The following is a 67,666-nucleotide window of genomic DNA, read 5'->3' on the forward strand; positions in this document are numbered from 1 at the left end:
TCTTAGAAAGCTCCAAGAATTCTCTCCCCCACAGGACCTATACTTACCTCTGCCTGGTAAGTTCCTTACCTACATACAAGCATGGCTTCTCAGCAAATGGCTTTCAAGACTGCAATTTAATTTTATACAACCTCTACCCTTACCCCTCCAAATGCTAAGAAATTACTGCTTTTCTCAGCAATTATACACTTGACCCATCTGTAATCACTGCTCCCTTCTGCATACAAATATTTGAGAAATTTACAAGCTTTCCTGTGTGAATTATTCCAAAAGCTACCACTGCCCAGAACAGATTTTAGTGACAGGAGATTTCTATAATCACATGACTATTCCATTCACATTGAAACACTTATAATTTGAAGTTTTTTTTTTTAATTTTATTTTATGTACAAAGAGATAGCATTCTGTGGTAAGGTAGATGTCTCGAATGGCCCATTCATGGAAGTTCACTTAGTCCAACTGAAAAAAAAAAAAAAGCAGGAAATGAATTAATTCAAATGCTTTCAATATCCATTTTACTCACAAAAAACTGGCTCACTATATTAGAATGGGATTTAAATTGGAAATTTGACCCACCCAAATTAGCTGTCAACAGTTATACTTATGTGAATTTCAGTATTGGTATTCTCACTCCTTCCCTAAAAGATATTTCCAACTAGAGAAACACTACTATATAAAATGATCTTTAACAAAAGCTCAGGATGGTTAAGTAGGTAATTACACAGCTAATATTTTGATACTCAGGTGTGCCAGTCACTCCACTAAGAGCTGTTCATCTTAAGGTCTAAGAAACTGAAGCCTTGCCCTGGCCAGTTTGGCTCAGTGGTTAGAGCGTTGACCTGTGGTCCAGAGAGACCCGGGTTCGGTTCCCACTAAGGGCATGTACCTTGGTTGCAGTTTGTCCCCAGTCCTGGCTGGGTGGTGCGGGTGGCAGCCACTCGATGTGTCCCTTTCACATCGATGTTTCTCTCTCTCTCCCTCCCTCCCACTCTATCTGAACAAAAAAAGGGAAAATGTCCTCAAGTGAGGATAAAAAAAAGAAAAAAAACTGAAGACTTTAGGGAGTTGGCCTGAGTTCATCTCATCTGTGATATCCTACCTCCCACTGAGTTATTTGGACTTCCACCACCAAGCAATACTTGTTAAGTATTTGGTCCAGGGTAAAAATCTAACTAAACTAAGATACTTGGTCTCTGCCACAGAGATCACATGAACAATTTATACTTCCTCTAATACATCAAACAAAGACATCTCTTTTTAACAAGCAGGTTCTACTCAATATCCTAAACAAACTACGTGACTACATCTCAAAGAGCCAATAAGGAATTAGTTTTCACCTAGAAAAAAAAAATCAACTCCTAGCAACTCATTACTAGGAGTTAAGAAAGTTTCACATATACGTTACATAATTTTTGTAACAGAAACTGAGCTTTAAGTTACTCGACCACTGCCTGAATTTTCACAAGGTCTATCTGGCCCCAGACCTCAAGCTCTTTCCAGCAGATGACACTATTCAACATTTCAGGGCGGTGGTCAACACCCATACACAGGTCTAGGCACAATTAAAGATACCTACAATCCAATCGCGGTGGTTCTGAAAAGTGAATTGCATCCAACATAATACATGGAACCTGAAACTGGCAAAGCTGAGTAACGCGGCCTTAGGGGCTTCACCTCCCCATGCTATTAACCTGTCCGCACAAACTCTCAAGTGTCACCCGCTACCCTCCTAACTGAAACGGGGAAACGGTGTTGGCCGACCGCTCCGACCCGCGCATTCCCGCGCGCGCAGAGGAAGGGGCCGGCGCGGACGCGAACGCTCACCTTAATGAAGCCGATGTCCTTCGCGTACTGACGGAAACACTGGCGGCACATATTGAGGCCGTATTTCCGGATCAGACCGTGCCGGTTCGAGCAGACGCGGCTGTGAGAGAGACGGCATTACGACAGGTCGCAGAAATAAAAGGATCCCGCCCCCGGGCCACCACCCTCCGCAACGCCGGCCTTCGCCGATCCAGCGGAGGCCTGTAATGGCGGCAGGCACGGCTCCGAGCCGGTCTCCCCGCCGCGCGCCGCCTGCCAGCTCCTCGGCCTTAGATTTCAAGCAGCGTCAGGCCCCAGGGCAACCCTTCCTAAAACCGGACCCTGTGTCTCACCAAGAACGGGAACCCTGGCCGAATTTTCTCGGATGGCTCCAGTAGAGTTGCTGGTGACCCATCTTGTTCGCTCGGAAGCAACGAGGCAAAAAGGAAAGAGTGGGCGCACGCAGGCGCTCTTGAAATTTTGTGGACAGTTTCCCAGAATGCAGTGCTGGCCAACGACGCGTGCGCGGTGCGGCTACACTAGTTCACGTGAGTGAAGAGGGGCCTTGGGAGGTGGCCTAGGGCAGCACAGCTGGTGACGTCACCAGAGCTCAGCCTCTAGTATAGTCAGGCGCCGCCCGCGAGTGCCGGGCGCGGTGGCGCGCGCCTGTAGTCCCAGCTACTCGGGAGGCTGAGGCTGGAGGATCGCTTGAGCCCAGGAGTTCTGGGCTGCAGTGCGCTATGCCGATCGGGTGTCCGCACTAAGTTCGGCATCAATATGGTGACCTCCCGGGAGCGGGGGACCACCAGGTTGCCTAAGGAGGGGTGAACCGGCCCAGGTCGGAAACGGAGCAGGTCAAAACTCCCGTGCTGATCAGTAGTGGGATCGCGCCTGTGAATAGCCACTGCACTCCAGCCTGGGCAACATAGCGAGACCCTGTCTCTTTTGAATCTTGAAATAATGATACAACCTTCAGAAGTAATGATACAGCCTCTTCATTGCTTGAACCCTTAATAATTTTTTAATGTTTTTTTCTTTTAATTAAAATTTTACACTTGGAAAAAGGACTCAGCACTGACACCTACTGGAATAAATTACAAAATAATTTAAAATCAGCTGTAATGATTAGAAGTCAACAGTAGGAGTTTCTGTTTTGTTAAACACAGTAGTTTTCCAAATTGTTTTTGTAATTTAAACACTCCTAGAAATACACCTACACCAGTCCAGAAAAATGATGCGAGACTTACAGTGATATTTAAATAAGGTTGGGTGAGTTTAAACTGAGAAACAAGTAAATGTGCAATGTATGTGGCTTTGACCAGATGATTTGGTGACAGAACAACTTGTTAAAACCAAACGCCATCTGATAATCTGCTGAAAAAATGTCTATATCCACATAGTCATTTATACTGTCTCTAGATAAACTTAAAACTGTATATAGCTCTGAAGTCAAAGCTTTAACTAGATCTATAAAATATACCACAGGGTGTAATAATCCAGGAAACTATTACACATGAACTCATTAGAACTTAAATACAACACCTAAAGGTTGTATTTCTTTAAGACTCTGCTGAGATGCTCCTCTCAATCATTAAATTAGGTACTTCATTACATAATGAAAGAAGACGACAAATCAGAAGTTTGAAAAACAGATGACTTGATTCCTGCCCTTAAAGCTTGCAGATGTGTTGGAAACAGGATTGTCTCAAAGCCCGTCTTTCCAGTCTCAACTTTTGTGACTCAATGATGTGTATACAGCTAAGTAAGCAGAACATTCTGTATTCAATAATGGACATGCTTGTAGAGTACAAAAGGAGCAAAGAAGATAGAACTTAATAGTAATAGATAAGATTGAAAAGGTATTTTGTTTTTTTTCAAATCTTTATTGTTGGATGTAAAATGTATTACAGATGTTCCACATTTTCCCCCATTGACCCCCTCCTCCCCACTCCCGCCCCCCAAAAAGGTATTTTGTTTTAAAGCCTGATGGTTGAGGGGCCTGTGTCAAGCTTCTATAGTTTTCCTGGAATTTATATGTCATTGATGTTTAGTTAACAAAATCAATGTGCCTCTCAAAAGCTAATCTAACATTTTCCCACCTATACTGTATATCCTTCTCAGGCTTTACCTAGTTGTCCTCAATAAAACATAACAATGGTTCTGAGATCAATTCCATAAATATTTTCAAAACTCATATATAATCATTTGGGCCCAGAGATGTGAACTCATTTACAATAAATAAATAGAAAGAACAACAAGCAATTAGTTACACTTGAACAATATGTTCAACTCTCTTAATATTCAAGTAGTTTTTAATGTCTTATCTGGTCTTGAAAGTTGTTCTTGATGGAAATATTACAAAACTGCAGTTGAGAAGTTGTACTTCCTCTCAGTTCTGAGATAATGTGGCACCATCACAACCAATGGAATTATCTATTTCTTTTTCAGTAAGAAAGATGAGAGTACAGCTTTTAAATTCCATTTTAAGCCAGTGTTTATAAAGAGTTTATAGCTTAATCCCATAGTCTTCTTACAGATTCCTAGTACTCTTTTTTTTTTAAATCCTCACCCAAGGATATTTTTCTGTTTACAGTCAGATAGAGTGGGGAGGGAGAGAGAGAGAGAAACATTGATGTGAGAGAGACACATCGACTGGTTGCCTCCCGTATGACCCAACCAAGGCCAGGACGAACCGCAACTGAGGTACATGCCCTTGACTGGAATAAAACCTGTGACTCATTGGTCTGTAGGCCGACACTCTAACCACTGAGCAAAACCTGCCAGGGCTTTTTTTTTTTTTTTTTTTTATCCTCACCTGAGGACATTCTTCCATTTTTTGTACAGATAGAGTGGGAGGGAGGGAGGGAGAGAGAGAGAGAGAGAGAGAGAGAGAGAGAGAGAGAGAGAGAGAGAAACATCGATGTGAAAGGGACACATCGAGTGGCTGCCACCCACACGACCAACCTGGGCCGGGGACAAACTGCAACCAAGGTACGTGCCCTTAGCGGGAACCTAACCCAGGTCTCTCTGGACCGCAGGCCGACGCTCTAACCGCTGAGCCAAACCGGCCAGGGCGTGCCAGGGCTTTTTTTAATGCCCACCCAAGGATATTTTTCCCATTGACTTTCAGATAGAGTGGGAGGGAGGGAGGGAGAAAGAGAGAGAAACATCAATGTGAGAGAGACACATCAATTGGTCCAATTGGTCACCTCCCGCACAGCAGGCCAGGGATCACACTGCAACCAACATATGTGCCCTTGACCAGAATGAAACCCAAAACTCTGTGGTCAATGGGCCAATACTCTAACCACTGAGCAACCAGCCAGGGCCTTAGTGTGCTTTTGTATTTGGCTTTTAAATATTTTTCTTAGACACATTTTTTTCCTAATATAAGATTTAATGGGTTTGGTTCTCTCTCTCTCTCTCTTTCTTAATACAATGAAATTCAATGAAAAATTTAAAAATATGCTATAATCTCCTTGCCCAGATAATCCCTATTGATATTTTCTTTTTGAAAAAATAAAATACTCATATGATTGAAACATTAGAACAGTACAGAGTATAGACACTATTTATTTATTTATTTATTTATTTATTTATTCATTTATTTATTTATTTATTTTAGAGAGAGAGAGAGAGAGAGGACGAGAGAGATAGAAACATCGATGTGAGAAAGAAACATCGATCAGCCACCTCCTGCAGGCCCCCCACTGGGGATTGAGCCCACAACCCAGGCATGTGTGCTGACTGGGAATACAAACTGATGACCTCTTGGTTCATGGGTCAATGCTCAACCACTGAGCCACTCCAGCTGGGCTAGACATTATTTTTAATGTAAGCACATTGGAATGATCTGCATGTTAAGACACTGTTATGCAAGATAACTCCTGTTTTCATCCCCAAATTATTTTCACAATCATTCAGTATTGTACATGCAAAATTTTACAGTTTAAAGGCCTGCATCGCTCTTGAATTATCTTCAATTTCAGAACCTCTAGGAATAGAATCATACATTTTCTCTAAACCAGTAAAAATCTATTTTACCACAAACAAGGTCTAAGATATATATTTTGCATGTTTGGCTATTAAAATAATGTGAACACTTTAGTTTCAGCAGCTAGTTCTTTCCAGCTGATCAGAATTAAGCCATTAATGATTTAATCACTTTTTTTTTATCCTCATCCAAGGACATTTTTCCATTTTTTGTTCAGATAGAGTGGGAGGGAGAGAGAGAGAAAGAGAAACATCTACGTGAAAGGAACACATCGCGTGTTCGTCTCCAGCACAACCCAACCAGGGCCGGGGACAAACTGCAACCGAGGTACGTGCCCTTAGCGGGAACCAAACCTGGGTCTCTCTGGACCGTAGGCCGATGCTATAACCACTGAGCCAAATGGGCCAGGGCATGATTTAATCACTTTATAAAGTCCAAAGTTTAATAGTCTGGATAGCTCTATATTTCAGCAAATGTTGATATTTTAATTAACTATATAATTTAAAGTAAAGCATACATACATACAAAAAAAAGTTTTTTTAATTTACTTTATTTATTTATCGTTATTGTTGAATGTATTACAGATGTTCCTCATTTTTCCCCCATTGACCCCTCCTCCCCACTCCTGCCTTCCCCAACATTGTTGTCTGTATCCATTGGTTATGCATATATGCATTTAAGTTCTTTGGGTTATTTCTTCCCATGCCCCAACCCCCTTCCCTTTGAGGTTTGGCAGTCTAAGAACCAATTTGTACTTCATAATCTCTTCACCTTTTTCACCCATTTCCCCAACCTTCCTCCCATATGGCAACAAACAAAATGTTCTCTATATCCATGAGAATGTATCTGTTCTGCTTGTTCATTTTGTTTGTAGATTCAATTGTCGATAGATATGTATTCATTGCCATTTTGTTTGTTCATATTTTTTATCTTTTTCTTCAAGAAGACCCTTCAACATTTCATATAATGGTTTGGTGGTGATGAACTCCTTTAGCTTTTCCTTGTCTGGGAAACTCCTTATATAGCCATTGATTCTAAATGACAGCTTTGTAGGATAGAGCAATCTTGGTTATAGGTTCTTGCTTTTCATCACTCTGAATATATCTTGCCACTCCCTTCTGGCCTGCAAAGTTTCTTTTGAGAAATCAGCTGACAGTCTTATGGGAACTCTCTTGTAGGTAACTAACTGCTTTTCTCTTGCTGTTTTTAAGATTCTTTCTTTGTCTTGAACCTTTTGCATTTTGATGATGTGTTTTGGTGTGGGCCTCTTGGGGTTCATGTTGTTTGGGACTCTCTGTGCTTCCTGGACTTGTATGTCTGCTTCCTTCACCAAGTTAGGGAATTTTTCTGCCATTATTGTTTCAAATAGGTTCTCAATTTCTTGTTCTCTCTCTTCTCTTTTTGGCACCCCAAAGATGTGAATGTTGGCATGATTGAAGTTGTCCCAGAGGCTCCTTACACTATCCTCACTTTTTTTGGATTCTTTTTTCTTTTTGCTGTTCTGATTGGATGTTTTTTGCTTCCTTATATTCCAAACCGATGGTTTGCTTCTTGGCTTTACCTACTCCACTATTGAATCTGTGTAAATTATTCTTTATTTCACTTAGTGCCTCCTTCATTTCTGACTGTGCATCCTTCATTTCTGACTGGTCCTTTTTTATACTCTTGAGGCCCTCACTAAGTTCACTGAGGTTCTCACTAAGTTCATTGAGCATCCTTATAAGCAGTGTTATGTTTTGTTTGTTTGTTTCTTATGATAAATGTCTGTAAATATTTTATTGATTTTTTTATTTAAATTTTATTTTTGTTACAGATGTTTCTCCTTTTTTACCCCACTGACACCCTCCTCCACATCCCCCCGGCCCTGTTCCCGGCTTTGTTGTCAATGTCCATTTTTCATGCATACATGCATATAAGTTCTATGGTTTATCTCTCCTTCCCCCCACCACCCCCTCTTCTGAGGGTTGCCAGTCTGTACCCTACTTCCATGTTTCTGAGTCTACCCTGTTCCTCAGACTGTTATGTGCATTATATTCCATAAATAAGTGAGATCATGTGGTATTTGTCTTTTACTGCTTGGCTTGTTTCACTTAGGATGATACTTTCCAGGTCCCTCCATGTCGTCTCAAAGGATAAGAGATCTTTCTTTCTTACAGCTGCATAGTACTCCATTGTGTATATGTACCACTGCTTTTTTATCCATTCGTCTACTGATGGACACTTGGGCTGTTTCCAGATCTTAGCTATTGTAAATAGTGCTGTTACAAACATGGAGGTACCTATATTCTTTCTGATTGGTGTTTCAGGCTTCTTAGGGTATATTCCTAGAAGTGGGATCACTGGGTCAAATAGAACTTCAATTTTTAATTTTTTGAGGTGACACCATATTGTTTTCCCTAGTGGTTGCACCAGTCTGCATTCCCACCAGCATTGTACTAGAGTCCCCTTTCCTCTACACCCTCACTAACACTTGTTGTTTGATAATTTGTTGATGGCAGCCATTCTGACAGGTGTGAGGTGATGCCTCATTGTTGTTTTAATTTGCATGTCTCTGATGATTAGTGATGTTGAACATTTCTTCATATGTCCTGTTTGGAAAGGTGTCTATTCAGCTCCTCTGCCCATTTTTTAATTGGGTTCTTTGTCTTCCTCTTGTTGAGTTGTATGAGTACTCTATATATTTTGGAAATTAACCCCTTATCTGATGTATCATTGGCAATGATGTTCTCCTATACGGTGGGTTGCCTTTCCATTTTGATGGTTGTTTCTTTTGCTGTGCAGAAGCTTTTGACTTTGATGTAGTTTCACGTGTTCATTTTTTCCTTTGTTTCTGTTGCTTTAAGTGATGTATCAGTGAAAACTCTGCTGCATATGATGTCTGAAATTTTGTTGCCTACAGTTTCTTCTAGTATTTTTATAGATTCATGGGTCACATTTAAGTCTTTTATCCATTTTGAGTTTATTTTTGTGTATGGTGTAAGTTGATGGTCTAGTTTCATTTTTTTTTTTGCATGTAGCTGTCCAATTTTCTCAACACCATTTATTAAAGAGCTGTCTTTACCCCACTGTATGCTCTTGCCACCTTTGTCAAATATTAATTGAGCATATTGCCTTGGGTCCATTTCTGGGTTCTCAGTTCTGTTCCACTGGTCTATATGCCTGTTCTTGTGCCAGTACCACACTCTTTTGATTACAATAAGCAGTGTTTTGAACTCATGATCTGTTAGGTTGCTTATCTCCATTTCGCTTAGTTCTTTTCCTGGGGGTTTGTTCTGTTTTTTCATTTGGGACCTGTTTCTTTGTCTCCTCATTTTGGCTGCCTCCCTGTGTTTGTTTCTATGTATTGCTTAATGAGACTTATGGGGCTAACTAAGACCAGATGCTGCTTGTTTGAAAGAATTTAGGAAATCTTGAAGCAGGATCCAAGACAGGCCAATCCTATGGTTAACCAACTGACAACAGCTTGGGTGGGCCTGAAAGCTGGGTGGGGCAGGACCTCAGGGAATCACCAGGGCAAGGCAAACAGTGTGAGCCAGGTTGCTGGAGTCCCAGATATGGCGACTGTCTGCCACCCCAGGGAAGGGCTCACCAAAGGAACAAAGGCCTCTGACAGCATGTCTGTCCAGAAGAATGCCCCCTCTCCAGCACTCGCTCCAGTGCCAAACAGTTCAGTTCTTCCCTGTATGTCTCTGGCACCCCTCGAGCCGCCTCCCCTCCAAGCTTAGAGGGAGTGAGTTCGATAAATCCATGTGTGGGCCCTTTAAGAGGAGCTGCCTGGGGCTCCAGCCGCCTTAGCCTCTCTGAGCCTCAGTTCCTGCTGGTTTTTCCAGTCAGAAGTGATGGAGACTTCTCCTCCTGGCACTAGACCCTGAGGCGGGTGCCTGGTGTGAGATGGGGACCCCCCAGTTCTCAGGGAGTTCCTTTCCAGCCGAGTATCCTCCTTATTTTTATCCACCACACGTGGGTGTGGGACCAGCCCATCTACCTCTGCACCTCCTACCAGTCTCGATGTGGCTGCTTCTTTAATTCCACAGTTGTAGGACTTCCATTCACCTTGATTTCAGGTGGTTTTGAATGATGGTTGTTCTATAGTTTAGTTGTAACTTTGATGTGGTTGTGGGAGGACGTGATACCACATTTACCTATGCTGCCATCTTGACCAGAAGTCTCCAAAAATATATTTTTAAAAGTCTCCAACCCAGACCTCTATTTTCTTCAGTCTTTTTGTCCAGAACAACATGTTATCAGTTTTGAGGGGAATCCCTAAAAAAAAAAAACAACAAACAAAAAACTATCTTATATACACTTACATGTAAATATGGACATAAAAATATATGTGTGGATATATACATATATATAGTGTGTGTGCGCCCATATACATATGCTTGTATGTATAATTATATATATTTTTTTACATCTCTTTATGTATTTATACAAACAGAAGCATACCATATCCAATGTTTTCACAAATAAATAGATAATGAGGCATTTTAGAAGAGCACAAAAGCTATAGAGAAAATTTTAGTAAAAAATAAAGAATAAAGATGAATTGAAACATCCTTCTCCCATTCAAGTACTAACCAGGTTCGACCCTGCTTAGCTTCCAAGATCAGACGAGATTGGGTGCGTTCAGGGTGGTATGGCCATAGACTGAAACATCCTTGGGCAAACATTATTTTGCATACTTACATTATATTTATATTTACATAGTATATCAATATAATAAAGTATGTCTATAAGATAAAATTCTTGAAATGGGACTGCTAGGCCTAAGAATATGAGTTTTTACCTTTTTCAGATAGTACCAATTTGCCCTGTACAGAAACTATAACAATTCAAATTTGTACCCGTAGAAAAGTAAGTTTTCCCCAATCTCCCAACAGCAAACATTTTTATCTTTGTCCTTTTGAATTTTGATGAGGAATATCATGTTTTCCTATTGTCGAGGTAAGAAACAGCCACACCTGTAGAAAATGTTTATAAATTTATTTGAGCCAAGCTGACAGCAATTGTTTGGGAAACAAACTCTCAATGGATTGAGAAAATGCTTTGGAAAATGGCAGTTTTACAGCTTATTTTATACAATTAGAACAAATGAGAAGACATAAGGAGGGTTACATGAAATCCACTAGTGGTAAATTAACGGGGCAGAAGAAAGCAAAGTGAGGAAATCTCTGGATTGGAGAAAAGCTAAAATGAAGAGACATAATTTTTTTACATTGGTGGGTATAGGATAGTTAACAATGAACACTTATAGCACATAGAGATAGTATTCAGGCAACAAGATAGCAATGAGGTCTCCTTAAAGTAAAGATTGACCTTTGTCAAGGAAGCTATAGGCCTAAAATGTGATTACTAAAAGGTCTGGCGTCGGCCTGCGGTCCTGAGAGACCCGGGTTCGGTTCCCGCTAGGGGCGCGTACCTCAGTTGCAGTTTGTCCCCGGCCCTGGTCGGTTGTGCAGGTGGCAGCCACTCGATGTGTTCCTTTCATGTCGATGTTTCTTTCTCTCTCTGTTCCTCTCTCTCCCTCCCACTCTACCTTAACCAAAAAAAAAAAATGGAAAAATGTCCTCGGGTGAGGAAAAAAAAGACAAAAAAACACTTTTGCCCTGGCCAGTTTGGCTCAGCGGTTAGAGCGTTGGCCTGCGGTCCAGAGAGACCCGGGTTCGGTTCCCGCTAAGGGCACGTACTTCGGTTGCAGTTTGTCCCCGGCCCTGGTTGGTTGTGCGGGTGGCAGCCACTCGATGTGTCCCTTCACGTCGATGTTTCTCTCTCTCTCCCTTCCTCTCTCTCCCTCCCACTCTATCTGTACAAAAAATGGAAAAATATCCTCGGGTGAGGAAAAAAAAAAAAAAAGGTCTGAGCCGATGGGAGATCACATCCACAATACAAGGCCAATGTAGAGCAAAATGACTTTATTGCATGCACCTGGGTGCAGGCGGGCTGAGCCAAAAAGGGTTCAGCATTGAATAGCAGTTGGGGTGTAGGTTATATACTCTACTTTTAGTTTCCAGCAGTTCCTGCTGACATTCTCTGCCTGGCCCACTGTCCACCTTGCAGATGGACTGGTCTGGTATCTCAGCCGGCATCCCCTGGGTGAGTCATTGCCTTGCAGATAATCCAGATAATTCTTATCCGTACTCAACAGAAGGCTGAGCAAAGGTCATGCGAGCAACAAAATTTTGCATAGTTTCTACCTTTGGCAAGCGTTTACCTTTACCCTTTAAAATGTTACTAACCCAGCGCTGGCCAGTTTTGCTCAGTGGTTAGAGTGTCGGCCTGCAGTCCCGACAGACCCGGATTCGGTTCCCACTAAGGGCCTTTACCTCAGTTGCAGTTTGTCCCCAGCCCTGATTGGATTGTGTGGGTAGCAGCCACTGGATGTGTCCCTTTCATGTTGATGTTTCTTTCTCTCTTTCTCTCTCTTCCTCTCTCTCCCTCCCACTATCTGAATAAAAAAAATAAAATAAAATGTCACTAACCCTTTCATTCCCTTCTTATAATGATGATAAAAAGGAAAAAGGGGCGAAGTTTCTCTTTGTCTACTTCATGCAGGTGTGGGGTCGTTGTGAACTCCTAAAAAGAATTTGCTAGATAACTTCTTGGGGAATGGGGTGATAGGGTCTTTTAACCTGTGCTAGAACAAATTGTCCAACTTTTTGGTTGACTAAAATTTGCAGTTGATTTTGTACGAACATAGTAATCGGGCACAAGAGGCAGGGTCCAAAAAGCAATGGTAAGAAGGCTAATACTAGGGGTCCTATAAAGGGGAGTAGCCAGGTCAGTTTAGGCAAGGCTGCTTCTACACTCGTCCAGATAGATTGAGCTAGGTGATCCTGACTGAATTCCTTTAGCCACTGAGCATTGTCTGAATTCACTGTGTCCTCTCCTCGACCTGGTCGGGTAAGTTAACATAGAAGCAACAAGTTGTATTTGTTATCATGCATAGACCTCCTTCTTTGACCAGTAAACAGTCTAGGGCAATGCGATTATCTATTACCATGCAGGCAAGAGAGTCGAAGAATTTTGAAAGAATATGAAATTTTCACCTGTCTCTCTACCTATATTTGCCATGGTGGTGGTTATGTTTTTTGCTGTTGGGGCATTATAAGTAATTCCTCCCACGAGGCCCCCAGTGGTAATTGCAGCCCTGACTTCTGCTATGAGGAGTCCGACTTCCCTTTTTCCCCTGTGATGGCTTCCGGGTTCAGGGCTTGCTGAGGTTGAATTAGGGATGAAGGAATGGATTAAGGTATTGGCCAGGGTGACATATCCTACTGCCCATAAGCCACCCTGTTTTTCTGGGTTTAGACATTGAAAAGCAATTCCTCTTCTGGGGGCAGAAATGTTTATTGCACCTAAAAACATCATCCCCTCCGGTAAAGAAAGCAGTCCAGTCATATTTGTGCCTAGGGAGGTATTTGATAGACCCACAGTAAGGCTCAAATGATGAAACCATGATAGAGGGAGGAGAGGGCTAGTGACACTGGCAGAACTGCATCCGGGATAGCGACTAATTTCCCTGGTATGATTTTTTTGGTCTTGCATCAAGTGCCTCTGAGCTTGCACATATAAACTCCCATTGCAGGGGTTGGACACATCATGAATAGTTAGATTACAGGTACTCCTCATAAAGTTATAGTGAGAGATAGTATATGTGGTGCTGAGAATCAAGATCAAGGGAGCTTTTGCCCTTCTGCTCCACGGGAGGTTTCTGTTCTCCCAGAGCTTGCCTTAGGACATCTGGGTTATTGATTGACAGGTGTACCACCCCAGTCTAACTCCCCACCTGGCACTGTCCCCAGAGCAGGTTGTGACTGGTGGGTGCCAGAAGCAAGAGCCCCTCAGGCTCCCCCCTCACACACACACACACACCTCACTGGGTCATTGCCTTGCAGATAATCCAGATAATTCTTATCCATACTCAACAGAAGGCTGAGCAAAAAATGATGAGTAGTGGCATTTCACCCAGGGCTCCCAAGGCCGGTGGACCCTGCCCCGCCCTGCCCCCTCGAGGGGACAAAGGGGCACAGGGGGGTTTATGTTAGGAGAGGAAGCAGATTCTTGGAGCAGACAGAGTAAAGAATGAGAGTGGTTGGTGGGGAGAGAAGGAATAAAGGTTAAAGTAGCATGGAGTTTAGATAGCATGTTCCACTCTAACAAGGGAGTAGGGCAGACTGGTAACACTAAACAAAGAGTAGAGAAAGATATAAAGGCCTAAAGAACAAGTGAGTGTCTGGGTTGCTCTGGATTATGATATTTGGCCCTCAATTCCCACAACTGAAACCCCAAAGCTTCAAAGAAGTCCCCTGAACTTGGGGAGGGCAAAGTAGGTTGCTCCAGTATCGATTAAAAATTAAATTGGCCTACCTGCTGCCATCAGAGTTACCCAAGGTTTGGAGTTTGAGATGACAGTTGGGGTGTCCATTCCTGGGCATCTTCAGCCTTCAGCATCAAGACCAATCAGATCAAGGCCTGGATTGCCCGTTCTGCCAGCCTGAGGAAGGGATGAGGACCGACTCTGCAGAGTCTGTCTGCAGTCCAACTTCCAGTGGGGCCCTCCACATTGAAGACGTGGCTTAGGCAGTGGTTGAGGATTGGGGCACTGCCTCACCCAATGGCCAGTCTGATGGCATTTAAAGCAGGAACCCAGGGGTTTGCTCTGTTCATTATGGTGGATGCCCTTCTGTTCCCTGCAGGGGGTTTGCTGACCCCTTTTATTAGTAGGGCCTCTGATGACAGAAGCAAGCATTTGGAATTCTGCTGTTCTTTGTTGTTTAGCCTCTTCATCACAATCATTAAAAACCTTAAAGGCCAGATTTAGAAGAGCCCATTGAGGGTTTTGAGGGCCATCTGCACGTTTTTTGTAACTTTCTCCTTATGTCTGGGTCCAGCTGAGAGATAAATCTCAGGTTTAAAATGACAGTTCCTTCTGAGCTAGTGGGATCTAAGTTAGTGTATCTTCTCATAGCCTGTGTAAGGCGGGATAGAAAGGTTGCAGGGTTTTCATTCCTTTCCTGGATTATTTCAGACAGTTTTTCATAGTTAACCGCCTTGTGTGAGGCTTTTCTAAGTCCTTCAGTGAGACATATTATTATGTGGTCCCTGGCTATCCTATCCGCCTCATTGTCCTAATTCCACCTGGGGTCCTGGCTAGGGACTGCTTCTGCCCCTGGTGGGTTAGTGGGGGCCTGTCATCTCAGATTATTGGCATGGTCCTGGTTGTTAACCCAGACTCAATTTTTATCTTCCAGATTAAGGGTGGAAGAGAGAATAACATGAATATCATTCCAAATTAGATCATAGGACTTGGTAAGGTACTTGAATTCCTGAGTGTAATTGATGGGATCCTCAGTAAAGGATTCTAGTCTTTTATTTATTTGGGACAAATCTGAGAGAGAGAAGGGGACATGAACTCTGACAATGCCTTCAGTTCCTGCTACTTCCCTTAGGGAACATTCTAAAACGGGGGCGAGGTAGAGGATGGATAGGGACCAGAGATGTTTGCGGATTACCTGTGTGAGGGAGTCATTTGTGGCGGTAGAGGAGTCGGAGATGGAGTAGGAGGTTCCGGGTAGGGTGGGAGGCCCACAGAAGGGGCTGGAGGAGGAGGCCCTGCTGGGGGGGCTGAGGGAGGAGGTGGTAGAGAGAGATCAGCTGGGTCAAAGGAGGAAATAGAAGCATGCCATTTTCAGAGGGAGGTTTGGGAGGATTAGAGTGGATTAGGAAGATTTGGGAGGGAGAGCAAGAGTCTCATAAAGAGGGGTGTGATCTGAGTGCAAAGGGGCCTGGATGTAAGGAACCTCAGACCATTTTCCTTGCCTTTGACAGAAATTGTCTAGGTTGGTGAGAATGTCGAAAGTGTCATTCTCAGGCTATTGTGACCCATTGTCTAATTTGTACTGAGACCACACAGTAAAAAATGAGTCACTTGGAATGTTAAGTTCTGAGTGAGTCCTAGGGTCTGTAGATTTTTTAGGAGACATCCTAGGGGTGTTGCATGAGGTATAGGTGATTGAGTGTTTTCTATGTTGCAGTGTGAGATGTCATGGCCTAGCGGTCCTACAGATATAGTAGTGGAAGAAGGTGTCTCCACTTCTCCCCTAGAGTAGAGAGACATGCAACTTGTTGCATTCAAAATGATCAGAGACACAAAGAAAGCATCAGCAGGCAAGATGTATTCAAGATAAACAGAGGGCTACAGCTCGCTCAGGCATGTAGCAATGATTTCAGAATCACCATGGCTTTTATTACAATGTTTAACAATTACATCTGAAGAGTATGTGAGTGACCACATTAGCACCAACAATGCTTAGCAAAGGGAGATTATCTTTATGTTAATATCTAACATTTATCTACATGCCCACAAGCAATGCTTGGCAAACAAATGGCTAACTCTATGTTAACATCTAACCTCTAACTATATGTGCACAAATAATGCTAATCAAGCAGTGACTTGATAATTGACAAAAGCTATTATCTAATCTTTAAAGTTTGCTTACTCTATAGTGGAAACAAATGGGCCTTAGGAACCTTTGAGACAGTTTGAAGAATTTGTTTCAGGAACTGCAGTTCCTTGATCTGTATGAGTCCTTTGCAAGATCACACAGAAAACTCATCCTTGGCTGTACTCTAGTTCTTAAGGATCCATCAGCAACTCACTTCTATCAGGCATCCCTAGATATATGGTGAGCTGAGTGAACCTGGTTTCCGAGGAACGTGTCTCGACCAGTGCTGGATTTTGAGAGGGACAATCACACAGACGTGGCTCTCTTATGTCCAGGATGGGGAATAACAGGACAGCCCGGAGAATCACACCAGTAGTCAAAAACACTCACCAGCCAAATTAGTGTCCAGTGTTGATGCTCGATCAGCAGGAAAGGTTGGAGGTCCGGTATCCAGCTGAGGGTGTGATTGACCCCAGCCTGACAGGAGGCCCGGAGGAGTCTGGGGGCCCAAGGTTGCCCCCCATGCTGGATCCTCACAGACCTCCCAGGTTTCAGCACCAAATAAAAGGTCTGAGCTGGCGAGACATCACATCTACAATACAAGGCCAATGTAGAGCAAAATGGCTTTATTGTATGTGCCTAGGTGCGGGTGGGCTGAGCCAAAAAGGGGTCAGCCTTGAATAACAGTTGGGGTGTAGGTTATATACTCTACTTTTAGCTCCCAGCAGTTCTTGCTGACTACTCTGCCTGGCCCACTGTCCACTTTGCAGTTGGACGGGTCTGGTATCTCATCCGGCATCTGCTGGGTGAGTCATTGCCTTGTGGATAATCCAGATAATCCTTATCCATACTCAACAGAAGGCTGAGTAAAGGTCATGCAAGCAACCAATTTTCCACAGCTTCTACCTTTTGCAAGATTTTACCTTCACCCTTTAAAATGTTACTAACCTTCTCAACTACCCACCATGACTTTTAGTTAGGATAGTTTATGTTCAGACCATCCTGTGCGGTTACTTTCAGTCCTGAGTTTGCAGGGCCCATCATGCTGGCCTCCCCTGAGCTTGTCAAGTTTAGTATTTGGACCCCTTTTGGTCTACACTATGTTTATAATCCAGCCATGTATCTTTATCTGGGAATTTCTCCTTAATCTACAGTCCTCTTTATTGTGTTGGGTTTTTTTTTTATCCTCACCTGAGGACATTTAAAATATATATATATTTTATTCAGATAGAGTGGGAGGGAGAGAGAGAGAAACATTTACTTGAAAGGGACACATCAAGTGGTTGCCACCCACACGATCCAACCAGGGCCGGGGACAAACTGCAACCGAGGTATGTGCCCTTAGCAGGAACCGAACCCGGCTCTCTCCAGACCACAGGCCAACGCTCTAACCACTAAGCCAAACCAGCCAGGGCTATTGTGTTGTTGATCTTTAGTTTATATATTTATAAATGCTTACCTGCAAGAAAATGAGACCTTTGAACTTCATATTGGTTACACTGTTATTTTATTCATCATGTTAGATAGGACAAAGGTCTTAAGGTCTGGGCTGTTCTTACTAAATTCTTTTCTTACTATGTGTTAAAATGTAGCATGGTACTTTGCAGCTAAAGCTGTAAACAGAATGAGCTTGATAGGAACTCAACCTAATAAATTCAGGCAACTTCAAAGAAGTCAATGGCAGAACTTTGGATGTGAATCCCTTGCTTCCTTTACTTGCTGCAAGTAAATAAAACTACCTAAGAACAACCATGTCTAGTTCTTTGGGGAAAGGCGAACACCTTGTTTGATAAAAAAGACAATCCCAGAATCTTATTTGTTTCTGGTATATTCTTCCATGTAAAATGTTTACATTTTATTTATTAAAATTTATCAACTTGTTACATCTTTAGGTTTTGTATCAAAATTCTTTAACATTTCTGTTATAGTACTTTTACATTTTCATTTTTTGTTTTAAATCTTTTTGTTTTTTTATCCTCACCCGAGGACATTTTTCCATTTTTTGTTCAGATAGAGCGGGAGGGAGAGAGAGAGAAACATCGATGTGAAGGGACACATCGAGTGGCTGCTACCCGCACAACCAACCAGGGCCAGGGACAAACTGCAACCGAGGTACGTGCCCTTAGTGGGAACCGAACCTGGGTCTCTCTGTACCGCAGGCCGACGCTCCAACCGCTGAGCCAAACTGGCCAGGGCTGTTTTAAATCTTTTTAAAGATTGATTTTGGGGAGGGGAGAAAGAGATTTGTTGTTCCACTTATTTATGCATTCATTGGTTGCTTCTTGTATGTGCCCTGACCTGAGGTTGAACTCACAATCTTGGCATACTGGGAAGATGCTCTAACCAACTTCCCTACCCAGCCAGGGATTTAAATCTTGCATGTATCTAAAATTTATTTCAATGTCATCAGGAGTAAGGGAGAAATCCAGTTTTTCTGCCTTCCAAATAGCTAGCTAGACTTACTCCAACATAAGCAATATTAATTGAATACACACTAGTTTGTAAGTTTGCTCTATTCTAGCACATAGCAGGCTCTCACAGATATTTGCTAAATGAATAAATGAATAGCATATGTTCATTTATTCATTCTTTCTACAAATATCCACTGAGTACCTACTAAATGTGAACACTACACTAGGACTTGGATATAACAGTAGTGACACTCAGAATCTGTCCTCAGGAAGCTAATAGTCTAGAGGAGTGGTTCCCAACCTTCCTAATGCCGCAACCCTTTAATACAGTTCCTCATGTTGTATGTGGGTGTATCTGCATATGGGCAGACCCACCTGTAGACGGATAGAGGAGTGGTATCTCAGTTCCTAAGACCATCGGAAATATGTATTTTCCAATGGTCTTAGGCAACCTCTGTGAAAGGGTCGTTCAACCCCCAAAGGGGTCGCGACCCATAGGTTGAGAACCGCTGGTCTACAGGCAAAGACAAGCATTAAAGAAGTAGTCATATAACAATATTTTGGATAAACTAATGTAAGATTCTTCTTGCCATGAAAACCCAAAGGTGCTAGATGAAATACCATGTTTTAAAATTGGTATTTTAAATACCAATTTAAACCGGTAGTTGGCCCAACCAGTGTGGCTCAGTGGTTGAGCATTGACCCATGCACCAAGAGGTCATCGGTTTGATTCCTGGTCAACGCATATGCCCAGGTTGTGGACCAGATCCCCAGTGGGGGGCATGCAGGAGGTGAACAATCAATGTTCTCTCTCATCCATGTTTCTGTCTCTCTCTCCCTCTCCCTTCCTCTCTCTCTAAAAATCAATAAAGAAAAAAAAGTTTTTTAAAATAAAATGCAGACTTGAGCTCCAGGGAATCCTAAAGAGCAGGTGCTAAGCTGCTCTTAGCAGGAACTGAAAACCAGAGGCTGCCCTGGGGATCTGGATTCCAAAGGAATAAGAAACAGGCCTTTGAGTATTTGTAATTAATTAAATTGGAAAGAGTGGAAATCCATGAAAATTTTTGGGAAGGATTAAGTACAGCAATATAAGACTTGGGTTCTAGCACTATTTATTCTAACACCATCTATGAGGTCATGGGCAAATCCCTTTACTCTTTTCGGCCTCTATTCCCCTTGTGTAAATTGAGAGAATTAGAGTACCTGTAAACTATGTTTCAGCTTCACAAGTTTAGGATTCTATCCAAGGAGACCTCTTTAGAAATTTATGTTGGCATCAGTGTAGATGGTGGTTTATTGCATTAGCTACCTGATAACTTCCTCGGGGCTTGGTCCACCTCCAAAGTAATCTCTTTACAGACCACAGTAACCTTTTCTAAACAGGTCTGAATTTTATCCCTTGCTTGAAAATTTTGCATTCCATGGTTTTCAAAGACCTAGGTTTAGCAAACAAATTGTTTTCATCATCTGGCTACCTTATACTATTCTAATGTCTTCATCTAACATTTATCCATTGTAGTTTGTTGATTTACTTATCTCTCCCAAACACTGTCAACTCATCTTTGCCATCTAAACATCTAGAATAGGTGCTGTCAAGTAACAAGAACACCATAAATATTAAATGAATGAATATATGCATTTAAGTAAAAAGACCTGGTAAGTTGAGGAATAGTTCTTAAGGCAAGTAATGCAGCTCTTAACTGACATGACAGTACTAAGAATGAAAAGGCAGGTAATTAATTAGAAAATCACAGTGGAAACATAACCTATAAAACATGATCAGAGTGTCAACAGGCACAAGGCAGCACTATAGAGGTCTGATGCTTAGGTATGTATTTGTTAACTATTTTGGCTTTATTTTAGATTAATTTTACCATTAAAAAAACAACTCCAATATCTGGTCCCAATGTGCTAGGGCAGACAAGTCAACTATAGATTGTGTCCATTGATTATGACCTTGCTCTTTAAGAATATGATGTAAGCCTGGCTGGTTTGGCTCAGCGGTTGGAGCATCAACCTGTGGTACAGAGAGACCCGGGTTCAGTTCCTGCTAAGGGCACATACCTCGGTTGCAGTTTGTCCCTGGCCTTGAGTGGCCATGCGGGTGGCAGCCACTCGATGTGTCCCTTCACATCGATGTTTCTCTCTCTCCCTCCCACTCTATCTGAACAAAAAATGGAAAAATGTCCTCGGGTGAGGATAAAAAAAAAAAGAGAGAGAGAATATGATGTGACTATGATTTTACTAGCTTAAACCCCAGTAAGCCACAAACCTAAGTGAGTATAGTTCCCTATGGGCACAAATAAAGGGAAAAGTCAGAGTCATTTAAGTATTTGTTGAATGCCTGGTATGCACCACAAATGTAAGGAAATAAAATAAGTGAAAGGTAATTTTAAGTGTAATTGACTTCTCCACTCCAAAAAGAAAGATCAAGGTGTTAAAGAAAGCTTAGTGGAAACTGAACTGGGTTTGGACACTTAATAGGATTAGTCAGTATGAACAAACCAGAGAAAAGGGAATGAGAGTATTGTGTAGGCCAGGAAGAATAGGAACCAATTTCACGGAAGGAAAACATATCTCTTTGGTTCCTTTTGTCAAAACCTGTAGCGCAATATAACATTCCTTGTGTATTTTCATATATAGTCAGTCCACAGTGCAAGCTAGTGTCAACTGATAGTCCTTGGCTTCAACACCATCAGGGATCCCCAATTTGAGGTGTGGTGAAAAGGCAACTTTATTTAGTGCAAAGAGCTCAATTGTGATACAGCAGGGCTGTGAGAGAATCCCTGAGGTGAACTCCTAGCATGAGGCAGCCCTGGGGCCTCGTCCCTCTCAGGATACAGTTCTGCTCTGGTGATCTTAGTGTTTCAGCTCCAGCAGGGGAAATATAGTCTTTTGTTGTTGTTGCTGTATTTTGAATCCTCACCTGAGGATATTTTTCCACTTATCTTCAGATAGACTGGGAAAGGGAGGGAGAGAGAGAGAGAGAAAGAAAGAGAGAAAGGAACACAAATGTGAGAGAGACATACAAATGGTTGCCTCCCACATGACCCGGGCCAGGTCCAGGGACCTAACTGCAACCAAGGCATGTGCCCTTGACTGAAATCAAACCCGAGATTCTTTGGTCTTCCGGCCAATGCTCCAACCATCTGGGAGGGGAGGGAAAGTTGAAAGGGGAAAGTGTGTGCTCTTCCTATCAAAGGGGAGCTGGTTTATATAGATAGAAGTTGCTATCCCTCCTCTCTGATTGGTCCATGCTCATGCAAATCTGGACTCCAATCGTAATAGCTTGATTGGCCCAAAGGTAGTCTGTCCTGATTGGTCAAATGGAGCCACTCTAATTGGTTGATGAAGATACTGATGGGCAGGGATTGGACTCAGATTGGGCAGGGAAAGTCTCAGTCCTACTGGTTGAAATAGAATTCCCAGAATTCCTTTATAAGAACTAGCTCAGATCACAGAAACATAGTGCAGGAAGGCAGTTCAGTGTAGGAGGCAGGCAGCTTAGTGCAAGCTTCTCCATGAAGTGGGGTTTGTGTAAGAGACCCCTGTGTAGAAATGGCTGCTGGACTCTGTGGTTTTAAGTTTGAGCCAAGTTAGCCACCAGAAGCCCTTAGTAGGTATCATCTTTTTCAGGGTCCACATAAGTTATATTGTCATAGTTGAATTGAAAAATCAGTATTTCTGGATGTCATTTACATCTGCAAAAATACAGCTCCAACAAACTGTAATATTTGAGGCCAGGGCTAGGGTGTGGAGAGGGAGGCACCTAGAGTGTACATCTAAGGAGTAAATACTATGACTCTGAGCATGAGTATTTCCTTAAAATGGGCACCTCAGGAGCCTCCCTTGACCTGGCAGGGCCTGGTCTTTCTTTAATATATGAAATTTAGGCAGGTTAGTAGGAAGCTTAGCAAGTGGAATGAGAAAACAGAGACAAAATAGTTAAATGATCAGCTGAGCAATGAACAGTCAGCTAATAAATCACAAAACCTTATCCTCCCTAACCAGAGGTACTTAGAAGTAGATGGTTTACATCTCTCTTCCCCAACCAGAGTGGGTAGCTTAAATCACCCTAGTCAGGGAGATAGATAACAAAAATCCAGTAGTGCCATTTTTGCCAACCAAACCCCAAAACAGACAAAGTCAGGGGAATAAATAAATAAAAAAAGCCCAGCCAGTCTGGCTCAGTTGGTTGAGTGTTGTCCCACGCAAGACACATGTCTGGGTTTCAGATTCAATCCCCAGTAAGGGATGTGCAAGAGGCAGCCAAGAGATGTTTTCTTTCTCTCTCTCTCTCTCTCTCTCTCCTCCCTCTCTAAAATCAAAAAATAGAAACATTTAAAAAACCAAAAACAAGTAGAGCCAGGCAAATCCAAGATGTAGATGAAGCTGATCAGAAAACGATCTGAAACACCACTATATGCTCATTTTGATGCGCCAGCATATTGAAAACCACACCTAAAAAGCTGATGAATATTCTGATTGAGACCCCCAAACCCCTTAAAATTCCTGCCTACAGAAAACAGACAAAAACCCTCAAGACAAAGGACCCAGCTTGTGCTCTCCCTTGAGCACGCGCAGGCCTCCTTTTCCTCAGGTTATATGTTTACTTTCTTCCTCATAAGTTTCTAAGGGCTCTCCTCTGGCCTAAGTTTTCAGTGAGCCAAAAGCAGCCCTCCCTTGGCTCAGTTCTGTCACTCTGCCTTTTACTTCTCACAAGGAGCAGACGAGCAGATTGGTTGGGCTGCCTAGACTCACTTCTGTTACTGTGATATTGCTTCCTCAATCCTAAACCCTTCCTTTGTTTCACCGTACCAAACTTTAACAAACATACTCTCGAAATCATCTGGACTGTGTCTTGCTTTCTTGCAGAAGTCAAGAACCCACACGTCCCAGGCGGTGCTGGGGCAGACTCGCCTTGGCCAGGTCCCAATCCCTTTGTGACAGAATAAGGCATCCAAACGGTACCTGGCGTCTGGACTGTCCGTCTTTCCAAGTCTCTCGGGCATTTAAGCTAGTCACCCCATCCAAACCCTTCACGGTTGAAAAAGTGGGACTTTGTTGAAAAGAAGTTGCAAAGTTAACTACTGTCATAATTAGTTCCTTCTGATGTGACAGGTGTTGCCTCCGGGGTGAGGGGCGGCACAACCAAAGTGTCAGCCCCATAGGGCGAGGAAATGCCGCACCCTAAGTGGCAGTGGGCAACGGGTAACGTCCCAAGTGCCAAAGCCAGGGAAGCAGAGAGATTTCCCCTTTAACACAGGGACGGACACCTGCCTTCCCACGGAAAACTCCGCGGCCCAAAGCGCGAAAGCACCGGTTAGGTATCTGCAGGGGAAAAGACAACTCCGCCGCGAACAAGAAGCGCCGCCGCCGCCGCCGGAAGCTGTACGCGGTCCGGGGAAACGACGCTGCGCGTCCGCCAATCGCTGGTCTCGGGAGCCGCTAGCTGGGTCCTCAGGCTTCGGCGTCCACGCTCTGCCGGTCCGCAGCCACAGCGGGCACTCGACCCGCGGGGAGGGCACGCGGGCTGCCCTGGCGGGACTCACAGCCACCGTGCTGAGAAAGCGCGAGATGCTGGCTCAAGGAGAAGACAGGCAGATCCTCGGGCAGCCCGCGCGTTCGAGGACCCCGGCGGCGGCGCGGCCGGGCGGGAACTGGGGACTTTCAAAGTCCAGCTGAGGTGCTGCCTGCCGCCGCCCAGGAGAGATGAAGCTGCACTGCGAGGTCGAGGTGGTCAGTCGGCACTTGCCGGCCTTGGGGCTGAGGAACCGGGGCAAGGGCGTCCGCGCAGTGCTGAGCCTCTGTCAGCAGGCGCCCCAAAGTCAGCCGCGGCCTGGGGCCGGGGCCGGGGCCGAGCGAGGCGGCCCGCAGCCCCCCTGCTTGCTTATCTCCACCCTGAAGGACAAGCGTGGGACCCGCTACGAGGTGCGTGGAAACAGCAGGCCCTGCCCGGGAGTCTGCCGCGGGGCACTTCCCCGGAGCCGCCGGGCGGCCGCCCTCGGGCCTCGCACCCCGCCCACCCGAGGCCGCAGTTCGTCCTGGGGGCTCGTGGGCGCCCACCCCGAGCCCCCACCACACCTGTTTCCGGGGCTCCTCCCAGGACCCGAAGGAGGAGAGCTTTGAGAGTGCACCTTCTGGTTATTTCTCTTGCTCATTTCTGCGACTTGGAATTGACAGTGGTAATCCAGTTCGGAGGAACAGTAAAATAACTGAATTTTCGTTCAAAAAATTCTATTTCTGCCACGGAGTTTTCGGCAGCTTAAAACGAAAAAAAGGCTTTAAGGGATGATGAACAGTATCTAAGGTCTGTAGACCAGATCAGTACTGTAGTGAAGCAGTAACGTTTCGGTTGCATCTTGATACTTTCATTAAAGTTGTTGGTTACTTCAGCTCGCTCGCTCTCTTTTTCCTTAAATGTGAAATTTTCTAGGCCCTGGTTTCTTAGGTCCAGGGCTTTTTCTTACCTGCGTAGGAGTAGTAAACTCTCTAGAAGCAGCTGGAAGTTGAAATAGAATTTATAAAGCATAGGTTTTATGAGATATTTTCTTTTTCCTTACCAGGCACTGTTGTTTTGTCAAAATGACTGGACTACCCTGTGTCTATAAATAAAGTTGAGGGGGCAATTCATTGCCCACCCTTGCATCTGACTCTTCATTGGATCTTACAATTTTCAGGGATTATTTCCCTTGCAGTGTTGTACTCCAAAGGGAATATTTATTTAGTTGAGAAAAGTGGGTATTAGAGTCTCATTCAGAGATACCTAGTGTTTGATGTAAGTAGTTGAAAATCTAAATAATTTCTCCTTGTTGATTGAATCAACTTATATAATTTTTCAAATCGAAAAGACTTTGGAAACCATCCAACACTGTAAATATTACAAAACTCTCAGATGACAAAAGCAAACTCACAACTAGAATTGCATCTCCCCAGACCTCTCTTTCTTGCCCAGTTTGGGCACTGCCTATTTACAAAGTCTGTGATGATGTCTCTTTTAAAACTCATATTGTACCAATAGTCAATTGCAGGTGGTAATCCTAATTAAAATTTTATTGTAAACCGCTAGTGGAAGACTTACTGTGCAGAGGGTGCTGTGCTAGATAGAATCTGGGAAACAAACTTGATTTAGTCACTGTCCTGAGACTAGAAAGGGAGAAACAGAAACCATTACATACAGTACAAGACGGGCTATGATAAATGCTATAATAAAAGTGGAAGCAGTGAGATGAATTCCGATTACTGAGGCTTGAGAGAGTTGTAGAAGAGGAGGTACCACAGGACTTGGAAAATGTACGTGCTCAGTAAACATTTGTTGGATGAATTAAGGTGGTGCTGGTGTTGGTCCTGGGCCTCGAGTATGTATTAATGCTAAGTATGGGAAGTACCTTGGACCTCTTTCTTTCACCTACTTTTCTGTCCCATGACTTCAGCTACCATCCAACTGTGATTTCCAAATCCATCTTCAGCCAGTCTTCTCCCTTAACTTTTTCAAAATTATTGCTCTGTTTTATTATTTGTTATTGTTGTTAATCTCTTGCTGTTCCTAATTTAGACTCTGAACTTTGTCATAGGTATGTACGCATAGGAAAAAAATAGTGTATATAGAGTTTGCCACTCTGTGTTTCCAGGCATCCACTGGGCATCTTGGAATGTATCTCCTCCTTGGATAAGGGGTAGCAACTATATCTTAGAGTTGTGTGTGTGTTTCATGCCACCGTGGCACACATTTTTCGTATCACTTCTTTTTTCACTTTAAAAAAGGCTGAACAACATTTAGCTTTTTTTTTTCTTCCCTACAGAAATAGTCATGACTCACATTTGACTTTCTTTTCTTTTTTTTAAACATTAATTAACTTATTTCTGTTACAGGTATTTCTCCTCCACCCTCCCCAGCCAGACACCCTCCTCCTCATTTCTTCCCTCCACCCCCTAAGCATTGTTGTTTATGTCCATTGGTTATGAATACATGCATATAAGTTCTTTGGTTTATCTCATCCCCCCACTCCCCTTGAAGTTTATTATTCTGAACCATATTCCTTTCTATGTCTCTGGGTCTGTTTTGTTCATCAGCTTTTTTTGTTCATTATATTCCACAGATAAGTGAGATTACGTGGTATTTGGCTTTCTCTGATTGGCTTATTTTGCTTAGCATCCTACTCTCCAGGTCCCTCAAAAGAAAAGAGATCTTTCTTACTGCTGCATAGTGTTCCATTGTGTATATGTACCACAGCTTTTTTATCCACTCATCTATTGCTGGACACTTGGACTGTTTCCAGATCTTAGCAATTGTAAATAGTGCTGCTATGAACATATATTCTTTCCGATTGGTGTTTCAGACTTCTTAGGATATATTCCTAGAAGTGAGCTCAGTTGGTCATAGGGCAGACCAATTTTTAATTTTCTGAGGAAACACCATATTGATTTCCATAGTGGCTGTACCAGTCTGCATTCCCACCAGCAGTGTATTAGAATCCCCTTTTCTCCGCATGCTCTCCAGCACTTGTTTGACGATTTGTTGATGGCAGCCATTGTGGCAGGTGTGAGGTGATACCTCATAGTCATTTTAATTTGTGTCTCTGATGATTAGTGATGTTGACTATTTCTTCATGTCTTTTGGCCATTTGTGTGTCCTGTTTGGAGAGGTGTCTATTTAGGTACTCTGCCCATTTTTTTTTTTTTTTTTTTTTTTATTCTCACCTGGGGACATTTTTTGCATTTATCTTCATATAGAGCGGGAGGGAAAGAGGGGGGAAGAGGGAGAGAGAAACATCATTGTGAGAGAGACACATTGACTGGTTGCTACCCACACAACCCCAACCGGGGCCAGGGACAAACTGCAACCAAGGTACATGCCCTTAGTGGGATTTGAACCCGGGACTCTCCGATCCGTGGGCCGATGCTCTACCCGCTGAGCCAAAAGCGGCTGTCTTTGCTCCATTGTATGTTCTTGCCACTGCTGTCAAATATTAATTGTGCATAATCTCTTGGGTCAATTTATGGGTTCTCTGTTTTGTTCCATTGATCTATATGCCTGTACTTGTGCCAGTACCAGGCTGTTTTGATTACAGTGGCTTTGTAGTATATAATCCGGTATTGTGATTCCTCTTACTTTGTTCTTTTGGAGGATTGCTGTAGTTATTCAGGGTCTTTTTTGGTTCCATATAAACTTTTGAAGTGTTTGTTCTAGTTCTGTGAAATATGTTGTTGGTATTTTAATGGGGATTGCATTGAAGCTATAGATTGCTTTGGGTAGTATGGACATTTTAATGATGTTCATTCTTCCAGTCCATGAACAAGGTATATGCTTCTACTTTTTTGTATCTTCCTCAATTTTTTTCAATGTCCTATAGTTTTCTGCAAATAGGTCCTTCTTTCATTAAGTTTATTCCTAGATATCTTAATTTTTTTGCCGCAATGGTAAATGGGATTTTTTTAGTTTCTCTTTCTGTGAGTTCATTATTGGTGTATAAGAATGCTGTCGATTTCTTGAAGTTGATTTTGTATCCTGCTACCATGCCAAATTCATTTATTAAATCTAGTAGATTTTTGATGGAGTCTTTAGGGTTTTCTGTGTATGATATCATGTCATCTGCGAATAATGACAGTTTCACTTTCTCCTTTCCAATTTGGATCCCTTTTATTTTTCCTTCATGTCTAATTGCTGTTGCTAAGACTTTGGTAATATGTTAAATAAGAGTGGTGAAATTGGGCATCCCTGTCTTGTTCCTGTTCTTAAGGGAAATGCTAAAGGTTTTTGCCCATTGACTATGATGTGGGCTGTTGGTTTTTAAAAGGTCTGAGCCGGCGGGAGATCACATCCAAAATGCAAGGCCAATGTAGAGCAAAACGATTTTATTGCCTGCATCTGGGTGCAGACAGGTTGAGCTGAAAAGGGTTCAGCATCGAGTAACACTTGGGGTGTAGGTTATATACTCAACTTTTAGCTTCCAGCAGTTCCTGCCGATGTACTCTGCCTGGCCCATTGTCCACTTTGCAGTTGGACTGGTCTGGTATCTTGTCCTGCATCTGCTGGGTGATTCACTGCCTTGCAGAGAATCCAGAAAATCCTTATCAATACTCAACAGAAGGCTGAGCAAGGGTCATGCAAGCAATGCAATTTTTCACAGTTTCTGCTTTCTGTAAGCTTTTACCTTTTCCCTTTAAGACATTATTAACTCTTTCATTCCCATCTCATAATGATGATAAAAAAGGGAAAAAGGACGAAGTTTCTCTTTGTCTACTTCATGCAGGTGTGGGGTCGTTGTGAACTCCTAAAAAGAATTTGTTAGATAACTTTTTGGGTGGTGGGGTGATAGGGTCCTTTTACCTGTGCTAGAACAAATTGTCCAACTGTTTGGTTGACTAAAATTTGCAGTTCATTTTATACGAATCTAGTAATCGGGCACAAGAGGCAGGGTCCAAAAAGCAATGCTAAGAAGGCTAATACTAGGGGTCCTATAAAGGGGAGTAGCCAGGTCAGTTTAGGCAAGGCTGCTTCTACACTCGTCCAGATAGATTGAGCTAGGTGATCCTGACTGAATTCCTTTAGCCACTGGGCATCATTGTCTGAATTCATTGTGTCCTCTCCTGGAACTGGTCGGGTAAGTTAACATAGAAGCAACAAGTTGTATTTGCTGTCATGCATAGACCTCCTTCTTGACCAGTAAACAGCCTAGGGCAATGTGATTATCTATTACCATGCAGGCAAGAGAGTCGAAAAATTTTGAAAGAAGTTTCAAATTTTCACCTGTCTCTCTACCTATATTTGCCATGGTGGTGGTTATGTTTTTTGCTGTTGGGGCATTATAAGTAATTCCTCCCACGAGGCCCCCAGTGGTAATTGCAGCCATGACTCCTGCTATGAGGAGTCCGACTTCCCTTTTTCCCCTGTGATGGCTTCCGGGTTCAGGGCTTGCTGAGGTTGAATTAGGGATGAAAGAATGGATTAAGGTATTGGTCAGGGTGACATATCCTACTGCCTATAAGCCACCCTGTTTTTCTGGGTTTAGACATTGAATAGCAATTCCTCTCCTGGGGGCAGAAATGTTTATTGCACCTAAAAACATCATCCCCTCCGGTAAAGAAAGCAGTCCAGTCATATTTGAGCCTAGGAGGTATTTGATAGACCCACAGTAAGGCTCGAATGATGAAACCATGATAGAGGGAGGAGAAGGCTAGTGACGCTGGCAGAACTGCATCCGGGATAGCAACTAATTTCCCTGGTATGATTTTTTTTGGTATTGCATCAAGTGCCTCTGAGCTTGCACATATAAACTCCCATTGCAGGGGTTGGACACATCATGAATAGTTAGATTATAGGTACCCCTCATAAAGTTATAGTGAGAGATAGTATATGTGGTGCTGAGAATCAAGATCAAGGGAGCTTTTGCCCTTCTGCTCCACGGGAGGTTTCTGTTCTCCCTGAGCTTGCCTTAGGACATCTGCATTATTATTATTATTATTATTATTATTTTATTATTATTTTATTATTTTTGTCTTTTCTTTTGGTACGTGCCCCTAGTGGGAACCAAACCCGGGACTCTCTGGTCCACAGCCCAACGCTCCAACTGCTGAGCCAGGGCAGGACATCTGCCTTATTGATTGATAGGTGTAGTGCCCCAAACTCCCCACCAGGCACTCTCCCCAGAGTGGGTCACTCACAGCGCTTGGCACTAGTAGTGAGAGCCCCTCGGGGCTCTCCCCCTCTCCCCACTGGGTCAGTGACAAAATAATGAGTAGTAGTATTTCACCAGGGCCCACCAGGCAGGTGGACCCCACCCTGCCCTCTTGAGTGGATAGAAGGGCACAGGGGGATTTATGTTAGGAGAGGAAGTAAATTCTTGGAGGAAACAAAGTAAAGAATGAGAGGGGTTGGTGGGGAGGGTAGGAGTAAAGGTTACAGTAGCATGGAGTTTACATAGAATGTTTCACCGTAACAAGAGAGTGGGGCAAACTGGTAACACTGAAAAATTGAAGAAAGATATAAAGGCCTAAAGAACCAGTGAGTGCCGGGATTGCCCTGGGTTACAATATTTGGCCATTTCCCACAACTGAAACCCCAGTGCGTAGAAAAAGTCCCCTGAACTTGGAGAGGGCAGAGTAGGTTGCCCCAGTATTAATTTAAAATGAAATTGGGCCCTGGCCAGTTTTGTCAGTGGTAAGAGCGTCTGCCCGCAGACCAGTGAGTCGAGTTTGGTTCCCGCTAAGGGCACGTACCTCGGTTGCAGTTTGTCCCTGGCCCCAGTTGGGGTTGTGTGGGTGGCAGCCAGTCGGTGTGCCTCTCTCACATCAATGTTTCTCTCTCTTCCCCCTCTCTCCCTCCTGCTCTATATGAAGATGAATGCAAAAGTATCCTCAGGTGAGGATTTAAAAAAAAATTAAATTGGGCTCCCTGCTACTATCAGAGTTACCCGAGGTTCGGAGTTCAAGATGACAGTTGGGGCGTTCGTTCCTGGGCACCTCAGTCTTCAGGCACAAGGCCAATCAGATCAAGGCCTGGATTGCCTGTTCCGCTAGCCTGAGGAAGGGTTGAGGACCGACTCTGTGCAGTCTTTCCGCAGTCTGACTTCCATTGGGGTCATCCACATTGAGGACGTGACTTAGGCAGTGGTTGAGGATTGGGGCATTGCCTCACTGAATAGCCAGTCTGATTGCTTTTTAAGCAGGGACCTGGGGTTCTGCTCTGCTGATTCTGGTGAGTGCCCTTTTTCTGTCTCCTGAAGGGGGTTTGCTGACCCCTTTGATTAGTGGGGCCTCTGATGGCAGAGACAAGCATTTGGAATTCTGCTGTTCTTTGTTTTTTAGCCTCTTCATCACGATTATTAGAAACCTTAAAGGCCAGATTTAGAAGAGCCCATTGAGGGTTTTGAGGGCCATCTTCACGTTTTTTTGTAACTTTCTCCTTATGCCTGGGTCCAACTGATAGATAAATCTCAGGTGTAAAATGACAGTTCCTTCTGAGCTAGTGGGATCTAAGTTAGTGTATCTTCTCATAGCCTGTGTAAGGCGGGATAGAAAGGTTGCAGGGTTTTCATTCCTTTCCTGGATTATTTCAGACAGTTTTTCATAGTTAACCACCTTGTGTGAGGCTTTTTTAAGTCCTTCAATGAGACATATTATTATGTGGGCCCTGGCTAGGGACTGCTTCCGCCCCTGATGGGTTAGTGGGGGGGGCCTCCTGTCTCAGATTATCCACATGGTCCTGGTTGTTAACCCAGACTCAATTTTTATCTTCCAGATTAAGGGTGAAAGAGAGAATAACATGAATATCATTCCAAATTAGATCATAGGACTGGGTAAGGTACTTGAATTCCTGAGTATAATTGATGGGATCCTCAGTAAAGGATCCTAGTCTTTTATTTATTTGGGACAAATCTGAGAGAGAGAAGGGGACATGAACTTTAACAATCTCTTCAACTCCCACTACTTCCCTCAAGGGACATTGTAAAACAGGGCCTAGGTAGTGGATGGATAGGGACCAAAGGTGGTTCTCAATTGCGTGTGTTAGGGAGTTGTTTGCGGCTGTAGAAGAGTTAGAATAAAAGGTTCAGTGTAGGATGGGGGGCCCACAGAAGGGGCTGGAGGGAGGATGTGGTGGAGTGAGATCAGCGGGGTCAAAGGAGGAAATAGGAGAAGTTAGCGAGCCATCTTCAGAGGGAGGTGTGGGAGGATTAAAGTGGAGTAGGAAGATATGGGAGGGAGAGCAAGAGTCACATAAAGAGGGGTGTGATCTGAGTGCAGAGGGGCCTGGATGTAAGGAACCTCAGACCATTTTTCTTACCTTTGACAAAAATTGTCTAAGTTGGTGAGAATGTCGAAAGTGCCATTCTCAGGCTATTGTGACCCATAGTCTAATTTGTACTGAAGCCATGCAGTGTTGCAGTAAAAAATGAGTCACTTGGGATGTATGTTTTTCTATTTATTTATTTACTTACTTATTTATTTACTTATCTGTTTGTTTATTTATTCATTTATTGATTGATTGATTGTTTTTATCTTCACCTGAGGACATTTTTGTACTTACCTTCAGATAGAGCGGGAGGGAGAAAAGGTGGAAGAAAGAGAGAGAAACATCAATGTGAGAGAGACACATGGAATGGTTGCCACCCACATGACCCCAACTGGGGCCAGGGACAAACTGCAACCAAAGTACATGCCCTTAGCAGGAACCAAACCCAGGACTCTCCTGTCCACGGGCCGACGCTCTAACCACTGAGCCAAACCGGCCAAGGTGGGACATAAGTTTTGAGCGGGCTCTAGGGCCTGTAGATTTTTTAGGAGACATCCTAGGGGGTGTTGTACGAGGGATGGATGATTGAGTGTTTTCCATATTTTGGTGTGAGATGTCGTGGCCTGGCAGTCTGACAGATACACTAGTGGAAGAAGAAGGCGTCCCCCCTTCTCCCCTAGAGTAGAGAGATGAGCAACTCACCTATATCCGGCGTCCCTAGATATATGGTGAGCTAAGTGAACCTGTTTCCCGAAGAGTGTGTCCTGACCAGCACTGGGTTTCTAGAGGGACGATCACACAGACGTGACCTCGAGACCTGGCTCTCTTATGTCCTGGATGGTGGATAACAGAACAGCCCGGAGAATCAGACCGGTAGGCAAAAAAACACTCACCAGTGAATTAGTGTCTGATGTTGATACTGGATTGGGCAGGAAAGGTTGGAGGTCTAATATCTGGCTGAGGATGTGGTTGACTCTGGTCCAACAGGAGGCCCGGAGCACTCTGGGGGCCCACAGTTGCCCCCTATGCGGGATCCTCACAGACCTCTTGGATTTCAGAACCAAATAAAAGGTCTGAGCCTGCAGGAGATCACTTCCACAACACAAGACCAGTGTAGAGCAAAACGATTTATTGCATGCATCTGGGTGCAGATGGGCTGAGCTGAAAAGGGTTCAGCCTCAACAGTTGGGGTGTAGGTTATATACTCTACTTTAAGTTTCCAGCAATTCCTGCTGATGTACTCTGCCTGGCCCATTGTCCACTTTGCAGTTGGACTGGTCTGGTATCTTGTCCTACAGCTGCTGAGTAATTCACTGCCTTGCGGGTAATCTAGATAATCCTTAACCATACTCCACAGAAGGCTGAGCAAAGGTCATGCAAGTAACACAGTTTTTCAGTTTCTGCCTTTTGCATGCTTTTACCTTTACCCTTTAAAACATTACTGACCCTTTCAGTTTTTCAGATATGGCCTTTATTATGTCGAGATATGATCCCTTTATTCCCACATTGCTGAGCGTTTTTATCAGAAATGGGTGATAGTTTTTGTCAAATGCTTTTTCAGTGTCTATTCATATGATCATATGGTTTCTATCTTTCATTTTGTTTATGTGGTGTGTCACATTTATTGATTTGCAAATATTGTACCAGCCTTGCATCCCTGGATGAATCCCACTTGGTCATGGTGAATAATTTTTTTAATATATTGCTGGATCTGATTTGCTAATATTTTCTTAAGGATTTTGGCATGTATGTTCATCAGGGATATTGACCTGTAGTTTTCTTTCTTTGTAGTGTCTATCTGGTTTTGGAATTAGAATTATGCTGGCCTCATAAAATGAGTTTGGAAGTTTTCCTTCTTCTTCAATTTTTTGTAGTAGTTTGAGGAGAATGGGTGTTAGTTCTTCTTGGAATGTTCAGTAAAACTCCCCCGTGAAGCTGTCCAGGCCCAGGCTTATGTTTGCTGGGAGATTCTTGATTACATCTTCAGTTTTCTTAGTTGTTATCGTTCTGTTCAAGTTTTCTATCTCTTCCTGGTTCAGTTTTGGGAGACTGTGTATTTCTAGAAATTTGTTCATTTCACCTAGATTGTCCAATTTGTTGGTGTATAATTGTTCATAGTATTTGTTAATGATCATTTGTATTTCTGTGGTGTCAGTTGTTACTTCTCCTCTTTCATTTCTGATTTTATTTATTTGAGTCCTCTCTCTCTGTTTTTTGGTGAGTCTAGCTAAGGGTCCAACAATCTTGTTTATCTTTTTTTTTTTTTAATCCTCACCCGACGACATTTTTCCATTTTTTGTTCAGATAGCGTGGGAGGGAGAGAGAGAGAAACATCGATGTGAAAGGGACACATCGAGTGGCTGCCACCCACGTGACCAACCAGGGCCGGGGACAAACTGCAACTGAGGTACGTGCCCTTAGCAGGAACCGAATCAGAGTCTCTCTGGACTGCAGGCCGATACTCCAACCACTGAGCAAAACTAGCCAGGGCTTGTTTATCTTTTCAAAGAACCAGTTCTTTGTTTCATTGCTCTTTTGAATTGTTTTTTTAGTCTCTATGTCATTTATTTCTGCTCTTACCTTTACTGTTTCTTTCCTTCAACTTGCTCTGGGTTTTTCTTTTTGTTTGCTTTCTAATTCTTTAAGTTGTGAGGTTAGTCAGATAGAAATTTTTCTTGTTTCTTGAGGTAGGCTTGTAGTGCTGTGAACTTCCCTCTCAGGACTGCTTTCACTGCGTCCCATAGATTTTGTGTTGTGTGTGTGTTCATTTTCATTGGTTTGGAGGAAGTTTTAATTTCTTCCTTGATCTTCTTGGTAACCTATTCATTGTTTAATAACATGCTATTCAGCCTTCATGTGTTTGAATGTTTTTTAAGTGTTTTTATTGAAATTGATTTCTAGTTTGGTGCCATTGTGATCTGAGAAGATGCTTGATATGATTTCAGTCTTGGACTTGTAGAGACTTAGTTTGTGTCCTAACATGTGGTCTGTCTTTGAGAATGTCCCATGTGCACTTGAGAAGAATGTGAATTCTGCAGTTTTGGGGTGTAATTCTTTGTAGATATCTATTAAATCCATTTGATGTAGTGCATCATTTAGAGTGTCTGTATCCTTGTTACCTTTTTGTCTAGAGGATCTATCTAGTGATGTCAGTGGGGTGTTGAAGTCCCCTGCTATGATTGTATGGCTGTTGATTTCTCCTTTGATGTTCTCCAGAAGTTTTTAAATATATTTTGGTGTTTTTATATTGTTTGCATATATGTTTACCAGTTATATCTTTCTGTTGGATAGATTCTCTCTCTGTTATGTAGGGGCCTTCTTTGTCTCTAGTTATGGCCTTCATTTTGAAGTCTGTTTTACTGGATATGAGTATTGCTACCCCAGTTCTTTTTTCCTTTCTGTTTGCTTGGAAGATTTTTTCCATCCCTTCACACTTTCAACCTATGTGAGTCTTTTGTTGTGAGGTGGGTCTCTTGTAAACAACATATATATGAATCATGTTTTCTTATCCAATCAGCTACTCTGTGTCTTTTGATCGGAGTTTTTAATCTATTTACATTTATGGTGATATATATGTATTTATTGCCATTTTTGTTTATTGTAGTTATATTTTTTCCCTATTTTTTCTACTGATTACAGCAGTCCTTTTAACATTTCTTTTTTTTTTTTTTTTTTTATTGATTTTTTTTTTTTTATCCTCACCCGAGGATATTTTTCCATATTTTGTACAGATAGAATGGGAGGGAGAGAGAGGAAGGGAGAGAGAGAGAGAAACATCGACGTGAAGGGACACATCAAGTGGCTGCCACCCGCACGACCCAACCAGGGCCGGGGACAAACTGCAACCGAAGTACGTGCCCTTAGCGGGAACCGAACCCGGGTCTCTCGGGACTGCAGGCCGACGCTCTAACCACTGAGCCAAACCGGCCAGGGCTTCTTTTTTTTTTTTTTTTTTTAATTTAGTTTTTTAATATTCACCCAAGGACATATTTCCATTTTTTTGTTCATATAGAGATAGAGTGGGAGGGAGAGAGAGGAAGAGAGAGAGAGAAACATCGATGTGAAAGGGACACATCAAGTGTTTACCACCTGCATGACCAGGGCCAGGGACAAACTGCAACCAAGGTACATGCCCTTAGTGGGAACTGAACCCAGGCCTCTCTGGACCGCAGGCCAACGCTCTAACTGCTAAGTCAAACTGGCCAGGGCCTTTTAACACTTCTTGCAGTGCTGATTTGGTGCTAGTATATTCCCTTAGTCTTTTATTTGTTTGGGAAGCTTTTTATTTCACCTCTATTTTGAAAGCCTTGCTGGATAGAGTAGCCCTGGATTCAGGTCCTTGTTTTTCATGACCTTGATTACTTCATTGCATTCCCTTCTGGCCTGTAGTGTTTCTATTGATAAGTCAGCTGAGAGCCTTATGGGGGTTCCTTTGTAGGTAATCTGTTGCTTATCTCTTGCTGCCTTTAGGATTCTCTCTTTGTTTTTAATTGTTGACATTTTAATTATTATGTGTCTTGGTGTGGGCCTGTTTGGATTCTTCTTACTTGGGGCTTTCTGTGCTTCTTGTACTTGTATGCCTTTTTCCTTCATTAAATTAGGGAAGTTTTCTGTCCCTATTTTTTCATATATATTCTCTAACCCTTGCTCATTTTCTTCTTCTGGAACTCCTGTGAGGTGGATGTTGTTACGTGTCATATTGTCCCACAGTTCTCTTAGGCTGTTTTTCTGTTTTATTAATTGTTTTTTCTTTTTGGTTCTCTGATTGGGCGATTTTTCCTACCCTATCTTCTAATTCACTGATTTGCTTCTCTGCCTCCTCTACTCTGCTGATTGTTCCTTCCATTGTGTTCTTTATTTCTGCTATGTCATTCTTCATTTTCAATTGGTTGGTTTTCAGTGTCTCTGTATCTTTACTCATGCTGTTGAAGTTCCTCATGATTATTATTCTGATATCTTGCTCAATTCCCTTTTATTTATTTCATCTTCTGTCCAATTATCTTGTTCTTTCATTTAGGATTTCTTTCTTTGTTTCACCATTTTGGCCTGCCAAATTTTCCCTGTGGGTGTTGGTGTTCCGCTGGTTGTGGCTCCCTCTACTGGGTTTGGATGAGTGTGGGAGGACCCATGTTAAGCATCACTGTCAAGTCTTACTTTCCTGGGTAGATGTGCAAGCCCAGGAAAAGATTCAGTTATCCTCTAGCTTTTTGCCTGGAAGCTGTTAGTCTCAGTTACTTGATGAGCCTTGGGTTGTAGCCCTCAGCTGAAGGGTAAGTGGATTTCCAGAGGGTGGGGCAGATGCCTGCTGGCTGTTAATGAGCCTCAACTTGCATGTCTCTGGCCTTGGTGGTGTTAAATTCCTGAGGGAGGGGCTGTTGCTTCTCCTTGGGGCTCTGGGGCTCTTTGAGTAAGATAGCTACTGTCCTATGAGGGAGTTTTTCAGCACGAAACTTCCAGTGCCCTCCAAATCCCAAGTCTGTCCACAGTTCCAGTCCAGTCTGCCTGCCCTCTACCGGTGCCCAAGATGAGTGGCTATAGCTAATTTAATGCTCTGTCCTGGCCCTCTGCACTGTGGAGCCTGCTTGGGATGTTAACCCTGAGGGAGCTGCTCACAGTAAAACAGCTAGTGTCTGTGGGCTCACAGCCCGCCCTCCTGCACCTCAAAGTGCCTACCAGGCTCAATTTAGTGTCCTTTTCCTGTCCCTGGTTATATATGTCCTCTCTAGCTGCTTTTCTGTTGGTTTCTCCCAGCAATTTGTCTTTATTTTAGTTATAATTCCAGTTTGGTCCTGGGAGATGGGCTGTGTAGCTTCCATTCATTCTGTCGCCATGTTGGAATCTCTCACATCTAAATCTGCTTGATATATTGGTGGAGGGTAGCAAATTGGTGATCATCAGAGGGGAACAGATCTTAGAAGAGCAGTGATGAAAATATTTTTTATCTCATCCAGATAAATGTATAAACCCCCTTCTGAGTTGAATCTGCTATCTACTGGAAATTTTCACTTGGATGTGTTGCAGCATTTCAGCCTCAAAATACCTAAAAATGTATTGTCCTTGTCACTCCTAAACCTGCGTTTCTGACAGTGTTCTGCCCCATCCAGAAACCTTAAAGCCTTTGCCCTCCCACATCCAATATATTGAATCCTTTCCATTCTACCTCCTAGATATCTTTCAATCCATCCCAGCTCTAGTCTAAACCATTATTATTTGCCTGGCTGGTGTGTCTCAGTGGTTGATTGTCAACCCGTGGACCAAGAGGTCGCCTGCTCGATTCCCGTTCAGAACACATGTCCAGATTGTGGGCCAAGTCATGCAGGAGGTGATCAGTCAGTGTTCTCTCTCATTGATGTTTCTATTTCTCTCCCCCTCTCCCTTCCTCTCTCTTTAAAACTCAATTTAAATAAAAATCATTATTCCTTGCCTGGCTAGTTTCTTAAAGGATCTCTGTACCTCTACTGTTCCCTTCCCTCATCCCACTCCCCTCCCCCAAAGTTTATTCTTACACTGTTGTTAAAGGGAACTTGTACAAATAGAGATCTAATGATGTTCCCGGCTTAAAATCGTTCAGTGGACATCATTGTTCTTAGGATAAAATCCAAAATTCTTTTTTATTTATTTATTGATTGATTGATTCTAAAGAGAGAGAGAATGGGGGACTTCCGGTCAAGATGGCGGTATAGGTAAACACGCGGTATCGCGTCCTCCCACGACCACATCAAAGTTACAACTAAACTACAGAACAACCATCATTCAAAACCGCCTGAAATCAAGCGGAATGGAAGTCCTACAACTACGGAATTTTAAAAAAGCAGCTACATCCAGACTGGTAGGAGGGGCGGCGGCGCGAGGGGCGGAGGCGTGTAGGGCTGGTCCCACACCCACGTGTGGCAGATAAAAATCAGGAGGCTCCCGAGGCTGGGAAGGTCCTTCCTGAGGACTGAGGGGGTCCCCGTCCCACACCAGGTGCCCCGCTCAGGGTTCCAGTGACAGGAAGAGAAGTCCCCATAACTTCTGGCTGGAAAAATCAGCGGAAACTGAGGCTCAGGGAAGCTGAGGTGGCTGGAGCCCCAGGCAGCTCCCTAAGGGGTCCGCGCACGGACTTATCGGATTCTCCCCCTCTAAACTCGGAGGGGAGGCAGCTCGAGGGGCGCCAGAGACATACAAGGAAGAACTGAGCTGTTTGGCACTGGAGCGAGGGCTGGAGAGGGGGCTTTCTCCGGGACAGATGTACTGTCAGAGGCCTTTGTTCCTTTGGTGAGCCCTTCCCAGGGGCGGCAGACAGAAGCCATATCTGGGGCTCCAGCAACCTGGCTCACACTGGTAGCCCCGCCCTGCTGACTCCCTGAGTCCCCGCCCCGCCTCACGCAATTTTCAAGTCCACCTAAGCTGTTGCCACTTGCTTAACCATAGGATTGGCCTGTCCTGGATCCTGCTTCAGGTTTTTCCTAAATTCTTTCAAACGAGCAGCATCTGGTCTCAGCTAGCCCCATACCTCTCATTAAGTAATACACAGAAACAAACACAGGGAGGCAGCCAAAATGAGGATACAAAGAAACAGGTCCCAAATGAAAGAACAGAACAAAAACCCAATAAAAGAACTAAGCAAAAGGGAAATAAGCAACCTAACAGATACTGAGTTCAAAATACTGCTTATAAGGATGCTCAATGAACTTAGGGAGGGCCTCAAGAGCATAAAAAAGGACCAGTTAGAAATCATGGATACACAGTTAGAATTGAAGGAGGCATTAACTGAAATAAAGAATAATTTACACAGCTTCAATAATAGAGTATGTAAATCCAAGGAGCAAACCATCGATTTGGAATATAAGGAAGCAAAAAACGCCCAATCAGAACAGCAAAAAGAAAAAAGAATCCAAAAAAATTAGGATAGTGTAAGGAGCCTCTGGGACAACTTCAAGCGTGCCAACATTCGCATCTTGGGGGTGCCGGAAGGAGAAGAGAGAGAACAAGAAATCGAAAACCTGTTTGAAACAATAATGGCAGAAAACTTTCCTAACTTGGTGAAGGAAACAGACATACAAGTCCAGGAAGCACAGAGAGTCCCAAACAAGATGAACCCCAAGAGGCCCACACCAAGACACATCATCATCAAAATGCAAAAGGTTCAAGACAAAGAGAGAATCTTAAAAGCAGCAAGAGAAAGGCAGCTAGTTACCTACGAGGGAGTTCCCATCAGGCTGTCAGCTGATTTCTCAAAAGAAACTTTGCAGGCCAGAAGGGAGTGGCAAGAAATATTCAGAGTGATGAAAACCAAGAACCTACAACCAAAATTACTCTATCCTGCAAAGCTGTCATTTAGAATCGATGGACATACAAAAACCTTCCCAGACAAGAAAAAGTTAAAGGAGTTCATCACTACCAAACCGTTATTATATGAAATGATGAAGGGTCTTTTTGAAGAAAAAGATAAAATGTATGAACAAACAAAATGGCAATGAATACATATCTATCAACAATGGAATCTACAAACAAAATGAACAGGAAGAACAGAAACATTCTCATAGATACAGAGAACATTTTGTTGGTTGCCAGATGGGAAGGGGGTTGGGGGAATGGGTGAAAAAGGTGAAGGGATTAAGAAGCACAAAATCGCCCTGGCCAGTTTGGCTCAGCGGTTAGAGCGTCGGCCTGCGGTCCGGAGAGACCCGGGTTCGGTTCCCGCTAAGGGTACGTACTTCGGTTGCAGTTTGTCCCCAGCCCTGGTTGGTCGTGCGGGTGGCAGCCACTCGATGTGTCCCTTCACGTCGATGTTTCTCTCTCTCTCTCACTTCCTCTCTCTCCCTCCCACTCTATCTGTACAAAAAATGGAAAAATATCCTCGGGTGAGGATAAAAAAAAAAGAAGCACAAATTCATTGCTAGACTGACAAACCTCAAATGGAAAGGGGTTGGGGGGGTGGGAAGAAATAAACCAAAGAACTTATATGCATAACCAATGGACACAGACAATAGTGTGGGAAAAGGTGGGAGGGGAGCAGGAGTGGGGAGGGGAGCAGGAGTGGGGAGGAGGGGGTCAATGGGGGAAAAATGTGGAACATCTGTAATACATTTTACATCCAACAATAAAGATTTGAAAAAATAAATAAATAAAATAAATAGAGAATGATTTGTTGTTCCTTTTGTTTATGCATTCATTGGTTGATTCTTATATGTGCCCTGGTCGGGGATTGAACCCACAACCTTGGTGTATTGGGACGATGCTCTACCAACAGAGCTACCTGGCCAGGGCCAAAATCGAAAATTCTTAACATGGTTTAAAAAATCTTTCACCATCTAATCTCTGTTTCTCTGTTGACCTCTTCAACTCATTTACCTTTTTTTTTTTTACTCGATCCTTTAGCCATACTGAACTTTTAGCTTCTCAAAGATGCAAAACTCTCTTGCTTTCAAGGCTTTGCACATTGTTCCCTCTTGTTGGTTGCTATCTTCTCTCTCTTCTAGACGTGTCCTAATCCTTTAGTGCTCACCTTCATATCCCAAGACCAGGTAAGATTTCTTTGCTATATAAGGTTTTATAGCAGCCTGAACTTGTCTTAATAGTTGTTATGCTTATAATTAATAACTGTGTCAGATTGGCAGCTATGTGTGATTACCATGCTGGTCTTACCACCATTGTTCCAAGCCCCCTATCGTAGTTAACCTGTACATAATGGCTTTTCGATAAATTGTTGTTGAAGTCTAAAGCAGAAGCAACATCAGTCAATAACATTTTTTGAGCACCTGCTATGTGTCAGTCATTGTCTGGCTCTGGGGATACAAGAATGAACAAAGGAAACAAGATTCCTGCTTTCATGAAGATTGTAATCTTGTGGGAGGCATGCCCACCCCAGACTAATGTACTGAAATTAAAAAGGCAAGTAACTACTATTGGCAACTCACTATAGCCACATAGTTAGAATGAGGGAAGAGGCACATTCTCCCAAAACACAGGGCATTCTGTTCTCGGAGGAAAGAGTTTACCAGACAGATAGAACAATAATTTCTATCAGAAGGTACATAAGAAACGTAGCTACCCAATTAATAAAAACAAACCCAACCAAACGAAAATCTTTAAAACTTAAAACCACAAAACAGACTTAAAGACTAAAAGACAAACCAGAGCCTGGCAAAGTGACTGGCACATTCTACTTGTAATAATTATTAAGTAACAATACTTGGTTTTGTTCTTTTTTTCAATTGGTTTTATGCAGCTAAAGGGAAACATTGAGCAATTCTTCACCAAATTTGTGGATGAGGGGAAAGCCACTGTTCGGTTAAAGGAGCCTCCTGTGGATATCTGTCTAAGTAAGGTATGATATTAAAAACATTAATGATGCCCGTGCTTGTGTGGCCCTTGCTTGTCAGCCCAGGCACCAAAGGGTTTCAGGTTTGATTTCCAGTCAAGGGCACATATCTGGGTTGCAGATTCGATCTCTGGCCCTGGTTGATGCAACCAATCGACGTGTCTCTCTCTCTCTTCCTCCCTCCCTCCTTCCCTTCCACTTTTTTTTTTTATCCTCACCCGAGGACATTTTTGCATTTATCGTCAGAGCAGGAGGGAGAGAGGGAGGAAGAGAGAAACATTGATGTGAGAGTGACACATAGAGTGGCTGCCACCCACATGACCCCGACTGGTGCTGGGGCCAAACTGCAACCGAGGTACATACCCTTAGCAGGAACCAAACCCGGGACTCTCTGGTTCACGGGCCAGTGCTCTAACCACTGAGCAAACCAGTCAGGGCATTCCCTTCCACTCTTAAGAATCAAGGAAGAATATCTTAGGGTGAGGATTAACAACAACAAAAACATTAATGATTAAGTTAGTTGGCTGTTATTTTTTTTTTAATAAGAGGCTATTTGAGCATTCTGATATATCACATAGCTGAATAGAGACAGACTCTTGGAAATGTGTTTAAAGAAGTGATGGAAGCTTCCCAGGAATGTTTGTATAGCTCTAAAAGGCAGAGTCGGCCTTGGTAAGGCTGCCCAGGATGGTAAGGAACACTAGGTTTGCTTCTGTGCCCAAAATGGAGCCTTAAGGTTTTCTTACACTGTAACTCTAAGGCAGTTGGCACAGATCTACGTTTTTCCAGCTGAATTATAGGTTACAAATCTAAGTTTAATATAAAAAAGAGGATAAAATGCAATTAGAACCTTGTTGGGAGGTAACTTTATTTACTATAATAATTTTTAAAAATACATAAGTCATTACAATTTTTTAAAAAACTGTTTCTTTGTCCTATCTCCCCTTTTTGTTTTCCCCCTTTCTAGAATGTAGGAGCAGTATCTTGTTCAACCTTGCATTATCCTTAACCCCAAGCAAAGTACTTTGCAAACCTTTAAAGTTTAATAACTTTTTAAGGTTATTTGTGTTGAATGGAAAACATTTTGTCCTGTGTCCTCCTGTTCTTGCGATTTTTCATTTTCTCTTGATGTTCAGCTGTCTTTCCACTAACTCCTTTCTTCTACCTAAAAACAAACTGAGGTCTTACCAATTAAAAAAAATAGGATAAACAAATTTCTGGAGAGATGAGGCTAAATCTGTTGCCTCCACTTTCTTACGATCTGGTTTGACTTTTACTTCCACTGGTGTGTTCAAAACACTGCCTCAGAGGTCAGTGGTTTCCTTTCTAATTGCTAATCACATTGCCATTTTTTTTCTCATCTTTTTTGGGCTTTGTAAAATTTGACATTGATGACCGATCCCTTCTTTAAAAAAAAAAAGGAACCCTTCACAGACCTGTGCATCATCCTTGTGCAGGGACCATGTTAATCTTCTCTGTATTGTTCAAACTCTGGTATATGTGCTGCCGAAGCGAGCACGACCAGTATCTTAATAAAACTTTCTTAGCATCTGTGACAGGGCACTGTCCTGATTTACCTTTGGTTTTTGCAGCCACTCCTTTGTCTCCTATCTGGTGACTTTTTTTTCTATCTCCCCGATACAGGCTTTATTCCAGTTTTCTGCCATACTTGCCTTCCATTCGCATAGCTCCACCCATATTGTATAACTCCCAAGTCTGTAAGTTGGTACCCTCTACTGGACCTACTTGACCCAGGTCTCCAGATTTTCCTCACTCCACTTCACTGTGTATACTACTGCCAAAATAACACTTAGCTACGTAATTCTCATGCTCAAAATGCTTCAGTGATTGACTACAGCCTGATTATTCTGTCCTCCTTACCTTGACATCAAGCTCATCTGTAATCTATCCCCATACTGTATTTATAATCTTTTACTCCTCTACCATGCTCCCACATTCCAATCAAATAGGATCACACACTTTGTTTCCCACACTTGCTGAAAGTTCACTATTCCTTCACACATAAACTTTGGGAAACTCTTAAAGTATCCTGCCAAGTATTAGTTATTTTTATTGGTGACTTAGTTCACATACAACTTGATTAGTGATTTCTCTGTTCAGCTGGAAGTAATCTCACTGGCTTTTGACATTTTGTGGCACTCTTGACAGTGCCATTTAGCTCTGCTTTTGACAGACAGGCCATAGCTTTTCACAATTTCTAGTCCTTATGAATGGAACCCCTGGACATTTTACAGTGCACAGGGCTGTCTCAGCCTGTCTCGGGCACTGGAGGTTTGGGTGAGTTCATCTTTTGTTTTTCAATCCTCACCCAATTTCCAATGATTTTTAGGTAAAGTGGGGAGGGAAGAATGGGGGTGGGGAGGAAAAACAGGAACATCAGTGTGAGAGACACATTGATTGGTTGCCTCTGCACAACCGGGTATGGGGATAGAATATGCAACCATGGTACGTGCCCTTGACCAAAAATTGAACCTGCAACTCTTCGGCCTGGTCTGTGGGCCGACTTAACTGCCGAGCCAAACTGGCCAGGGCTGGGTAAGTTCATCTTAAACCCAAATCTCAGGTATCTTTTCATACCTTCCTATTTTATTTTATTTATATATTTTTTTATCCTCACCTGAGGACATTTTTCCATTTTTTATTCAGATAGAGTGGGAGGGAGAGAGAGGAAGAAAGAGAGAGAGAAACATCAACGTGAAAGGGACACATTGAGTGGCTGCCACCTGCATGACCCCACCATGGCCAGGGACAAACTGCAACTAAAGTACATGCCCTTAGCAGGAACCGAACCCGGGTCTCTCTGGACCACAGGCCGACACTCTAACCGCTAAGCCAAACTGGCCAGGGCCTTTCTATTTTATTTTATACTCTATGGTTTTCCCTTTGAACAGTTTTATTTAGAGTGTCAACATTTGCCCTGGCCTGTTTGGCTCAGTGGTTAGAGCATCGGCCCATGGACCAGAGAGTCCTGGGTTCAGTTCCCGATAAGGGCACGTACCTCGGTTGCAGTTTGTCTCTGGCCCTGGTTGGGGTCGTGTGGATGTCAGCCAGTTGATTTGTCTCTCTCACATCGATGTTCCTCTCTCTGTCTCTTTTCCTCCCTCTCTCCCTCCCACTCTATCTGAAGATAAAATGCAAAAATGTCCTCAGGTGAGGATAATAAAATAAAATTAGAGCATCAACATTTTTTCAAATGTTTCAAACTTTTAAAGTTTTTTGTATCTATATTGAAATTTAGTCAAAATAGAATACTAACATTTATTTTTTACAGCCTTTTTCAGTAAATGATTACATTGTTTGCATATATAACTGTTTATTGAATTTATTATTTAATTAACATGTATGCATTATATAAAATGGAATTTATAATTGTACAATGTATTTTTATTTATTCAGGCCAACCCCAGCAGTTTAAAGAGTTTCCTTTCAGTTGTGAGACTGGCTCATAGAGGCTGTGACGTCGAGGCACCACTTTCACCCCTCACACCAGTGAAGCCTTCGGAATTTGAAAAATTTAAAACCAAAATGGTTATCACATCCAAAAAGGACTATCCTCTAAGCAAGAACTTCCCGTATTATCTGGAACATCTTCAGACTTCTTACTGTGGGCTTGTTCGAGTTGATACGCGTATGCTTTGCTTAAAAAACCTTAAGAAATTAGACTTGAGTCACAACCATATAAAAAAGCTTCCAGCTACAATTGGAGACCTCACCCACCTTCAAGAACTTAACCTGAATGACAATCACTTGGAGTCATTTAGTGTAGCATTGTGTCAGTCTACGCTCCAGAAATCACTTCGGAGTTTGGATCTCAGCAAAAACAAAATTAAGATACTCCCTGTACAGTTTTGCCAGCTCCAAGAACTTACAGATTTAAAACTTGATGATAATGAATTGATTTGCTTTCCTTTCAAGATAGGACAGTTGACAAACCTGCGATTTTTGTCAGCAGCTCGAAATAAGCTTCCATTTTTGCCTAGTGAATTTAGAAATTTATCCCTTGAGTACTTGGATCTTTTTGGAAATACTTTTGAACAGCCAAAAGTTCTTCCAGTTATAAAGCTGCAAACACCATTAACTTTATTGGAATCTTCTGCACGAACCATATTATATAATAGGTAAGACTTTAATAGCCATAAAACATGGTACTTTTGATAGCATCCTAGTGTTATCATCATCCTCAGACTAATCATAAATCTTCAACTATAGTTTATGATGCTGTGCATAATCTAATGCTTTGCTCTGGTGGCCTTCTTCCTGCTCCTGACCTTTGCTTGGAATGCTCTTCCTTTAGAAAGTCTCATAACTCACTTTCTCACTTCATTCAGTGCTCTGCTGAAGTGGCACCCCAGAAAGGTCTTTTCTGACCACCTATCTAAAATTTTATTCCCCACCCCCACCTTACATCTTACATTTTTGGGTTTATTTTTTTCATAGGATGTATTACCTAGCATTATATTTTTTTAAAGATTTTTATTTTATTGCTTTTTTTTTCTTTATTGATTTTAGACAGAGAGGAAGGGAAAGGGTGAGAGATGGAAACATCAATGAGAGAGAACATTGATTGGCCTCCTCCTGCATGCCCCCCACTGGGGATTTGGCCCACAAACTGGGCATGTGCCCTGACTGGGAATCACATTGGCGACCTCTTGGTGCATGGGTCAGCGCTTAACCACTGAGCCACACTGGCTGGGTGAATGGCATTGTTTTTCAATGATCTGACCAGCATCATCAGTATTCCACAGGAACTTGTTAGAGATGCAAGTTCTTGAACTCCATTCCAAACCTACTGAATCAGAAACTGAGGTGGGACCAACTCTCTGTGTGTTAATAAGTACTCCGGGTACTTCATATATACTCTAAAGTTTGAGAACTCTAGTCTGGTATAGTAGTAAAGTGTAGTTTTTGGCGTCAGACTTGGGTTTGATTTCTGGCTTCACCCTTAATGTGGCTTTAGCAAGTTATTTAACCTCTTTGATTGAATATTCTCATCTGTGAAACAGGAACAGAGTTGTGAAGATGAATGAGCTAATGTAATGCCAGAGCATATGGCATATAGTAGGACTCAGTCACTGTTGGTTCTCTTCCCTTTGTCCTTGCACACTAACTGAGGTTGGTCTCATGAGACCAAACTCCAGGTATTCATTTTTGTTCATGTTTCTTTCATTATTGAGTGCCTATAAAATAGCAGTAATACCACATTTCAAAGAAGAGATTCTTAACTTTTTTTATTGGTGGAAGGCTCTTTAAAAATAAAAACAACTGACCAAAATTCTGACCCTAGGAAAATGCACACAAGGATACTCAGAATTTTGCATGCAACTATATATTATTCATGGACCCCACTGAATTCCAATCCAATCCTTCCTCCTCACAGTCCCTGGCTTCAGAATTCTTATTTTAAAGCAGTGGTTTTCAAACTTTACTTCACATTTGGAATCACCTGAGGGGCTTTTAAAAATTCTTATGATTGCCCAGCTGGTGTGGTTCAGTGGTTTGAGCACTGGTCCATGGACTGAGAGGTCCTGGTTCTATTCTCTGTCAGAGCACATGTCCAGGTTGCAGGCTTGATCCTCAGTAGGGGGCATGCAGGAGGCAGCCAATTGATGGTTCTCTCTCACATCAATGTTTCTCTCTACCTTCCTCTCTTTCTAAAAAAATCCAGTAAAAGCATGTTTAAAAATATATCTATGTATAAAAATTCTTGCCCTGGCCATTTTGAATCAGCAGTTAGAGCATCAGCCTGCGGTCCAGAGAGACCCGGGTTGCAGTTTGGCCCTGGCCCTGGTTGGGTCGTGCAGGTGGCAGCCACTCAATGTGTCCCTTTCACATTGATGTTTCTTGTTCTCTCTTCCTCTCTCTCCCTCCCACTCTCTCTGAACAAAAAATAGAAAAAAAATGTCCTTGGGTGAGGATAAAATATAAATAAATAAATAAATAAATAAATAAATAAATAAATAAATATTATTATGATTAATTCCTACCCTAGACTTTTTTTATAATCCTCCAGCGAGTATATTTTTTCCATTGATTTTAAGGGAGAGTGGACGGGAGGGAGGGAAGAGAGAGAGAGAAACCTCGATGTGAGAGATACATGTTGCTTGGTTATCTCTTGCACATGCTCCGATCAGGGATTGAACCCGAGGCCCTTTGGTGCGGGCCGACCCTCTAACCATTGTGCCAGGGCCCACCCTACTCTTATTATATCAGAATGTCTGATAGTAGGACCCAGTTTTGTCTTAAAACCCCCAGGTGATTCTATGTACAACTAGCTCGGATTAAGAATCACTACTTTACACCACTGCTTCTCAAACTTGAGTGCATTCAACTCACCTGGGAGTCTTGTTAGAGGATTGTTTCAGAGGTCTAGGGTGGGGGTGCTGCATTTCAAACAAGCTTTTTGGTGAGGCTGAGGCTACTGAGGCTACTAATCCATGAATCACACTTTGAATAGTCAGTCTCTAAAGTAACTAAGGACTTACTATTGTTTTCTTTTTTAATCCTCACCGGAGGACATTTTTCCATTTTTTGTACAGATAGAGTGGGAGGGAGAGAGAGGAAGAGAGAGAGAGAGAGAGAGAGAGAGAGAGAAACATCCACGTGAAAGGGACACATCGAGTGGCTGCCACCCGCACGACCAACCAGGGCCAGGGACAAACTGCAACCGAAGTACATGCCCTTAGCGGGAACCGAACCTGGGTCTCTCCGGACCGCAGGCTGACGCTCTAACCGCTGAGCCAAACCGGCCAGGGCAGGACTTATTGTTGTTTTCAAGATTCTTAAAATTTGAGAGTGCATCAGAATCATGGTTGTTGAAATAAATGGTTATTAAAGCAGAATTGCTGGATTTTTGTTCACTAAATTTGGAGTGGGGCTGAAGAAGTTGCATTCTAAGGAGATGCTGATACAGCTGGTTAGGGACTACACTTTGAGAACCACTGGTTTAAGGCATTGACTCTTAATTAGGAATTAAAAATTACCTGCTAAATGACAATACATGTAAGTGCCTAGAACAGTGCCTGGTTCATAATAGATCTCAATAAATATTTAACATTTACATATATTACTTATAATAAATATATGAAATTGGCTTATCTGGCAATAAAAATCAATGTTATCATTAGCTGTGGAGGAACTCTTAAGTAATATAGATGAGAAATATAGATGCTTAGATTCTCCCTCAGACCAACTAGTTTAGAGTCACTGGAGATGGGCCCCTATTATCTGTTACTTACATATTTTTTAAATCTCCAGAGCTGATACTGATGGCTCAGGAATAAGACCACTGATTTGAGGTAACCCTAAATGGTGTCTTTTGATAATGAATTGCTCCTGAGCTCATTCTGGGCATTCTCTGAGACATGTGTATGTGTGTATAATTTATTCAAATTTGAAGATTATATCCAAATAAGAAGTAATACAAATGATTTCCAATTTTTTAAAAGACCATAGCTAATTGGCTAAATGATTTAAAAAATACAGACTGACATCCAACATGGAAAAGTGCAGAGTTGGAAGGAAAAAATAGATGATCAAAATGTGATGTCAGAAAAATAATTTGTTAGTGCTAAATGATTTAGCATATAGTATTTTAAACTTGACCTCTGTTAATAGTGGTTCTTGTAAAGTGGCTCTAACCTTTACTAAAGTATAATTTTGCATGTTTTCAGTTATGTTTTAAAAAGAATATAAACCCGCCCTGGCCAGTTTGGCTCAGCGGTTAGAGCGTCGGCCTGCGGTCCGGAGAGACCCGGGTTCGGTTCCCGCTAAGGGCACGTACTTCGGTTGCAGTTTGTCCCCGGCCCTGGTTGGTCGTGCGGGTGGCAGCCACTCGATGTGTCCCTTCACATCGATGTTTCTCTCTCTCTCCCCCGTCCCCTCTCTCCCTCCCACTCTATCTGTACAAAAAATGGAAAAATATCCTCAGGTGAGGATTAAAAAAAAAAAAAAAGAATATAAACCCAAAGCCATGAGAATAATACCTATTATCTATCTCTTGGTAAATTGTTCTAACTACTTGTTATAAATATAAAGTTAAAGTATATTTGAAAAATATGTAGAAATTTAAATTATGTTAGATAGATAATACAGTTTTGTTTTTTTTTTTATCCTCACCCGAGGATATTTTTCCATTTTTTGTACAGATAGAGTTGAAGGGAGAGAGAGGAAGGGAGAGAGAGAGAGAGAAACATCGATGTGAAGGGACACATCGAGTGGCTGCCACCCACACGACCAACCAGGGCCGGGGACAAACTGCAACCGAAGTACGTGCCCTTAGCGGGAACCGAACCCGGGTCTCTCCGGACCGCAGGCCGACGCTCTAACCGCTGAGCCAAACCGGCCAGGGCGATAATACAGTTTTTAACTGTTGGCTTTTTCCTTAGACTATAACCAATAGCCTGGAAGAGATTAATGTAAATATGTGATAGACATTTCCTGGCACAGTTATTAAAAAATTATTACTGCCCTGGCCGGTTTGACTCAGCAGTTGGAGCATTGGCTTGTGGACCAGAGAGTCCTGGGTTCGGTTCCCGCTAGGGGCACATACAAAAAAAAAAAAAGACTTGAAATATTCTCAGAATTAAAAAATTACTTGCACCTGGCTGGTGTGGCTCAGTGGTTGAGCATCAACCCATGCACCTAGCGGTCGCTGGTTCGATTCCTGGTCAGGGCACATGCCCTGGTTGTGGGCTTGATCCCCAAAGAGGGAGTATGCAGAAGGCAGCCAATCGATGTTCTCTCTTATCAATGTTTCTCTCTCTCTCCTTTCCTCTCTGTCTAAAAATCAGTAAAGAGAAAAATAATTTTTAATTATTACTTGCACAAGGAACAAGTAAGTACATGTGAAAAAATGTACAAACAAGGCCAATTCCAAATCCCTTACAAAAGTAGACCGCTGTTTTTGATTTGATGTGTATCTTTTCAGGCTTTTCTGAAAGGATTTTATTTTATTATTACCATTTTTTAAATTATTGTTATTTTTTAAATCCTTGCCTGAGGATATTTTTCCATTTATATTCAGATAGAGCGGTAGGGGCAGTGAGAGAGAGAGAAAAACATTGATGAGAGAGAGACACATCGATTGGTTGCCTCCCACATGACCCTGACCAGGGCAGGGGACCGAACTACAACCAAGGTATGTGCCTTGACTGAAATCAAACCTAAGACTCTTTGGTCCACGTGCTGATGCTCTAACTGCTGAGCCAAACCAGCCAGGGTTCTAAAAGGATTTTAAACTCCATTTTAAATAAGAGTAGGTTTTGTTTATGTGTTGTAAAAGATCTGAACACCTAATGTGTGTCAGCATATAGAAACAGCAGTGTGCCTGGTGGCTCAGTAGATTGAGCTTTGTCCCATGGAGTGAGAGGTCCCGATTCGATTTATGGTCAGGGCACATGCCCGGGTTGTGGGCTCGATGCCCAGTGGGGGGCATGCAGGAGGCAGCCAATTGATGCTTCTCTCTCACGTTGATGTCTCTTATCTCCCTTCCTCTCTCTCTCTAAAAAAATCAATAAAAACTTTTTTTTTTTTTTAAAGCGGTGTGAGACTAAGTGCCTGGAACATGGTTGTATTTAGGGGGAAGAGTTGGGCATTGGGCAGGCAATCACAAAAGACTGTTGGACTTAGACTTGATTTTTTCCTCACCCGAGGACATTTTTCGATATTTTGTTCAGATAGAGTGGGAGGGAGAGAGAGAGAGAGAGAGAGAGAAACATCGACGTGAAAGCGACACATCGAGTGGTTGCCACCCACACGACCCAACCAGGGCCGGGGTCAAACTGCAACCAAGGTACGCGCCCTTAGCGGGAACCGAACCCGGGTCTCTCCGGACCGCAGGCCAACGCTCTAACCGCTGAGCCAAACCGGCCAGGGCGGACTTAGACTTGATTTTAAGTGCTTTGGGCACCACTGAAGTTTTAAGCAGGCGGGTGAGTGATTTAAGCAAGGTGAGGGTAGCCTTACTTGCTTAGCCAGTAAAGTAAAACTAATGCCCCAAACAACATGTTTTAAATTTGTTTCACACAGTTTAAAATTTCCCTTTGAATAATTGATGCCTAGGAGAGTATGTGGATTTATTTAAGTTTCTTCACAGGTAGAACTCCTTAACTCTCCTATTACCATCATGAGAATTGTATGACAGAACTATATATTTAACTTTTCATGTTACACTAGTTATACAGTATAATTATATAAAGGACAGATGACTCATTCTATTCAGTGGATTATGCTATTAAGTGGTAGTGCTAAAAGATACTTTATAGAGTGGTATAGATCGTTGGTTTACAATATGCTGTTTTTTAAATATTTTCCCCATTGCCCAGTTTGTAAGATAAAACAATATACTGTGTCATTTAATTATTTTAATTTTTCATAGGTGTAAGTCACTGCTTAATAATTCATATTCTAATACATGAAGTTCTGAATCTAGTAACATATTTTAAAATATTTTTAAACTTTTCTTTTTCCAATAGGATTCCATATGGCTCACATATCATTCCTTTCCATCTTTGCAAAGATTTGGATACTGCAAAAACCTGTGTTTGTGGAAGATTCTGCCTAAGCTGTTTCATTCAGGGAATAACTACCATGAATCTACACTCTGTTGCTCATACTGTGGTCTTAGTAGATAACATGGGTGGCACTGAAGCACCTGTTATCTCTTATTTCTGTTCTCTGTCCTGTTACGTAAATTCCTGTGATATGTTAAAGTAATAGATGATACCACAAAAAGACATTGTTGACTTACAAATCAGTTTGGGATTCATTTATGGTTTAACAGTGTTCAAGTGGAAAAAGGGAAGCTTTTTTGTATACATGCTTGAGGGGAAGAATGTGTGTTACTCTAACATTTTCAATAATTTGACTGTAAAATCTTAATTTTATTAAAACCTAATTAATCTTTTTGTCGGGTTAACTTTTATGTTTTTTGCACTTGTATTGATTTTAGCCTAGTGTTACCAGAATAGATTGTAGGATTATCTTTCAAGCATATAGTTATCCCAATCACTCTGGTCATAGAATTTTCTTATGAACTTTCTTCTTTCAATTAAAGAAATCGAGTCTTTATAGGCAGAAAATATTCTTTGGAGAATTAATATGGTCTACTTTTGTGTAAGTTTTTAAGCATACCACCTTTTTTATTTTTAGGTATATTCTACACATGGAATTTTACATTTCACCGAGCATAAAGTCGGAGTTGCTTTGGGAAAGACTTCAAGCTTTTTTAAGTTTCATAATGTTAATCACATAATCTTTGTTGTACTATATTTTTTTAATTTTTAGGACTCGAATAAGATTTTGGTTGGGTGAGAGCAGAAAATGGCTATTTTTTACTGACATCGTGTATTATTGGAGGGTTCTTTTTTTGTTTATTATTTTAGTTACTTAATATGTTTAAGTTTTTTAAATTTAAAAAGTGGTGGCAATACACCAGCTAAAGGATGAGGAGGGTTTGAACTAGGGCAGAAGGAATAGAAAAGGAACCAACTTGAAACAATCTGGAAAATCGAATCAGTAGAACTGTTTCTTCTGTTCATTCCTCTGCCCTTCTTAAATTAACTTCCCTCCTAGATCATTGTAATAGTCTCATACTGGTTTCTCAGAACAAAGAAGGGTAAAGAGTAAAAGTTACTGGAGAAAACCCTCTCCAGTGTTATCGCTGCTTTGTGCTTACGAGTTAGAGGTGGAGTCTATATAAGGCTATTTCTTATGTAACCTCCTTTGTCTTCCTCAAGTATTTATTTGGGGCACTTTTTTCCCCCCTGAAAATACAAATATTCTTGAGCAAATACTGTTTTAAGTTTTTATTAAAACTTTTTATGTATATGAACTCCAAAGCAGTTTTTTCTCAGAGCTGATTCTTTGAAAGACAAAGCATGGATCCAGAGGAGTAATTCTTTGGGTGACCTTAAATATGTAATGCTAGTGATTAAATCTTCCTGAAAAATCTCTGTATATTATTTCTCGTTTTCATTTTAAAAATTATATATAACGCATACATGCCTTAAATAAAAAGAGCTGCAATTTATCCGATACCTACATTGTTCCAGTTGTTTTATATGCAGTATTTTATTTAATCCTCACAGATCACCCTAGGGGGGAAGTACCAAGACCCCAGATAAGAGATTTTAGGCCCAAGCTTCATACTGCCTTCTAAAGTTAATTCACTTTGGTCTCTAAAACCAAGGGTTCTGAGATTAAGTATCTAAATTGGTGAGGGATTGCCCATAAATATAAAACCACATTAAAACATGGTTCTTTAGCCCTGGCTGGGTGGCGCAGTTGATTGGAGTGTCATCCTATACACCAAAAGGTTGCAGGTTCAGTTTCTGGTCAGGGCACATACCCAGGTTGCTGGTTCATACATCTGGGGAAACTGATCAATGTATCTCTCACATCAATGTTTCTTTCTTTCTCTAAAATCAATAAAAACATCTTAGGGTGAAGATTTAAAAAAAAAAAAAAATCATTGTTTTTTAAATTGTTCTATGGCACACTTAAAATTTGTGCCTGGGCCCAGCCTTTGGAGATAACCCCACTGTGCCAACACTGGTGCACATGAAAGTCATCTAATCCTCAAAAAAAAAAAAAAATTGTGCATGTCTGACTTCTATATTCTTGTAGAAAAACAATTATTTTTTTCACTGACAATTGCAGATATAGTGTTGGGAATAAGTGTTAACCATATGTTACTCCTAGTCCTTTGCCTGTCTTAACTCATTTACAAATCATCCCATGTAAAGAACATTAGCTGACTTAAAATTCATATACAAAAAAGTAGAGTTCCTTGCCCTCTTCTCATAACCCGTATCTTTCCCAGTTTTTCCTTGCATTTGATACTCAACTTGTTACTTCCTTGCCTTTCATAGGTAATGACTAGGCTCACTTTTTTGGTACGTGTCCCTAGCGGGATCCGAACCCGGGACTCTCTGGTCCACAGGCCGAGGCTCCAACCGCTGAGCCAAACTGGCCAGGGCTAGGCTCACTTTTTTTTTATCCTCACCCGAGGACACTTTTTTCATTTTTTGTTCAGGTAAGAGTGGAAGAGAGAGAGATAAACATCGATGTGAAAGGGACACATTGAGTAGCTGCCACCTGCACGACCCAACCAGGGCTGGAGACAAACTGCAACTGAGATACATGCCCTTAGTGGGAACCGAACCCAGGCCTCTCTGGACCTCAGGCCAACACTCTAACCTCTGAGCCAAACTGGCCAGGGCTAGGCTCACTTCTTTAGTTTCTAACTTCCATCATGACTGCATACCTCCTCAACCCTCCCAATAGTCAAGACGTTACAACATTTGAGTATTTACCAGAGTACATAGTCTCCTTATCTGTGGTTTAGTTACTAGTGGTCAGTGGTGATCTAAAAATATTAAATGGAAAAATTCCAGAAATAATTCATAAGTTTTAAAATTGTGGGTCATTCCAATTAGTGTAGCTATTAGTTATGAGACCACATTCCCATAACTTCTATTGTAAGTTATAAAAAAGAGTATATGCTACCATGCACTTTTTTTTACTAGCTTCAGAAGTTTAGGTGGAAGTCAATTTTTAACTCCTACCTTACATTCGAGAGACCATGTTCTAAAACAGTGCGGTCCAAAAATATGGGCAATATTACTAGCTATGTGGCTGGTGAGAACTAAATACAGCTAGTATAATTGAGGAAATGCCTTTTAAATTTAAGTAGCAGTTATGTGGCTAGTGGTCCCTGCTAGACAGTAATTTATAGTCAGCTTTTAATCCCCACTTGGATCCTTTGCTCCACTCAGTCTGCTATACACAAGTTTAGCTTGTCCTCTTCATTTGTTTTTCAAAATCTGATTGAGAGCTTTCCCAGCAGCTCATCAATCATGATTATGAATTCACCCAACATATTTGAAGTTGATCAGAAAAAAAGTAAGTAAAGTATCGATATTTTCCCTGCTATGATTTAGCTCTGTAACCTAGTTGTTTGAGAAGGGACTCTGTCTTTACATATAAATACAAAATCCCAGTTCTTGTGGAACTAAGTTTACTAATTTGAGATGATTCACTTACAAATTTATTCTTATTTCCTTAATTTAGAACCACACTGAGTATGCAATGCTTTTTATATTTCAAAAAAAATGCCAAAAGATATGAGTAAGAATATCACTGTATTTATTTTCATACAGGGAATTTTTCTACAGCTTCGACATTTTCCTCTCAAACATAAAACAAGAAGCCCAAAGCTTAGAACTGGATCACTTGGCCCTTTCTCTTCTTATCTCCTCCCAGTTCAAAATGTTTGCATCTCTTAATGGCCAGCATCCTCTTGGATCTGCAGTTAGGCTCAACACATTCAAGCCTCAGCACAATCTTCTTTGTGGTTTTAGCTTTCTTTCGGAAAATCGGCTTTGTCTGCCCTCCGTAGCCACTCTGCTTCCGATCATAGCGCCTCTTCCCCTGGGCATACAGGGAATCCTTGCCTTTCTTATACTGGGTCACTTTGTGAGGCTGATGCTTTCCACACTTCTTACAGAAAGTCCTTCGGGTTTTAGGCACATTGACCATCTTGGCAGAACTGTTTACAGCGATGAAAACTGTGGTGAGACATTTAAAACACAGCAGCTGTTAAACATTTTGAAGAGTAATGACATAACATAATCAGTAACGTGTAAATCCAACGAATTTTCCATGAGTAAACGCACATAAAAGTGCACACCTTTTTGGAATGCTTAAATAATGGCAGTACTTTTAGAATGAGGCTCCCTAAAAACAGCAAGAGCAGCAGCACAGGGTTCCCTGTATAAAGTGAGGGCTTAATTTACGGTGGCTGCTCAAAAGAAGAGCGTAGTGGTGTTCAGTTAATCTTTGTCCACAGAGAGGGCCAAGGCTAGAGTTTCTTTCCGACTCCTCAAACCCTCCTCCTGTTTCAGCTCCTGGGCATGCTCGGTTCTATGTGCGTAGAGTAGCTACTGCTAGGGCCCGCCCCCGTTCCTTCCCGGAGAACCGCAGGCAGGAGTCCGGTTTCACATTTCCCCTCCGAAGCACCGCGCACCGTCACATCAGCCGGCCCGAAGGCTGACGTGTCCTTAACAAGTGCCTCCCAGCCCAGCCGCGCCACGCGTGAGCCCCTTTCCTGAGAAGAAGCCCGCTCGTGAACTCTATCTGGCCAAGGCAGCGGGTCTCGCCCTCCCTTTCCTACCAGGGCCTAGTCTATCCCCGGTTTCTGTGCACAGGGGGCTCCCCTAAAGGCTTGATCTTGGCTCACCGGGAAACGCAGAGTCCACACGCCTCGCCTGGCTCAGCTCGCGCCCAACAGGAAATGGAGGAAAGAAGCGGAAGCAGGAACCGAGCCTTGAGCGACAGTGCCACGGGCCAATAGACAGAGGGCAGCGACGGCCGGGCGCCTCCGAACGCGTCGTGGAAGAACCAACCAATGGCCCGAGGGGCGGGTCGGAGGGGTGTGGGCCCGAAGGCCGCGGCGCTCCGCGGGCCAGTCGCTGGTTGTCAGAGCTGAGGCTGCTGGAGTGGGTTGAGGTTTCGTTGTTCGGTCTTCGTCGTCTGGGACCCGCGTAAGCATGAAGACGCAGGGCCGCTGGAGGCGCAGGTAACGAAGCTGGGGTGCGGTGGGGCCGTGGCGGGGCTTTTTCCGGGACCGGTGTTGAATGGAGAGGACTGAGGCGACCCCGAGCCCCGGCCCCTAGCGGCGGGGCCGCTGCTCGAGCTGCAGCTGCCAGGCGAGGATGTGTGGAGCCTGGGCGGCACGGGGAAGCTGAGCGCCTTCGGGCCCCAGGACGCCTGGGGCCCGGGATGAGTTAGCGAGGGCAGCCGCGGGGCCAGTTCCGACCGCTACAGGCCAACGCGACGACCGCTGCCCGCCCGCCCCTTCTGTGCAGAAGCCGCTAGCTCCTTTCCGCACCGTGCGCCTGCCAGCGCTCCCGGCCCTGGAGACCATGAGGTTCCGCATCTACAAGCGGAAGGTGCTGATCCTGACGCTCGTGGTGGCCGCCTGCGGCTTCGTCCTTTGGAGCAGCAATGGGCGACAAAGGAAGAACGAGGCCCTCGCCCCGCCGCTGCTGGACGCCGAGCCCGCGCGGGGTGCGGGTGGCCGGAGCGGGGACCAGCCCGCCGTGTCCATAGGTATCCGCCGGGTCTCCAACGAGTCAGCGGCTCCGCTGGTCGCAGCGGCCCCGCAGCCAGAGGCGGACAACCTGACGCTGCGGTACCGGTCCCTGGTATACCAGCTGAACTTTGATCAAACGCTGAGGAATGTAGATAAGGCCGGCTCCTGGCCCCCCCGAGAGCTAGTGCTGGTGGTCCAGGTACATAACCGGCCCGATTACCTCAAACTGCTTCTGGACTCACTTCGAAAAGCCCAGGGCATTGACAACGTCCTCGTCATCTTTAGCCATGACTTCTGGTCGACAGAGATCAATCAGCTGATCGCTGGGGTGGATTTCTGCCCTGTTCTGCAGGTATTCTTTCCTTTCAGCATTCAGTTGTACCCCAACGAGTTTCCGGGCAGTGACCCCAGAGATTGCCCCAGAGATCTGGAAAAGAATGCTGCTCTGAAAATGGGATGCATTAATGCTGAGTATCCTGACTCCTTTGGCCATTATAGAGAGGCCAAATTCTCCCAAACCAAACACCATTGGTGGTGGAAGCTGCATTTTGTATGGGAAAGGGTCAAAGTTCTTCGAGACTATGCTGGCCTCATGCTTTTCCTAGAGGAGGATCACTACTTAGCCCCCGACTTTTACCATGTTTTCAAAAAGATGTGGAAATTAAAGCAGCAAGAGTGTCCCGACTGTGATGTTCTCTCCCTGGGAACCTATACTGCCAGTCGAAGTTTCTCTGGCATTGCTGACAAGGTAGATGTGAAAACTTGGAAATCCACAGAGCACAATATGGGTCTAGCCTTGACCCGGGATGCATATCAGAAGCTGATCGACTGCACAGACACTTTCTGCACTTATGATGATTATAACTGGGACTGGACTCTTCAGTATTTGACTGTATCTTGTCTTCCAAAATTCTGGAAAGTGCTGGTTCCTCAGGTACCTAGGATTTTTCATGCTGGAGACTGTGGTATGCACCACAAGAAAACCTGTAAACCATCCACCCAGAGTGCCCAAATTGAATCACTCTTAAATAGTAACAAACTGTACTTGTTTCCAGAAACTCTAACTATCAGTGAGAAGTTTATGGCACCCATTTCCCCACCTAGGAAAAATGGAGGGTGGGGAGATATTAGAGACCATGAACTCTGTAAAAGTTATAGAAGACTGCAGTGAAAAGTCACAATTACAGAGGCTAAAAGTGACAGTCTTCTATTTTTGATATTTGTCCAAACAGGACAATTGAGTAAGAGTTAAGGGACTGGTTTCTGCTTTAATACAAAAAAACAAAACAACTTATTGTAAAAGGTGTCCAAGTATAGTAATCTTTTCATTTTATGTCTGATTAAGATTTAAAACACAAATTTTCATTTTGGAGTTGGGTTTTAAAGCTCACTCTATATCTGCTAAAGGTAATAATCATTACTGTGAGAAAAGGGAAAATTTTATTTAAATTGCATCTATTAATCTTTTTACCTGGAACTTTGTATACTTTTCCACTTTCAAAACATTTTAAGTACAGCAAAATTTATTTAAAATTGTCATAGCAGTAAAAAGTATTACAATGAAATTGTTAAGTATTAATGGAACAAGCCCAGTTTCACTCTCCAGAGTTACTAGGAAGAGATTGCTTCACTGGTTTTATAATTCAAAAGTTATGTTTGTTAAACACTCTGTCAAAACAGAATGAATTTCAGTATTACAGATTCCTGTATTATTGTGTTAAGATTTGCCTGTGCTTTGGAACCTTCATAGAACATACTTTCTTTGGAATGTGTTTGATTGATAAGAAAATTTTAACACTGTTTTCACCTCAATATAGAAAAACAGTGGTTTTTGTTTCTTTTTTTTCTTTTAGTGCTGCCAAAATAAAATACTCAATTTTGCATAAAAGGGTTCCTAATAATTTTGCAGAATAAATTTTGTTCACTCTTTACACCAAAATTCAGTAAAGACATTCTACAAGTTTTAAAGTTAGCATTGCATCTTCATATTCACTATTTGTACATTATATAACTGAGTTTGAAATAAAGAAAACACAGCTCTTGACAGTGCATTCCCTTTGGAAGAAATTAGTCAGGCATAGATAATGAATAATACAAAGCTGCTGTGTAGCCTGGCCAGTGTGGTTTAGTGGTTGAGCGTCAACCCATGCACCAAGAGATCGCAGGTTTGATTCCCAGTCAGAGCACAAACCCAGGTTGTGGGCCTGATCCTTGGGGGCATGCAGGAGGCGGCCAGTCGATGTTCTCTCTCATCGATGTTTCTTTCTCTCTCCCTGTCCCTTCCTCTCTATCTAAAATCAATAGTAATTTTTTTAAAAGCTGCTGTGTAAGTGAAATACAGCCAGAAATGATACAAAAGTTCAGTCATTTCAAAGTGAAACATGTTATAGTGCCAGCTTTATTTTAACTAACATCATACTTTTTAAAAGGATACAGTAAATAATAGGAAATAGGCTTAAAATTTACTCCACATTTAATATAGAAATTTCCCTTAACAGTATACAATTCCATTCAACCAAAAATTACTCACAGGCTAATTTCTCTGTAGGTATTATAAATAGTCATTTCAATCTAAGAAAATTGTTATTAAGTGGATAGTTTCAAAATTATTGCATCAAATTAAGATTCGTACTATGGTTGAAAAATGCATTTGGTCATCTAAGGTGGGGCATATAGTTTTCTTGTTTTATAAGCTAGCTAACATACTGTCTTCAATCCAGTCTGGTTCCAGACTTTATCAGGATTGTAAATGTAAATCATGATGAATTGCCAGGCTTTGTACCAGTTTTTGCTACTCTGACCTCACTAGTTCAAAGGGCTAAAGATATTAGGTTATTTCCAGGACTAAGGGTAAGCCCAGAGGTTTGAATTGGTAGCTGTTTTTGGAACAAATGCATCAGCTCATGGCCTTTGGGGTCAGAGATTAGGTCAACAGATATTTTCCTTTCTACATTTTCTTTCAAGTAGTCCTAAAAATTTTTGTGAGAAAAATCTATTAGGATTTTCTTCTGACCTCAAGTAAAAATACTTTTCCACAAAATTAATAACTTAGCCACAGATACATTACCTGCTGCCTTCTTTAGGTGTATAAAGGTAATTGATTATAAAATACATTTTTTGTTGTCTTCATGTAATATAATGATGATAATTTTCCTTTGGGAGCAGATTCCTAGATGTTTCACTTGTCCTGCTCTAAAGTTCATAAATGTACTCTATAAAACCAAGAGTTGTTTTAATATAAAACAGTAACTTCTAAAAACCTCTTTAAAAATACTAAAATTTCAAAGTCATTACTAAATAACCTGTATTTAGTAATAAATAACCTGTATATATTAGAAATATATATCTATATATATTTCTGTGACAGATGAGGAAAGTAAAACAGAGTTGAAGCAAAAATACTAAATTTGTATTATAATTGTTTGAATTGTTAATATTGTTTAGTAAAGTTCCTTCATTTCTAAGAATCTTTATTTCAAGCATAAATACATCCTATTTAGAGAAACTTCTAAACACAGTTTTGAGATTCTGCCCCCCTCAACACACACAACTCATATTTCTAGTTAATTACATTCTTGAGAATTACTTTTTGACAAACACAACTTAGTATTTTGAAACTTTATTAAAGTGTAATGGTAAACAAAAGAAGCCAAAAACAACACAGAAGTAAATATATACAAGTTGTATTAAAACTAGATGTTTAATTCTCAGGAAAAAATATACATCTATCAGAGGAATCACAAAGCTTATCTCCCTAATTAAGGAAACTGTATAAACTGTACATGCAAAAAAATAAATATCTACAGTTTCCCCATTAGAATCAAAATTCCAAATTTTAATTTCTTGAATATCTTCAGTTTTAAAGACAGTGAACACAGAACCTATTTTAAACCCAAAATATACTTTCTTAAAAATCTTTGGTTTTAAGATAGTTAACAAAAATAGAATTTTAAATCCAAAAATGATTTACTCTTCATCTTTAAATTCTGAAATTATATAGAATTAATCCAAGTCGTACAGCAATGAATTCTGAAAACTGAATGCACAATGAGTCACATGATCTTTAATAATCTGCACACTACCATCCTGCATATTGATTTCTTTTATACTATCAAAACCAGGTATATTGTGAACTGTTAATTCTTTCTCTTCAGTCATTACTGGTCCTTTTAAATTTTCTTTCTCCTCACTTGAGTAAACAGCATCTTTTTCTTTTATAAATTCAGGTTCTATTTTTGACTCGGGTAGCAGAAACTTTCCAGATAACATTTGGGACACATCAAGAGACTCTTGTTGCAAGTATTCAACTGAACCACAACTGTCTATTTCTTGTACTTTAACTGCTACAGATGAATCAGAATCAGTTGTTGAGGTGGTAGGATGTTCTATATTTCCTTTTTCAGTTAGATGACTTCCTTGGTTGACTCCTTCCTTTTCAGGAAGCTGCTCAGAGTTATTACATTCTTGCAACTATGTCAAAAGAAACAACAAATTAATGATTCTCTAAAACAAATAGAAAATTAAGTTGTAGTACCACCTGGAAAAAATTATTTTGTCTTAAGTTGTGAGAGAATAACCCTTGCAGACCTGCAGACAGGCTTCTTCCTCCTCAAAGTCATCCTCCAAATGCTGCCAGTCATTTACTGACAATGCAAACAGTGCAAACCTGGCATTAATTCTCTGATTAAATTCTTTCAGTGACTCATCTCCCTCAGGATAAAATAATCCTGGCCTACAAACCCGTTAGCAGTCATTCTTACAAGGGCATTCTTTAATTTTCTTGAATTTCTGTGATTCTTCAGAGCCACTCTCCCCCCAGTTCACAAATGCCAATTGTGCTAGGTAAATTATTTCTGCATTCAATACTGAAGACTGGAAATATAACCAAACTTAAGATACAACTAGAAAGAATGAACAAATTGTTGACATAGTTATCACGGTTTGAGAGTCAAAAAGACATATGTCCCTGGACTAACTTTCCAATTGACATTTATTTTATGATTAAATAATAGATATAAAAATGAATTGCAGAGTCTTTATTCCTTTCCCCAGCCATTATGTGCATTTAGCTTAAAATTACAACATCAAAAATTAAATTATTCATTAGGCTTTTTTTTTTTTTTATCCTCACCCAAGGACATTTTTCCATTCTTTGTTCAGATAGAGCGGGATGGAAGGAGAGGGAGAGAGAGAGAGAGAGAGAGAAAGAGAGAGAAACCAACGTGAAAGGGACACATTGAATGGCTGCCACCCCCATGACCAACCAGGGCCGGGGACAAACTGCAACCAAGGTATGCGCCCCTAGTGGGAACCGAACCCATGTCTCTCTGGACCTCAGGCCGACACTCTAACCACTGAGCCAAACCAGCCAGAGCCATTTGGCTTTAACCTTGTCCTAAGTCACTATTCAATAAAACCCACCAAAATCCTTACCTTTGCATGAATTTGAATCTTGCTATCAGTAACCTGAAGAACTTCAATTAACGGTGGGGTTGGGGGTATTGTCGGTTGGAATGGAGAGCTCAGGACCTCGTCAAGAAATTCATTAACATTTTCTTCATTGACAAACAATCTTTCCTATAACAAAAAGAGAAAAAAAATTCTGTTTTATAGGTCATACTTCACAATTTTATATAAATACAGCTCATAAAAGTTCTCACACAGTTCAGGATTACACTTTTTAAATGTTTAATGTTAGTCTTGTATACAGCAGTAAGAATAGCAAGAGTACATACACATAAAAGAAAAATTCAGTTCCTTTTCTAGGTCTCTATTAAATCTGATGTATATTTTCTCTCCTAGATAATCTTACTTACAAGTGATATTTTCTCTTAACATTTTATAAGAATAACATTACCTCTAGAACTATAAATGCAGCTCCAGCTATAAAATGTAATTCAATTTTAGAACACTTCCCAATGAGTCAGCTAAGATATGCACATGACAGGATCTATTCAAATTTTGTGTGAACAGTTTGCCTCTTAGTTTTTGTTCAGGTAAGAGCCAAGTGTAATATTTTATTTAAAAGAGGTATATTTTATTTTTAAGCGATGAGATAATCTAGTGTGATACCAGCATATAGCTATTTATAAGAAGAGGTAGTTTTCCAGACTATTAGGAAAAGCAAAAATCAAATTCACAAAAATCCCAGACACAAAGCAATTTGTTCATGTTCATATCAAGTGAATATAGGCATATAGTTAGGGCACTGAAAGAATAACCATATTCATAAAACAAGTTCCTTGTTGCCCCAAATAAAAGTATTTTCCTCTGTACTTTCATATAAATTTAATAATTACCAAAAAAAGTTCATTATTTAGTCAAAATGGGAGAAAATCGGAAAGACAAGTTTCAGGTTTTCTCCCATTAAACAGTATTTGAACTTGGGAACACCTACAAAACACGTGAACCTTGGGAACAGAAAAGTTTTGCTTTTGGAGTAATTTGCCTTGCTATTTTGAAGATCCAGAATAACACTGTATTATAAAAATACCCCCATCAAAAGCATTTCTAAGTTTCCTGTTTCTGGAAAAGACACATCAATTGTAAAACAATACACCAAACAGTTTGGTATTTAGTTAACCCAAGAAAAAATGTTATAATGGAAATTGATATGATTAAAATGCAAACAATTTGCATAAAATTGTCTTCACATTCCAATGACTGATTTTACTATAAGACACTGTATTCAGTAGTCCTGAAGTGTTAGGAAAATTCCTCCAATGACTGATTTTACTATAAGACACTGTATTCAGTAGTCCTGAAGTGTTAGGAAAATTCCCAGTGAATATTTAAGGCTTATATAAATATATTTTATACTTATTTATGTAAAGTAACAATTCTAAACTTGACAGCCACAAATCAGTCTCTACACTGTAATTATTTTCACATAATGTATATAATATAATCATGATATATTATCTACCCACCCACTACTCTTGTGATTTTTCTTTTTTATTGATTTTCAGAGAAAGAGAAAGGAAGGAGCGAGAGAGAGAAACATTGATCGGTGGCCTCCTGCAAACTGCCTACCTGGGATCCAGCCTGCAACCAAATCGAACCCGCAACCTTTTGGTGCACAGAATAACGCCCAACCAACTGAGCCACACCAGCCAAGACTACTCTTGTGATTTTTTTTTTAGAAATTTACTTTAGTACTTAAGAGCCTGATCCAGTGACAGTGAAATGTAAAGCAAAAAACACTATGATTCTATTAGCCTTAGCAAATGTGATGATTAATGAAATTATAAATCTATGTCAGGCTTCAAAGGTATAAAATATACCTGCCATAATCTTGTTTTTGTCTGGTTTCTTTGCTAAAATAATGCTAGTGTACGAGAACATCAGATTAAAATATATTCTTTAGTATTTTCTTTCTTTTTTAAAAAAAATCCTCATCCAAGGACATTTTTCTACTTTTTTGTTGTTGTTCAAATAGAGCAGGAGGGAGAAAGAAGAGAGAGAAACATGGACGTGAAAGGGACACATCGAGTGGCTGCCCCCCGCACAACCCACAACCCAACCAGGGTCGGGGTCAAACTGCAACCCAGATACGTGCCCTTAGTGGGAATCAAACCGGGGTCCTCTGGACTGTAGCCGAGGTTCTAACCGCTGAGCCAAACCAGCCAGGGCTCTTTAATATTTTTTTCAACTGCTTGTCCACATAGCTTCTCATATTGTAAGTTATTTTCACATTTATTAAGACAATTACAGGAGAATGACTGCCCTTTCCTAAATTTCCCCCTTCTGATGACATAAACAGATAGTCAATTTCCTATTTGATATTATCATGAAGTCTTTTACCTAGTCCAGGCTACTCATTTTACCACTTTTTTTTTTTTTTTTTTTTTTTTTTATAAGTTTATTGCAGATATAACAGCAATGTTAAAATCAACATGTTTAATTCTTTTTTTTTTTTTTTTTTCCCTCACCTGAGGATATTTTTCCATTTTTTGTACAGATAGAGAGGGAGGGAGAGAGGAAGAGGGAGAGAGAGAGAAACATTGACGTGAAGGGACACATCGAGTGGCTGCCACCCGCACGACCAACCAGGGCCGGGGACAAACTGCAACCAAAGTACATGCCCTTAGCGGGAACTGAACCCGGGTCTCTCCGGACCGCAGGCCGACGCTCTAACCGCTGAGCCAAACTGGCCAGGGCCATTTTACCACTTTTTGAGGCTTTCAAATTAACCACTCCTCACAGAAGATACCCCTCATAAAATATAAAAGTAACAGCAAGTTTCTAGAAAAACAATGGGGAAGAAGTGAAAATTTCTGGCAGGTTAAAAGCCTAATGCCCCAAACTTAATTTTTAATATATAATCTGCGCAATTTGTGTTATTTCTGGGAATTAAACCCTTGAATATGTTTAAAGAGCTTTAAAAATGTACATGTGACATTGATACAAACCCCCATTAAAGCCACTAATTGTTCATTTATGAGTTTACAAAGTTCTTTAGAACTTCAAACTTTTAGTCGTTTTTTTCAATATTTGCCCATAGTACTGGAGTATTGAACCTGAAATTCAAGAATCTCAAAAACTTAAGTATAGTAGCAACTACAACAGGACATACTGAATTATCAAAATTATAGCCTAAATAAACTAGGTAAAGCCCAGCCCAGTTCTACAGTATATACCCAGACGTGTAGCTAGCTAATAGTGCCATTCAGTTTAACAAACGTTTATATTACACTTTGTTAAGTGCCAGTCATTATGCCAACTACTACTAGGGGCTTAAAGATGATTAAAACAGATGCAAAAAAGATGTAATTCCAATGTAACAATGCCCACCTGATGACAACCCACCAAGATCAGGGACTAAAGTCAGTCAGCACTATATGGTCGAAAGGACAAGG

General features: G+C 41.8%; 5 protein-coding genes and 1 non-coding gene across 8 annotated transcripts in view; 2 read left to right on the forward strand and 4 right to left on the reverse strand.

Moving 5' to 3' along the window:
* Positions 1-355: 355 nt before the first annotated feature.
* RPS29 (ribosomal protein S29) lies at positions 356-2,289 on the reverse strand. The gene is made up of 3 exons (XM_036274054.1): positions 2,157-2,289; positions 1,825-1,924; positions 356-459 (listed from the first exon to the last, which is right to left on the reverse strand). The coding sequence occupies exons 1-3, from the start codon at positions 2,216-2,218 to the stop codon at positions 451-453; spliced, it is 171 nt and encodes a 56-aa protein (XP_036129947.1). The 5' UTR covers positions 2,219-2,289; the 3' UTR covers positions 356-450.
* A 21,990-nt stretch (positions 2,290-24,279) lies between these two features.
* On the forward strand, positions 24,280-53,620 carry LRR1 (leucine rich repeat protein 1). Of its 2 annotated transcripts, XM_036269715.1 has the most exons (4): positions 24,354-24,587; positions 42,602-42,700; positions 46,112-46,833; positions 53,188-53,443. In XM_036269715.1, the coding sequence occupies exons 1-4, from the start codon at positions 24,369-24,371 to the stop codon at positions 53,426-53,428; spliced, it is 1,281 nt and encodes a 426-aa protein (XP_036125608.1). In that variant the 5' UTR covers positions 24,354-24,368; the 3' UTR covers positions 53,429-53,443. The 2 variants fall into 2 exon arrangements, with proteins under 2 accessions (XP_036125603.1, XP_036125608.1); XM_036269710.1 differs by lacking the exon at positions 46,112-46,833 and having other exon boundaries at positions 24,280-24,587; positions 53,188-53,620.
* On the reverse strand, positions 44,107-44,213 carry LOC118621490. Its single transcript, XR_004957705.1, has one exon. It is a non-coding gene; the product is annotated as a U6 spliceosomal RNA (small nuclear RNA).
* Positions 53,621-56,842: 3,222 nt separating the features above from the next.
* Positions 56,843-58,043, reverse strand: RPL36AL (ribosomal protein L36a like). Its single transcript, XM_036254336.1, has 2 exons — positions 57,954-58,043; positions 56,843-57,282 (listed from the first exon to the last, which is right to left on the reverse strand). The coding sequence occupies exon 2, from the start codon at positions 57,251-57,253 to the stop codon at positions 56,933-56,935; it is 321 nt and encodes a 106-aa protein (XP_036110229.1). The 5' UTR covers positions 57,254-57,282; positions 57,954-58,043; the 3' UTR covers positions 56,843-56,932.
* Positions 58,044-58,165: 122 nt separating this feature from the next.
* MGAT2 (alpha-1,6-mannosyl-glycoprotein 2-beta-N-acetylglucosaminyltransferase) lies at positions 58,166-60,686 on the forward strand. The gene is made up of 2 exons (XM_036254321.1): positions 58,166-58,292; positions 58,582-60,686. The coding sequence occupies exon 2, from the start codon at positions 58,639-58,641 to the stop codon at positions 59,977-59,979; it is 1,341 nt and encodes a 446-aa protein (XP_036110214.1). The 5' UTR covers positions 58,166-58,292; positions 58,582-58,638; the 3' UTR covers positions 59,980-60,686.
* A 2,109-nt stretch (positions 60,687-62,795) lies between these two features.
* The window catches only part of DNAAF2 (dynein axonemal assembly factor 2), a 7,217-nt gene continuing 2,346 nt past the window's right edge, over positions 62,796-67,666 (reverse strand). The window contains exons 2-3 of one of the 2 annotated variants that reach the window (XM_036254211.1): positions 64,242-64,385; positions 62,796-63,278 (exon numbers count right to left, since the gene is read on the reverse strand). In XM_036254211.1, the coding sequence (XP_036110104.1) occupies positions 62,811-63,278; positions 64,242-64,385 (612 nt within the window). In that variant the 3' untranslated portion in view covers positions 62,796-62,810. The remainder of the gene's footprint in view (positions 63,279-64,241; positions 64,386-67,666) is intronic. The other variant, XM_036254219.1, reaches the window with a different exon arrangement.

Source organism: Molossus molossus, unplaced genomic scaffold, assembly GCF_014108415.1.
Source record: "Molossus molossus isolate mMolMol1 unplaced genomic scaffold, mMolMol1.p scaffold_m16_p_1, whole genome shotgun sequence".
In the NCBI taxonomy this organism is placed as follows: Eukaryota; Metazoa; Chordata; class Mammalia; order Chiroptera; family Molossidae; genus Molossus; species Molossus molossus.

Excerpts from the sequence above, each read along its gene's own strand:
- RPL36AL (XM_036254336.1), bottom strand. The coding sequence starts at position 57,253 with ATGGTCAATGTGCCTAAAACCCGAAGGACTTTCTGTAAGAAGTGTGGA.
- MGAT2 (XM_036254321.1), top strand. The coding sequence starts at position 58,639 with ATGAGGTTCCGCATCTACAAGCGGAAGGTGCTGATCCTGACGCTCGTG.
- LRR1 (XM_036269715.1), top strand. The coding sequence starts at position 24,369 with ATGAAGCTGCACTGCGAGGTCGAGGTGGTCAGTCGGCACTTGCCGGCC. Across the intron at positions 42,701-46,111 it reads TGGATATCTGTCTAAGTAAG|GCCAACCCCAGCAGTTTAAA; the intron begins GTATGATATTAA and ends TTATTTATTCAG. Across the intron at positions 46,834-53,187 it reads CGAACCATATTATATAATAG|GATTCCATATGGCTCACATA; the intron begins GTAAGACTTTAA and ends TTTTTCCAATAG.
- RPS29 (XM_036274054.1), bottom strand. The coding sequence starts at position 2,218 with ATGGGTCACCAGCAACTCTACTGGAGCCATCCGAGAAAATTCGGCCAG. Across the intron at positions 1,925-2,156 it reads GGCCAGGGTTCCCGTTCTTG|CCGCGTCTGCTCGAACCGGC; the intron begins GTGAGACACAGG and ends TCTCTCTCACAG.